Source organism: Gobius niger (assembly GCF_951799975.1).
Source record: "Gobius niger genome assembly, chromosome: 24".
Lineage (NCBI taxonomy): Eukaryota > Metazoa > Chordata > Actinopteri > Gobiiformes > Gobiidae > Gobius > Gobius niger.
Window position 1 is genome coordinate 11,252,562 of NC_136875.1, and position 72,089 is coordinate 11,324,650.

The window sequence follows — 72,089 nt, forward strand, 5'->3', positions numbered from 1 at the left end:
AAAAAAAAAAAAGAAATGAACAAAATAGTAGCTTTGTTCTCTGTTTTGTTCCCATCAGCCACAAAGGCGCGGGAGACCGTGGAGGGCCTGGACACTCTGAAAGAAGTGTTCGACAAGATCCGCCGTGTGACTGGAGAGGACGACTTGGACGAACTGCTCCGCCGGTTCATCCAGGGTAAATGCTTTCACAAATATTATTCATTAGTGAAATTGGAACTTTAGTCGGCGCTAATATTGCTCAGTGATTGCACAGAAATGCCGTCGGCTATCTGAGCCCGTCGATGCAAATGCGTTCATGTTCAGCAGACCTGTTTAAATAGAGCGTTCTATTCCCTTATAAATGAATGCAGAAGCTAGGCACCATATTAGGTATGTTTAGGGGTGAGTACAGTTAAACGATACCAGTGTGGTATAGAGAAGAAAGTTTAGGTACTACTGGCGTCAAAAAAATAAAGGTATTGAAAGCAGGTGCCGAAAACATCTTTAGAGACCCAGATTTGATGCCTGTTGAATCCAGGCACAGCATTAAAGCTGGGGTACCAGATTTTTCCTGTTCAAACATTGAAATTCGTTTCTAGCTGTCACAATCTCTCCTGCACATCCAAACTGTTCAAGCAAATGAATGATATGCACGTTTTACACCTGTGTACAACTTTGAGTGGTGCTTTAAAGGAACAGGCCACCGTTTTGAGATATGTTCTTACCTGAGTTTAGATGAGTTGATGCGTACCTGTTTGGTCGTGCGTGCCCTCAGTCACACGCAACGACCAAAGATCTCCGAGCATATTCCTATAGCTCCAAACGGGGTGAAGTTAGAAGCGACCACGCTCTTCCACGGGCACAAAGACCAGACAAGTATGTATCAACTCATCTGAGCTCAGGTAAGAACATATCTCAGTATGGAAAGACGGTGGCCTGTTCCTTTAAAGGACGTTACTTTTTTGTTTCAAATCAAATAAATGATACAAATTTATAAGGAATGTTTCTGTTTTTATGACATAAATGAAACATTATCATTGTGGGGGGGCGACAGTGGCGCAGTTGGTAGAGCGGGTGGTCTCTTGATTGGGAGGTCGTTGGTTTGAATCCCAGCTCCCGCAAATGCACACTGTCGTTGTGTCCTTGGGCAAGGCACTTCACCCTACTTGCCTCCAGTGTCTTTGTGCACTGGTGTATGAATGAGAGAGTGAATGGGTGACTGGGTCCTTACGGTAAAGCACTTTAGGCCTGATGAAAGTAGAAAAGCCCTATATAAGTTGAGTCCATTTAACGTTTGTTTTATGGTTCTACATGACGATTGTATGGGTATCGAATCAGATATCAAGTACAGCCCTTGCTCTGTAATGTTCATGTCATGACATTTATATTATATTTATAGTTTATCTAGCCCCCACAAAAAGCAGAAAAATAACGTGATTTTTTTTTTAAATATGCTAATTCTTATCCAAAGTAAAATCTAAAAAGGTCTGTACATTCATGAAGGATGTCTTGCTAGGCTTTGACCTCACTTAAATGTGGTTGATGGGTTGACAACAGCTGAAAACATCTGTATCGTTCATAATTTGTGATGTTTGATGGCTAATGCTAACGGCTATATAGGAAAAATACATGGAGCAGGCTAACGGGCTCTGAAAAGTTCCTAACTGTCCTCCATTTTATTTTTTATTCCTATGTTCCACTTGAGCGTCGCCTCTTGTTTTAATTGTGCTTTTTTTTTTGCAGCTGAAGATCAAAACTTTGCTCTCTTCAAATTTGTGAATGAACAAAACAAAGAGATCGAAACTTTGAAGGATGAGATTGAGGAGGTGAGGAGAGGACGCTGCGGATCAAACTGTCATGACGCTTAAGTGTTGTATGATCGAGTAACACTGATTTGCCTGAACTTGCAGATTCAGGCGGAGATCGGCAGGTTCGAAGTGAGGCGTCAGCAGAGAAAGCTGGACAACACGGGCAAGATGGAGGAGATCTCCAAACAGCTGCAGGAGGTCGAGGCCAGAACGGCTGTGTATGAAAACCAAGCCAGTGACAAGAACAGCATCCTGGAAGAGATCGAAGCAGGTTTGGACACATTTTTTTGGCTTCTGTGGCAGGTTAATGTTCCTGCACTGTCCGAAGCACTGTTAGTGTCTCAACAACACGAGAGCGGGCAAGTGTTGTTGACTTGAATGCGCCCCTCAAAGTCAAATTAAGACGATTGTGCCAAAGAGAACGTGTATGTTGATAATGACTAATGTTGCAAAGATGACTGAAATATTATAGCTCATGTAAATCTAGTTATGAATTTAAAATAAACAGGAAATTTGTAATAAATGTAGTAAATCTGAAAATTGTTTGAAGCTGCAGTTACACGTATGACCTGAGGTGGCAGTAGTGAGTATAACATGGCTAACTTGCATAATTTAATGTGTCAAATGCATTTTAAAGGGACTGCATGTCTAAAAATGTTAAAATTATGTATGTTCCTCCCCCTTCGTGTTCCAGCCATGTCCTAATGTGTAGAATGAGCTCAGACCTGTTCACCACAACTGCCTCTAAGATCCTGCACTGTCACTAAAAAAGTTGTTTATTCGGGTCTGAAGTGCCGTCATGCACGATTTTAATACGTTTGTGACGTGTGACATCACGACCTCCGCTTCCGGGTACTAGCAGACCAGCAAATATGCGAGAAAAAAAGATAAAAAACTCTTAAAAACAACCATCAATATTTGTGAAATTCAACAGAGTTACTGAACCTACTTATTTCTCAGACTCATTAGCCAAAAATGCTGCACCTGCTGCTAAAAAAATATTATTTACTTCCGGGGTTAGCGTTGCTGCGCCGTTAGCATTTATCTCGGCTAACCCGGATGTATCGATTTTGGTAAATATTACTTTTATAGCAGTAGGTGTAGCATTTTTGGCTAATGGGCCTGATAAATAAGTATGTTCAGTAACTCTCTGTTGAGTTTCAGGAATATTGATTGTGGTGTTGAAGAGTTTTTTGTAGTTTCTCGCACATCTGCGGACCCGGAAGTAGATCTGTGACGTCACCACTTAACAAACGTTTAAAAGGTGCAGTTACATGTTTGACCTGAGGTGGCAGTCGTGAGTATAAAATGGCTAACTTGCATCTAGACCCTTTAAGGCTGTTGGACCCACCACCACCCTGCTCCTTACAACTACCCCAAATTACATTGTATCCTATGATACAAAGCAGTAATGCTGGTAATAGTCTGATAACGCGTAACAGTTTCTTCTCCTTGTTTTCTCTCAGGGCTGAACTCCATCTTCTCGACGATCGGCTGCGACAGTGACGGTAACTTCAGCTCGTATTTAGGAGCCATAGAGCAGAGGACCAACGAGATGCTCACCATGAAGATTTGACTCGTCAAGAAGCAGCAGAAGCACCTTTCATAATAACATGGAAATATTGCAGCAACCCAGTGATTCCTGACTGTATTACCAATATAAGTAATTGCACAAACTTGCTATTTTTAAATAGGGCTTTTCAGTTTGTTACCTTTAAAAAAAGAAATGCTATTTACGATCTTAGAGGTTTTTGTTGCAAAGTAAAAAAGTTTGGCACAGGAGCTTTAAGCAACCTTTGAAACGGCATATGATATGTTTACAACAGCAGTTTATTTTGCATAAATGAGAGAGAATGGAGCTCCACTTCCATAGGATTAAAAAAATTAAAGAGTAAAATCTAGTCCTGTGTGAGCACTACTCTGTGGTTACTACTGATCAAAAAATGCAATTTAAATGACAAGACTGTTGAGCTACTTTGGAGCACTGTCTCATTTCAGTGTTTATCCAGCCTCATAGGCACTACAGCAGGGGTCACCAACCTTATTTCAGCTGAGGGCTACTTTAAGAGCATTAAGTTGTTCGAGGGCTACCAGTTAAGAAGAAGAAGAAGATCTTTATTTATATAGCGCCTTTCACAGACATGGTCACAAAGCACTTTACATGAGACAGTTGTACATTCACTCCATACTCGGTGGTGGAAAGCTACGTTTGTAGCTTCAGTTCCCCTGGGGGAGACTGTCAGAAGCGCTTTCGCGACTACACACGTCTGACCACCTGACCACCACCGTACATTCACTCACTCACACACATCATTCATCCTGGCCTATTGTGCATGTTTTTATTGGTAGGGGAAACCGGAGTGTTAAAAACAGATCCTAAAGACTTAAACGTACCACTGTTCACTTGTAGGATATTGACCCCATATTATATTAAAATAGCTTTATTTTAAACTCATACTGAGTCACAAGAACCGAAATATCTGTAATTTTAAGAATTAGATTCAAGAAAATGAAGTGTTTTACACTTTAGAAAAAGTCCCAAGGGCTACTGGACATGCCCCAAAGGGCCCCTGGGTGCCTGCGGGCACCACGTTGGTGACCCCTGCACTACAGTATCCCCCCCTTTCCTCAAAGGTTGTCGACAAACACTGAAAAAACATTGGAAAAAAAAATATTTTGAATGGAAAAATACATTTATTTGCTAAAATGTATCACTTAAACTAAGTATTTTAACCTCTTAACTAACCCCACCTGAACCGAGCACATTTTCTCCAGTTCAGCATTACCCACGTCTAAAAGCTTCTTGAACAAGGCATCAAAAAAGTGACGAAAACAAGGATGAAAATGCAACAAAAATATGAGCGACAAAAACACAATAAACAAGTGACAAAAACACAATTAGAAAGTGATGAAAGGGCAAAAAATGAGCCACAAAAGAGCGAGAAAAAAAGCATACAAAATGTGCTAGAAAAGCAACAATAACACAATAAAAAAGCGTCAATAGCATGACTAAAAACTGAACAAAAATTAGCCTACAAAGACAAGACAAAAAAGAGACGAAAACAAAAATGCTTAGAAAATGTAACAAAAACGCGGTTTTGTGGGTCTCAAATGAGGCGTTACACAAGCTTTAAGATTTGGGCAAAGGTGGGTGTTAAAAGTCAATTTATTTGTTATATATTTGTTAATATATTTTTTTCTTAGAATGCAAAGTAGAGCCAGATTTTGGGTTGGTGCACTACCTGTAAGTGTATCTTGTGCTTTTATGTTGAATGAATAATGAAAAAAAATAAAAAAAAGTAGTGCCAGATGTTCGTATATTTGTTATTTGCTTTATTTTTAACAGTGCATCATATTGCTGTGAAAAAGAATATTTAAAAACTATGGCTTGTTCATTAACATCTGTCCCTACCAAATAAATAAACCAATAAATAACACAATAGCGTCGTTTGCGTGCGATTTATCAGCCAAATATGATTTTTTTTTTTTGAGAACCCTCCAGTGAAGACGAAACCGGGCTCGCTCTTCACGCGGCCGCCTGTGATTGGTGCAGCCTTGCGTCCACAGTGCGTGTCCCGGAAGCAGATCCCCCTCTGCTCGGAGGCGCATCAGGCTGTCATCTGTCGGCAACTCCGCTGTCTCGCAGGTGGTTTTTTGGGGCTCAAAAATGGACGCCTGGAACAAACTCAAACAATTCGACGCCTACCCCAAGACTCTGGAGGATTTCCGAGTGAAGACGTGGGGTGGAGTGACCAGTAAGCTCTGAAAAATTACCTGAGAAAATCACAAAACGGGCTGTTAGCATTTGGTGGCTAACAACATAGCTAGCTGATACAAACCGGCTGTTTTCTTGTTAAATCGCTGAATATCCAAACAGAAATGAATGGCGATGTTTGGCTCTGCGATTCACAGTCAAAAGAATGGGGGGGAGTTCATTTGCATTTGCTAGACTACATTGCTTGATTTAAAAATAAGGTTTAGAGTTAGAGCTGAACAATGAATTGACTCACGTGATTTATGTTGTGTAATTACCAGGTATAAAAAAAGATGATCTATTTCAGCCATTGGGAAGTAATGGGAGCAATTATTTCATTGTTTGACTGGAACCGTTGACACACGACTTGACCTTATTATTTTTTATTGCAGTGGTAGGAGCTCCCAGTAAAGGTTCCTTAATGTGTAAAACGTAAGAAACAAAAATATGTTTCTTCTATGAGCGACAGTACATAGAAGTGTCATGGATAATCAGTCACGTGTTCGGATGTTTCTCAAAATATCATAAATTATTACTTATTTTGTTCTGTTATCCATTCATGTATCTATTTATTTCACTTTACATATAATTTTCTTGGACGACAAACCTTTAATTAAAAACATCTGAGTGATAGATGTTCAGGGATCAGAATTGTCGAGCTTTGCCGTCTCGGGTTCAGCTGCAACAGATTTGAGTTTGAGTTTCCATAAAGGAGATTCTAAAGTTTTTAGTTTTGTGATTCCATCCTGGACTTATTCACGTGGCTGTCCCCCAGAGGTACTCAGAATGCTGGAAGCCGAACTCCTCCAAGAGAGGGCGCTGTCTGCATAAAACAATAATCTACTTTTGGAACGTTGATTATTGTGTATCGCTCTAATGTGGGGCAATTTGAGCAAGAATATGTTGTTTGCCTAAAAGTAACATGACTTCCTTCACTCATCAATTTAGCAGCTTATGCATTTAAATATATCAAGTATAAAAATCACAATATTTGTCTGAAAAATGTGTTTTTTTGTCAAAACCTTGCAGCCCTACTTCAATACATCCGTTTAAATAGAGGTGGGAACCAGTGTTAATTTCGTCAACTAAAATATTTAGTCTTAATTTTAGTCAAAGTGTTATTTTTGACGGCCAAAATTGGACTAAAACTAAATTAAAAGCTTTTCATGAGACTAAAACTATGACTAAAATGTCCAGATATTTTAGTCGACTAAAATAAGACTAAATAAAAATGAAAGGGAGAGACTAAAATCATCCAAACTTCTATTGACCGTCTGAAAGAGCCTCAGATCATGTAAATCCTCTGCCAAAGGATCAGCTCTGAGCTTTGTTCATGTGGAGCAGAAACATGAAGCAGAGGAACAAGATTAAATATGATTATGATGAATATCATCAATGCAAAGTCGACTAAGTTCGTCTTAAATTTAGTCGACTATATTTACTTGCAATTTTAGTCGACTAAAACTAAAATTGAAGATATTTTTTTGACTAAAACTAGACTAAAATCGAATTACATTTTCTTCAAAAGACTAAAACTAAAATAAAATATGTTGTCAAAATTAACACTGGTTGAACCTCTGGGTAGATCACGATACGATACGCGATACATGGCTTACGATAACGATTATCTCACGATACGCCAATACTGCGATAATCGATATGTTGCACAAAAATAATCTGATACATCAAGATAAAAAAACAACAACAACATACTACTTTCAACCTTTATTTTAACCTTTCATCATTTATATTTCTTTGCATGTACTTTTATAAATGATCCCTGATTTACAAACATCATTAAAATGTACTTGTGTGACAGTGTTTGGTCCCAGTGCTTAAAACTGCAGTGCTGCCCCCTGCTGTCCTGACTGAGTTCATGATCATTCTTGGCCTCTATTGACTGTGCTGCCTCATTAATATGCCTGACGTTGCTCATTAATATGTATGACGTCATCAAAAGTATCGATATCGGAATAAAAAGTATCAGTATCGCCCCGCAAAATATTGCAATACACCGGAAAACGATATATTGTCACACTACTAGTATTAATGTGTATTAGGGCGGCTCAGTGGCGCAGCCGTTAGCACTTGTGCGTCACCGTTAGAAGGTCTCAGGTTCGATTCCCACCTGTACGGGACCTCTCTGTGTGGAGTTTACATGTACCACCCGTGTCTGCGTTTCCTCTGTGTCTCCGGTTTCCCCATCACTAAAAAGTGGGGGATGACGGATGGAAATTAGCCCGTGTGTGGCGTGTTTACATGCATGAGACCCGTGTTTGTTTATTAACATGTCGACCAAATAAACAAATATATACATAAATAAAATATTTGGAAATTGCAGCTGAATGGAAGCTTGTTTCGCCCAAAGCGCTTCACACGGAGATGGGGACTTTTATTGTAAACAAAATCTGTGATACTGTGAAAACCAGACTGTCTTGATTATTTTTATCTTCAGGTTTGTTGTCAAAGATCTGCACCTAATGACGTGTCTTGTGTTTTTGACAGTAACTCTGATCAGTGGAGTGATCATGTTGTTCCTCTTCATGTCCGAACTGCAGTATTATCTCACGAAAGAGGTGAGTCCAGACCTTTACTTTGTTTTCCTATAGTAGTTACAGTGTTTTTACCTGCCAAATAGTTCAGTGGATTTTCTATAACAACCCAGCACCAAATGGCCTCATGGAGACAAAAGACTCAAAGATACTGTTCTGGCTGCATAACTGCCGTTTTTGTGATTTACTCATTGAAACTCTCAACCTGTGACTTCCATTTGCAGCTAAGCCCGGACTAAAATCGATCGTCCATAGGAGTTTATTGTTCTGAATCAATCAAATCAGTCAAATTTTATTCATAGAGCCCTTTACAACACTCAAGGCGACCAAAGTGCTTTACAATAAAACCACATACAATCCATTAAAAACATTCATACAACCAAACAATAAAACAGATAAAATGTACTAAAAGTGTCGCCGTGCTACTTGGTGTTAAAAGCCAGTCTCAATAAATGCGTCTTGAGCCTGGATTTTAAAAGGCCAAAGTCAGTGATGCTGCATATCAGGGGGCGGCTTAGTCCAGAGTCTGGGTCCAGCTACTGAAAAGGACCGATCATCCCAGCGCTTGTACTTTACTGCAAAAAGTAATTAACTAGATCAGTACAAACATGTCAATTTGAGCATAATGACACAAATTTTAGTTGTTTTGACTAGTTAAGAAGTTGTTGAGCATTTGACCTAGATTATTTCACTTGTTCTGAGATGTTTCTGACTCGTTTCAATACATTTCGTCCTTATTTCAGGTCATTTTCTTTGCCAATGGGGTAAGAAAATTGGTCTTATCTCATTGGCAATTTTACTTTCTTATTTCAAACGAGATTTACCCTAGAACTGGTCTGAAATGTCCTCAAACAAGCAAAGTAAACTTGGTCCGATCAGAAAAAGTGTCTAAATGAGTGAAAACCGACAAAAACAGGATACATTTCCTCAATTCAAGTCATTTAAGCCAATGCTTGATACTTTTTGCAGTGTTGGTCCTGGGCACTTCTAGCAGGAGCTGGTTTGACGACCTCAAGGATCTGCCCGAGTCACGAATAGTTAAAAGTTCAGACAAGTACGAAGGGGCAAGACCATTGAGGGCTTTAAAAACAAAAAGAAGGATTTTAAAATCAACTGTAAAAGAAACTGGAAGCCTGAATGTCTATCATATGTGTCTGTACGTGGACATAGCCATTCATATCGTATCAGATGACGTATGACGTACCCGCTGTAAACCTACGAGTTTAACTATTTAGAATATGAGCAATAAGAACAATTTATAACGCTGGTTACCGAGACCACACCAATCCACTGTTTATTAAAGCCAAGATTCTAAAACTTCAAGACATGATAACTTTTAAAACTGCTCAATTAATGTACAAAGCTAAAAATAAGCAACTACCTCTAAAAATTCAGCAATTGATTTCTGAAAGAGAAGGAAAATATAATTTAAGGGGCTTGGATCACTTTAAAATTGCCCATGCCCGGACATACAGAAAAAGTTTCTGTGTGTCCGTTTGTGGTCCTAAAATATGGAATAAATTACACGTAGACCTTAAACGATGTCCAAATATCAGACAGTTTAAATATCAATACAAAGAATGGATATTCTCAAAGTATGTATCGGAAGAAAATCTCTGACTTTTCATGTTCAGCTGTTGCAAACCTGATGTTGATTGGTAGTATTCACACTGTATATGACAACTTGATTTAGATCACAGTGCTCAAATTACTGTTTTAAGGAAGCCTAAAAAGTAAAAAGTAAATATGAAAAGAGACTGACAGTACTTAAAAGGGGTGGGACTAAATAAGTGTTTACTTCCCCCCACTCCTTTTCGGACAGCCTAATCTCAAAGGTGCAAAAGGTAAAACAAAATTGTTTGTACTAAGATGTAAATGTATTGAGCTGCACGTCTGAAACTGAGCTCACAACTGCCACAATCAAGGCATGTTGTATTTTGAGGTCGTACGAGTTTGTGTTTTAATGTTTTGTTTATGGTCCGAATAAAAGATTATTCATTCATATTCATTCATTCAAAGGTTGATCGAAAGATGGAGTCGCTACTGTCATGATGGATCCGTAAATAAACGTTATTTTTATCCGTAAACAAACCACAAGCTTCCGTATATGTCGAATAGCGCGTCATCGTCTCGCCGTCCCTCCTCGTTCTGTGATTGGTTCCCAAATCCATGTGAAAGTTCCGGCCATGGTCCCCAGACTGCTGTGAAGTTCGACAACAGTCTGGTGTTAGCCAGAGTGAGATCATGTTGGCTTTAGTTTGTGCGTTTCCTCTGCACTTGTCTCAGAACTGGTTGGATGAGTTTTTGAACAAAGACTCTTCTCCTGCACAAAGATAAGGCTTCTGTTAAAGAGTGTGAATGTTGGGTATTTAAATATTTGAAGGGCCAGAAACCGGTTTTACAGGTATTTCCATTCTCCAACTTTGAAAGTAAAAATAAAGGGCTTTGTCAGGTTAGGCCTGGTCCTGTAACCACGATTAGTTTGGTAGTTGAAGAGGCTTTACAATAGGGCTGAAACAACTAATCGATTAATGGACAACTAATTGATTACTGAAATAGTTGTCAACTATTTCAGTAATCGATTAATCGTTTTCTAGTAAACACAGACTAAAATAGAGCAAAAATGACATGACAATTATGTATTTTGGATGAAAACCTACTTTATTTTTAAAGTTAGGGTCTGCAGTGTTTTGTACATTGTAAATTTCATAAATATCTGTCTTTGTCTCGTCCAATCAGAGGCAGAATTAGCACAAAGAGCCTCCTACAAATGTTTACTTTAAGTTTACTCCATCAACATGTCCTCAAGCGGCGCCACTTTTGCTTTATGTGGTCAAAAAATTGAAAAAATACAGCTTCCGTGCACCTTTCACAGCCAAGCGATGAATCGTGAAAATAATCGGTAGATAAATCGATTATCAAAATAATCGTTAGCTGCAGCCCTACTTTACAATCATTTTAGCTAATCAATATAACCACAAAAAATTAAAACCGCCACCTACAAAGAACTGTTTTTACCTTCTCCCCCACATTCACCAAGCACATTTTCTCCAGTTCAGCTTTACCCAAATCTGAAAGCGTCTTGACTGGCGTTTACAGACTGTAGGGCAATGCAACGCCTCAAATGTGTCTCCCATCTTTGTTCAAGTGCTGCAAATTAGCGTTTTTTTGATATAACACTAAAAACAATGTCTCTGGTTTGTCCAATGCTGTTATTATGTCCATATCAAATAAACACATAATGATGATAATTTGAAAGCTAAGGCCTACGAAACTGTTTATGCGCCCACATGGTGTTTTCATATGTTTATTGAAGCGTATGATTCCTCTGATCCGAATGCCTGGGCTCAGGGAAGGCATTTCAAACCACAGCTGGTGATGATCGCCCTGAATGCTTCCTCTTTTCAGGCGGTGTCTTTTCCCCTACGTTTTCATCACTTTTGTTGTTGTGTTTTTGTTGCTTTTCCGGCGCGTCTTTGTCACATTTGTTTGTTATTTTTTTGTTGTGTATTTATTGCTTTTTCATGGGTTTTTTTTACGCTTCTTCGCGCTTTATTGCATTTTAGTTTACAGCCTGTAGGCCTGTGCAAGGCAGGGAACTGGCTAAACGTGTATTGTTGGTGCAGCTTCGCAAACTACTATAACAATAAACCGCTGTCTGTTATTGTTAGGTTTTATTTCCGTGCAGTTCAATCTGGATTAAGACATAACTTTCAAGGTTCAATTAGTCAGATGTTATTTTGTTATGTTATTTTACATTCATGTTCCAGCCACAATCTGCGAGCATGAATGAATGTTCCGAAGCTCACACCTGGATTAAGACAGTTGTAGATATTCTTATGGTTCATGCAGTGTGTGTGCCAGTGTTAATTTCGTCGACTTAAATATTTAGTCTTAATTTTAGTCAAAGTGATATTTTTGACGACTAAAATTGGACTAAAACTAAATAAAAAGTTTCTAATGAGACTAAAACTATGACTAAAATGTCCAGATATTTTGTTCGACTAAAATAAGACTAGATAAAAATGAAAAGGAGAGACTAAAATCATCCAAACTTGTATTGAGCGTCTAAAAGAGCCTCAGATCATGTAAATTTACTGCCAAAGGATCAGCTCTGAGCTTTGTTCATGTGGAGCAGCTCCATGAAGCAGAGGAACAAGATTAAATATGATTATAATGAATATCATCAATGCAAAGTAACTAAATTCGTCTTAAATTTAGTCGACTAAATTTACTTGCAATTTTAGTCGACTAAAACTAGACTAAAATTGAAGATTTTATTTTTTTTGGGACTAAAACGAGACTAAAATCGAATTACATTTTCGTCAAAAGACTAAGACTAAAACTAAATTAAAATATGTTGTCAAAATTAACACTGGTGTGTGCTGTGCCCCTGTAGGTTCACCCAGAGCTGTATGTGGACACTTCTCGAGGAGACAAACTCAAGATTAACATTGACGTGCTGTTTCCTCATATGCCCTGTGCCTGTAAGTATAAGTCACTTTCTGGACCTTTTTAGTTTGGACCAAATGTTCATCTTTTAAACGTCCAAACCCTTCGCTCAGATCTCAGTATCGACGCGATGGACGTGGCCGGAGAGCAGCAGCTGGACGTCGAGCACAATCTTTTCAAACAGAGGCTCGACAAAGACCTCCTGCCAGTGACGGACGAGGCCGAAAAACACGGTACCATTCTGCTGTTTTACTTTAACAAATGGACTAAAATATATCAAGGAATAGCAAATAAAAGGGGGTCTATTTGTAGCTTAGAACAGAGATGATCATTTTCCAGGACAGTTTGGTTATAAAACATGACATTTGTAAAGTATTAGGCAATCTATGGGACTTTTAAACAGGAATACACCATCTCAACCGGCTCTAAACAGTGATCTAAAAATGCACAGTGATTGTTTCCCCCCCTCAAAGCCCATAGTTGCTGTCTAACTGCCTGTGTTGTGTTCAGAGCTGGGAAAAGCAGATAACGGTGAAGTGTTTGACCCGAGTACGCTGGACCCAAACCGGTGCGAGAGCTGCTACGGAGCCGAGACCGACGATCTGAAGTGAGTTAACCCCACAATAGCTGCTGCAAACCCGGACTTACCCAGGACTGGGGTTACAAAGGGGCGGGAAAATCCTGATAAACTTCAATGGGAACTTCAGCTCGGAAATTTGGGGAATTTTCAGATTTTTATTGGTGAATAAACGATTGGTGAACTAATAGCTCTGTTAATTATGTTTTTGACCCTTAAAACATGCATAGAGTGGGCGGGTTCTGTGTGGGCTGCATTAAACCTAAATGATACACTTTTAAAACTATATAATATTGTAAAACTGCACACACTTAATGAATATTTACAAGATGGATACGATCATGAAATGAGTCTGCTCCATTGAGAAAATGCAATCTAATACACTGTCTTCTTTAAACCCTGATGTCAGGCAGCGAAGAAGGGACTTTTCATCCCTGCTGTGAGAGATTTTTCAGTGTATTACTATCAAATCAAATGTTTATGCTTGAGTTTATGTGTGTCTGTAAAGAAGCAGCCTTCAGTTGTGTTCCCATAAATTCTGTGTGGAGTTTGCATGTTCTCCCCGTGTCTGCGTAGGTTTTCCTCCGGCTTCCTGTAACCACTAAAACATGTACATTAGGGTGTATGTGAGCGAGTGTTTGGTGGTGATTGGCCCCTTTGACCACCACCAACCTCTCACTCTCACATACCCCTTACCATCTTACCATCACGGGGTAAATTGTCCCATGTAAAGCGCTCTGTGACCATGTGTGTCAAAGGCGCTATGCAAATAAAGTCCAGTCCTTTCCTTTAAATTCCTGTTAATTCCCTTGGAAAATGTACGTTGAAAATTCCTGGAATTTTGAAACACTTATAAGGACTAAATAACGTAGATTACTGATAGATACTAAACAATGCAGGCCACGAAAGTCCCACGAGAGCTGCAGTTTAAAGCAGTACTAAGTAGCTCTTGCCCCTAGAGGCCATAAGCGCAACTGCAGGTGTCGTAGCAAGTTGGGATTCTTTTACTTATTGTCTTGGAGAGAAAATACTACGCTGACAGAAAAGGCGAAGGGACAGAGGGTTATTGTACATCCAATTATACAATGGAAATATTATAATTTTTTCACTCAAACCTGGCTGTAAATACTGTTTAAAGTGACATTAGCTTTGCCTGTTAGCATGTTAGCTTCTTCTTTGTGATTCTGTTAGTGTGTATTGGTGACTCCGGTCAAGTTGCAAACATGGTTTTCTGGCCAGAGACACCAGGGGAGATGAAAGACCCTCCAATCATCCCATAAACCCACAGGGACTACGAAAAGGATTTATTAAGTTAAACACGTTGCGTAGTACTGCTTTAAGAGATGACCCCAGTTGTCCTTGTTTACACCGTCGCCACTTCCTGAAATCCATTTCATTTTTTTTCTTTCAAAAAAACAGTGTTAATTTCGTTGACAAAAATATTTAGTCTTAATTTTAGTCAAAGTGATATTTTTGACGACTAAAATTGGACTAAAACTAAATTAAAACTTTCTCATGAGACTAAAACTATGACTAAAATGTCCAGATATTATAGTCAGTAAAATAAGACCAAAAAAAAATGAAAAGAAGAGACAAAAATCATCCAAACTTGTATTGACCGTCTGAAAGAGCCTCAGATCATTTAAATTCACTGCCAAATGAACAGGTTTGTGCTTTATTCATGTGGAAACAGTTCCATGAAGTCGAGGACCACGATTAAATATGATTATAATGAATATTATAAATATAAGTCGACTAAATTAGTCTTCATTTTAGTCGACTAAAACTAGACTAAAATTGAAAAGTTTTTTTTGACTAAATCTTGACTAAAATTAAATTAAATTTTAGTGAAAAGACGAAAACTAAAATAAAACATGTTGTCAAAATTAACACTGCAAATAACAATATTATGGATTAAATTTGACTTGCAGCATCCCGTAAACACCCCCTGCACAATGAAGACTTCACTTGTCCACACGTTATAGTGCCTGGTACAGTTGATTAATGGTCTGTAATTTCCTCCAGATGCTGTAACACGTGTGATGACGTGCGGGAGGCGTACCGGAGGCGCGGCTGGGCCTTTAAAAACGCAGACACCATCGAACAGTGCAAACGAGAGGGCTTCAGTCAGAAGATGCAGGAGCAGAAGAACGAAGGCTGCCAGGTCTACGGCTTCCTGGAGGTCAACAAGGTATGATCTCAGCACGTGTTCATCCTAAACCTGCAGGCAGTGTTACTTTGTGTTTCTCTCAGACCAGTCTTCATTTACACAGCTTTGAATATTCCGGTTTAATCCAGCTGTTTCTTCTTCTATGGTTCCAGTGTTTTGTTGTACTTCCTGACGACTTTTGAATACTTTTTAAAATGCGAAACCATATTTTTAAAGCCATAATCCAATGATATATCGGTTCTGAGCCGTTCTGCTCAAAGTGTGTTTTTCAGGTCGTGGTGAAGCTGTAAACCTGTTTATTTTACATTATATCATAACATTTTATTTGTTTATTCATTTCAAAATTAATCGAAATGGTTCATTCTCTGGTTCATTAAGGTTAAGGTTGTACTCTATTAATCCCCGTAGGGAAATTAATTCTCTGCATTTGACCCATCCTCAATGCTGCTGGGGCGACCTGTAGGAACAGTGAGCTGCCAGCGTGGGCCGGCGCTCGGGGACCCATCTCCATGATGTGCAGCCAGCCTGGTGGTCAGAAACACCAGGCTGGAGGATTCCCCCTTTTGTACATGTTTTTAGTGGTGGGGGAAACCGGAGTACCCGGAGGAAACCTACGCAGACACGGGGAGAACATGCAAACTCCACACAGAAAGGCCCCGTCCCTGGTGGGAATCCAACCGGGACCTTCTAGCTGTGAATTACGAGTGCTAACCGCTGTACTACCGTGCTGTGGAGCGAGGGGGCGGAGATTAAGGGGTGGAAGCGCAGGGAGGGAGTCTGGTGTATGAAACTGTTCTTCAGTCGATTGGGCCTGGCCCGTGGATTCCGCAGTCTCCTGAAGGCATGTCCTTGAAGAGACTGTGATGGGTGCCTACTACGGTGCGTAGTAGTGATGTGCGGGTCGACCCGAAACCCGCGGTCAACCAGCGGATTCGGTCGGGTCGGGTACCTCAAAATTACGGCAAACTTCGGGTGCGGGTGGGTCGGGTTAAAAAGTGCACTTTTATCCCCTTATATTGTTGGCTTACTACAGTGCATTCTTATCCATAAATGTCACACAAAGCCGGATGTATTTTGTTGAATGTTTTGTTTCATGGGGTAAACGTATCATTATGTTATGTTTAGATGTCCCCTGGCCTATCACATCTGTATGACTCACCGCTACAAATGCGTCACAATAGCCGTTACCCAAGCACATAATGACACGTGTGATGAAAGTAAAGCATCAACAAGAGGCAAGGTGAAACTAAAATCAAAGACACAGCATCTTACTGACCTGAGGAGGGCAACTTCGTAGCGTCAAGTTAAAGCTGCTCCACTTTAGTCCAAACTCTGTTTACTTGACAGAAAGACTTGTCCAAGCCTCATGATAGTTTCTGCTTCTCGTTTCCTGAAAGGTCCATTCGCGATTTCAAAGGTTCCTCAGCGGTGCAGTAGCAAAACAAATCATCAATTCTAATTCTCCTGTAAACTCGCGGTCACGTGGCGCGCTCGCGTTTGAGTGATATCCAGCTGCAGCGTGACTCATGCAGCAGTTTTTTAATGTACGCGGGTCGGGTCGGGTCGCGTCGGGAAACTGAGAGCCTTTTCTCCGGGTCGGGTGGGTCGGGTTTAAATTACGGCGGGTCGGGTTGGTGCGGGTCAGAAAAAAAGCCGAACCGTGCATCTCTAGTGCGTAGGGTCCCTGGTGATTCAGACGGGTGAGGCGGGTTGAATCCATGTCCTTACTTACTGCTCTGCACATTTTCTTAAAGAGCTTCACGATGTCGTCACAGAAATGGTTTTCACTTCACAGACTGTCAAACCACCTCATGGACGACCTGATGAGACTGATTTCAATTCTTCCTTTCGAAAGAATTTACAATATAAAACATATTTCACTCTAATTTTTAACTCTGGTTTTGTTTTCAGGTGGCAGGAAATTTCCACTTTGCTCCAGGGAAGAGTTTCCAGCAGTCACATGTTCACGGTAAGACTCAGTTTGAAACTATAGTGAGAAACTCCACACATTCACTAACACTGGCTCATGTAAACATCATCCACTCACGGGTTTGTATTTCATCGGTGCATTTTAGGACGGGCACTGTCTGACTAAATAAACATCACCACCTGGGTTTGACTTATCACAGTTGGTGAAAAATGAATACATCACTGGATAAATGCGATCCAAACCAATATCAGGGCATGTCACCTTTTCTTTGGTCAGTCAGTGCAAAGCTGAGCACACACTACACGATTTTTTTTTGCCTGATTTTGCGATACTTTTCAGTCATGACGAGTTAAAGGCAGTCATAGAGAGTCGTGTCTCATCGTGAGGGGGGTCAACGACTGTACTTGCGTTTGAATCGTGTTATGATTACCTAAACCTCAGCCCCGATTCTGGACGCACAGGAAAAGGATCTTAATTGTGAAAAGAGCCGGACCTGATTTCAGTCAATTTTACCCTGAACTCCCACGAACAAACTCAAGAATCAGCCCAACAGCGGAGCAGGCCACACAAGTGAAAGCTTTTTGCACTAAAGTCAAAGCTAATTGCACTAAAAATGTTGCAGCCTCTTTTTTATTAAAGAGGGGGTATTATGCTTTTTTCAGCCACATAGCACCAGTCTATAGCACACTACAATGATGACGAAACCTTCTGTTGGTCTGTCAATGCAGTAAATTAGAATAACTGCCTTGTATAAAATTGCTATTTCAAAATGGCGTTAGCAAATGACTTGAAATAGGCCTCTGTCTCTTTAAGAACCTCTGACCCTTTGCGACACGCCCCCTCCACACGCTGTCTGTGGCATCACAACAACACTGCGCTTGTCTCAACAGTATTGAAACTACGATCGGTGCATTTTAATTTTTATTGTTGGAAAGGAGCTACTGTTTATCACTTTGTGAACGATGGCCACACAGGATATTATTTGGAAACGAACCTTCCACACCGGACGCTTGGAAGGGGCTCTTGCCTGAAAAATAACTGCTGTTTGGAGGCTATCTCTTTGCATCTGCCATGCCCTATGGATCTCTAACTATACCCCCATGGACGACACCAGGATCTGCAGGAGCCCATACGATTCAAAGACGGACATTATCTGTGCAGGTGGACAGTGGTTTTTCGAGGTTACCCATTAGCTTGTTATAATCGACTACAGCTCATTGTTGATGAAAAGTCTGTAATAAACCACAAATGTGTAAAGCCAGGCTCATTGTGTGATCATCGTAAGGCTGCTTCGAGTAGTTGCCGGCTTTATTGACGTTATTTGTGCATAATATGCTGCCTGTTTTCAATGAATGTTGTGAAGGTGAAGGTTGTTAGCTTGTCGCGGCTAATAGTGCCTTAGCTCCGGGAGAAAACCACTCGGCTACGACTCACTGTAGATGAAATGTGAGCAATAAACTACGAAATCAACAAGCCCGGCTCAGTGTGTGATCATCATAAAGGCTGCTTCAAGCAGTTGCCTGTTTTAGTGACGTTTTCAATGCATAATATGCTGCTTCTATTCAGTGAATTTTCCCGTTAGCTTATCGCGGCTAGCTTGTTAGCTCCGGGAGAAAACCACTCGGCTACGACTCACTGTAGATGAAATGTGAGCAATAAACTACGAAATCAACAAGCCAGGCTCAGTGTGTGATCATCATAAAGGCTGCTTCAAGCAGTTGCCTGTTTTAGTGACGTTTTCAATGCATAATATGCTTGTATTCAGTGAATTTTCCCGTTAGCTTGTCGCGGCTAGCTTGTTAGCTCCGGGAGAAAACCACTCGGCTATGACCCATTGTAGATGAAATGTGAGCAATAAACTTCCAAATCAACAAGCCTGGCTCCGTGTGAGATCATTGTTAAACGGTTCTTTATGTGTGTGGTGGTTTTATTGACTTTATTTGTGCATATTTTTCGTTTTCACGTGATGACTCGAGGTTTAGCTTAGCATTAGCTTTCTCCGGAGGCTCTGTGCATCATCAAGGCCCAGCGCAGAACCAGCCGCTGAAATAAGCGTTCTTGTCACCGGTTTGAATCCTGGGTGTTTCGGTAACAGAAACACTGATGTGTGTCTTTGTAAAAGTCTGCTGTGGCTCCGGTTCACAACACATGGAGCTAATCCTCCATGATGACTCTGTTTACGTCTTAGGGCTAGACACTGCGGGGAGGGGGTTCTGCTGAAGAGCAGTGGTTGGTTACTCGGCTGGTGACGAAAGGTCGGAGGCGTATCCTGGAGGTCGAGGGCGTTTCCTAAAGGAATCAGGCGTTTTATCCCTAAAATGGCCGCCATCAGAGTTTCTACAGATTACTCGAAAATACGTGAATGTGCCCAGGCAACACTTCAGGCATGGTTTTAATGAGGGAATGACTTAATAACATGATGTAAAGCTTGAAAAAGTCGATTTTGCATAATAGGCCCCCTTTAAGATTTTATTAAAAAAAACTGCCTTTCATTGCTCGAGTCTTAGAGATTGTGATGTGTTTTCTGGCCAGCGTTATTAAGATTTCACGTTAAAAGGGCCCTCCTGGAACCGCCACCTTAACGTGGTGGAGGGGTTTGAGCGCCCGCATGATCCTGGAGGTCTGTTGTCGAGGACTTCGTGCCCCTGGTAGGGTCTCCCATGACAAACTGGTCCTATAGGTGACGGGTCAGACAAAGAGCGGTTCAGAGGCCCCTTATGAGAGACCAACAGGCCCGGTTAGAACCATGAGGCCGTCCTTCTGTGGACCCACCACCTGCAGGAGGAGCCATAAGGGGCTGGTGCAATGTGAACGACCCGGCAACGGACAAGTGGAAGAAGATGGATGGATGGACGTTAAAAGGGGCGGCACGGCAGCGCCTCTGCTTCACAGCTAGAAGGTCCCAGGTTGGATTCCCACCTGGACGAGGCCTTTCTTTCCCCCTGTCTGTGTAGGTTTCCTCCGGTTTCCCCAACCACTAAAAACATGCACAATCGTTGAATCCTCCAGCCAGGTGATTCTGACCACCAGCCTGGCTCCACATCATGGAGATGGGTCCCCGGGCGCGGCACTTCCTTATGGGGACAATAAAGTATACAAACAAACAAACAAGAGCGAGTGTCTTGAACGGATCTTTGCACAGAACGGATCCCAAAGAAAAAGAAAAGGGCTACGCTACTTTTCTGTCATAACAGCAGCACAAACAACTAAGTAATGTCCTCCACCCCACAAAAACCACACCATACAGCATAATATTTTATCATCAAAAGTTCACAAGAAACACCTTTTCCAGCTACATTATTTTAGTTTCACCGACTTTTAATTAATAAACTAGTTCACTTGAACCTGCGCCACTGAACTGTGTTGTGCCGATAGTGATCACATGACCCTGTTGACCAATCCGGACACAGATTCAGTCGTGTCGTGTGGACTCCGCCATTCATTAAATCATTTGAGAATGACAAAATCGTGTAGGCTGTGCTCAGCTTTAGTTACGTTTGTTTTTCCTTCCATTCCCATTATTCTTTTTTCACCCACCAAAAATGTATTTCTCACTGGCTTCATTCATTTCTGTTGCATGTTTTTACTTGTGGTATGAAGGAAATTAACAGCAGCACCAATTCAGGTTTTTCACATGATTCTTTTCGAGCGTCAGGGTTGCCAGGCGTCTGAAGCAGTAAATACAAATGACTCGTTGGTCTTAATGAAGTCTTGGAAAAATCTTTGGCAATAGATCAAGTTCAGTAAGATGTTTGTATTTTATCTTCTTGCTGTTTTGACATTGTAGATAGAAAAGGAGAGGATGAAAAAAGACATGTCTCTAAAGCGTGAGGGTCAGGTGTTCATGCGGGTGAGGCGAACACAGCTCAGCATGTGTGCAGTTAACAAGAGGACCCTGTCGTTTTCCGGACTATACGTCGCTCCGGAGTATAAGACGCACTGGTCAAACATTGCCTAATGAAGAAAAAACAACAGGCTGAGTAGGCGTACGGTTTGCTAACGTAACACATTGATGGCATGAAGAACATACCAAACTCTCGAAAACTCAAATCAATCGCCTTGGCAACTCCCTGGCATGGAGATGTAACTGCACTGTTGACCAGCCTCTCCCAACAGCATGTTTTAAGCTCTCATCTGCGAACTCGTTCCTCTCGCTGTGGCCATCTAGCTTTTAGCCCGTGATTAGCTTGTTTTGTTTCCTTCATTGCATTAACCTCCGCTCTCTCGCTCACTCCAAACTTTCTTTCTGCTGCTCGATTAGCCTGCAGTGCCCTCTAGCGGCATGTGAAAGTATTACTTGAATTTAAAAAAGGGGGAAAAATCTCATATTTGTCGCTCCGCACCCCTCGCCAAACTATGAAAAAAAGTGCAACTTGTAGTCCGGAAAACACGGTAGGTGGAAAAGCGCTATACAAGTTGAGACCATGTACTATAATGTGCACATGCACAAGAAAGCACGGCTTTAAACGCATGAAATGTCAATGATGAATATCTAACGTCCTTCGCCGCGTCCTGTCCACTCCCTGCTCACATAAGGAAGTGTGAATGTAATTCTTTTCATTGTATTTTCTGTAGGATTTAAAGCAGAACTAAGTAACTCTTGCCCCTAGAGGCCATAAGCGCCACTGCAGGTGTCGTAGCATGTTACGTTTTTTTACTCATTAATTGTCCGTGAGAGTAAATACTACGCTGACAGAAAAGACAAAGGGACAGAGGGATATTGTACATCCAATTACACAATGGAGATATTTTTTTCACTCAAACTTGGCTGTAAATACTGTTTAAGTGGCGCTAGCCCGCAGTTAGCTTTGCCTGTTAGCCTGTTAGCTTCTTCTTCGTGATTCTGTTAGTGTGTAGTGGTGCCTCTACTTCGATGGCAGGAACGTTGCAATTGTGGTTTTCTGGCCAGAGACACCAGGGGGAGATGAAAGACCCTCCAATCATCCCATAAACACTTGTATTACCCCCAGAGGGACTACGGAAAGAATTCATTAAGGTAAACAAGTTACTTAGTACTGCTTTAACAACGCAATCAAACATTTCCTCATCTGTCCCCACTTCTCCACGTGTGTCGCCTTCTCCCCTTGACTTCAGTCTTTGCGTAGAGCGTAAGACATGGTCAGAGCTGATGTGGAGATGCGCAAAGTTCCAAGCCGAGTAGGAGTTTTATAAATCCCACATTTGGCGTCAGCAACCTTTACACATGAGGACACCCCGTTTCTCTTACATACAGAAAACGCTGAAATTGCCTTTGGTTTGAGGTTGTCCTTCAAAATATTAATTCAGGCCATTATTACATTAACAAAACCAGTGTGTTTTTCTATTGTCATCAAGTCAGTCACGGCACTAATTCTCAAACTCCACAATAAATTAATGTATGAAATGCCTGCAGTTAATTTCCTTCTGTGATTTCCGTTTTTGTAATGTTTTTACAGCAGAAACAAGAGACAAGACTCACTTCTGCTAAGGATATCTATTCGGGGGCTGCACATTGCCCCCCAGTTTGAGTTCATTCTAACAGTGTTTGTTGTTGCTGGTTGATTAAAGTGGCTCTTCTCTCTCCTTTCTGCAGTGCACGCTGTGGAAAGTAAGTCCTTTTCTTTGCAGATTTTGATCCCGTTTATCACTTTTGTTTCCCCGATGGGGTTTTTTACGGGTCGCCCTTGAAACATGTTTGCCTGGCCAGCCTCTTAAGCTCTTTTTTTTTTTTTTTTAAAGCAGAATACCTTTTGTTTAAGACTTGTTTTGTGATTCTAGAACTTTTTACTCCAATTTTTCTGATTAATAATAATGCAAAGCTCACACATCTATTGCAGAACGTTATGATGGAGGAGCAGCTTTTTAAGTCTGTAATAGAAGACTTTTTGTTGGTTTTAAAAGATCGTGTTCTACCAGCCATTAAAACCATGTAGATTCTCAGTCGTCCAGCGGGTTAAGCCAGTCTTCCAACATTAAAACAAAGTAACTGGCTGCTGATTAAACATGCATCAGCTCAATAGTAGTCTTGCTGGCCAGGTTCCACGACTGCCACCTCTTTACAGCCCTGATGAAATGAATGACTCCCCCTCCCATTTGATCATGTCTTCAATATAAATCTTCCAAGCCTGTTGTTTTTGGTAAACAGTTTCATCCAGTTTTTATCTATTCATTTTTTCGTCTGATGTTTTCCTTTGTCTGTTGCAGTTCACGACCTTCAGAGTTTTGGCCTGGACAATGTAAGTGCATCTGGAAATCATGAACGTCACTCTTCAAACCTAAAGTGAAGCCCGTGCATGTTATATTGACTGTTGTACCTCAATATTGGAGCCTTTAAAGCAGCACTAAGTAACTTGTTAACTGTAATAAATCCTTTCCGTAGTCCCTCTGGGGGTAATATAAGTGTTAATGGAATGATTGGAGGGTCTTTCATCTCCCCCCGGTGTCTCTGGCCAGAAAACCACAATTGCAACTTTCCTGCCATCGAAGTAGAGACCAATACACTCTAATGGAGTCACGAAGAAGCTAACATGCTAGCAGGCAAAGCTAACTGTGGGCTAGCACCACTTAAACAGTATTTACAGCCACGTTTGAGTGAAAAAAATAATATTTCCATTGTGTAATTGGGTGTACAATATCCCTCTCTCCCTTGTCTTTTCTGTCAGTGTAGTATTTACTCTCACGGACAATTAATGAGTAAAAAAAATCGCTTGCTACGACACCTGCAGTTGCGCTTATGGCCTCTAGGGGCAAGAGTTACTTAGTACTGCTTTACACCAGCGTAAAATTGAAATTCCTAATCGCTAAAGTATTAGATCAGGGGTGTCAAACATACGACCCAGATTATTTAATCCGGCCCCTGTAGAGCATAAATTCCAGAGTATGTACAAAAAAAGAAGTAAGTCTCGAGCCCATTCCTGTGCGGAGTTCTGAATTTTTAAAGAATAACCCGAATGCTCATTCTAGCTAATAGGGGGCAGGGCTCAAGACTAACTTTTATTTTAGTAGCGCTGGTGCTACCAACTTTTTCATTTGGTCGCACAGACAATATTTTGGTCGCATAGACTCCAGACACAATATCAAAATTCACCATTTTAATAAATTAGCACAAGGACAATTCTAAACATGTTCGATGTAACTTATAATTGATCCTAACAATGATTAAAATAGTGTTAAAACTTTTTGAAATTGAGTTTTTCATATTAATAATAGTGATTTTATATAGTTTTATATATATTTTTGCATTGTTCTGCTTAAATTTTGTGTTTTCAATCCATTATTATTCATCTTCCTTGGCAATTGCTTGTCTCTTTCTTTCCAAATCTGCAATATCACTGTCACTTGCAGGATATTCACTTATAAAATTATGTATTACTGCCAATTAAGACCGTATTAATCACAGGCAAAAAGCACCTGTTTAAGCCTAAAGCCTAAATAAAATACAGGAGCTGAATCTGCTGTGGCTGAGGGAGGGCGGGTCATAACAGCAGCTGTTAGCTCTCCGTTAGCTTCACGTTAGCTCTCCGTTAGCTTCACGTTCGCTCTTCGTCAGCTTTACAGTTTTTCTCTTTTTTATATGCGGCTGCGACCCAAAATGAGTTTGACACTCCTGTATTAGATGGACTGTGAGAATTTCGTATGCCATGAATACTTGGTACTAGGTTTAATTAAACGATTAATCGATTTGTGTTTGACTGCATGAACTGTTTATTTCAATCGGCAATAACTTCAGAACTAAATTAGAAACACTGCGTCTTCCTTTCGAGTGCTGGCTCACCCCACTAGCTGTTTTTGCCTAATGTTTACCCCCGTTTTTTTAACTTAATATTTTCCCTATTTCCACCATTTAACACAAAATTTCCTCAATTTCTCCCATTTTTCGTACTTTGACATTGGAGATGGACCCGATATTATAAATGTAATTGTCCCGGTATCCTCTCCCATCCCTCCCTCCCTCCAACAGATGTTTTCCATCTAACCAAGCAATATTTTCAACACCATTAAAACCTGTCATACTTTTAAGGAATTGACCTTGTTTTATGCCACAACAAAAGCTGGCTGTTGCTTCTTTCTGTTATGGTTTATTGTTTAAAGATACCATATATTCTAAAAGGAATTGTGAGCTTCAGAAGGAAATAGGCTCATCTTGTTAAAATGTTTACCAGAGGATTCCCAGCTTGTAACTCCTTAATTTCCATCTTCCTTCCTCAGATAAACATGACCCATAATATCAGACACCTGTCGTTTGGTAAAGACTACCCAGGCATCGTCAACCCTCTGGACGGCACCAACGTGACCGCGCCACAAGGTACGAGGCTCACACAACCGTTCAAACCACAAACCTCTTTCACATTTGTGCATTTATTGACAAAACTAGAGAGAGACAGACAGCGGACAGACGTCTTCCTGATGTGGCGTTTGGTAAAGTCCCGTAGGTTTGTGGCGATTCCGTAAATAAAGGGGGTAAATCAGAAGGGGGGGGGGGGGGGGGGGTGACTGTTGGTCCTCAGCAGCGGATGCCCATTCCAATGGCCATAAATGTCCCAAAAGTGCCCCCGCTCTGCATCATCGTCTTCCCCACTCCGCCCATCAGCTCCCGACCTCGCATCCCGATCCTAAAGGGGAAAATATGAGTTAACAGGAGGGATGGTAGATTTTTTATTCTTCTCCTTTTTAGCTCACAATAGATCACTGCAAATTTGAATCAAAATAAATGACTGAAAAGTAAAGTCTAAGCAGCACAAAACATTAAAAAAAATGATCACGAGCAGTACCTGAGACACGAGAAGGTTCCGAACATGGCTCCCGCCGCCATCCCAACCGCGAAGCCCATCATGAAGCCCATCTTCACCCGGTCGAAACACGAGGGCTGGGTCTGTCCGTACGGCCCGACCGCCACCGGCATCTGCGGAGAGACAACGCATTAGTATGAGAGCACATAAGTACTGTTTGCTTTAATGCAGCCGGTGATTTACAAAGTAGTAGCAATACAGTACGGCTTCGAAAGCATTGAAAGCAGATAACAAAATACAAATATGTTTAGAGACCAAGTTTTGATGCCTGTTGGGTCAGCATGAATTATTTTATGGCATTGTTAAAGGTTCTATATGACAAATATTTTAGTATAGGCATAAAAAAGTATTGCTCTGTTATCTGTATCGTAATCCAACTATCATAGGTACCAGTTTTGCACAATCTGCCTTGAGCCACGTACATTTCAGCCTAAACAGCAGTTTTATGTGCAGCCATTGCAGTTTGATAATTATGACTATGGTAGGGCTGCCACAATACTTACTATATCGACTTATCGTTCAATAAATAACAGAGAAACAATATATATTTGGGCTCGATATTTGTCTTTACATTTATTAGCATACATTTTCTTCTGCTTTATCCGGGGCAACAGTCTCAGCAGAGAGTATTAGCATATCTCCCCTATTTTTTCTGAGTAAAGCTTTGTTTAAAAGGGACTATATGGAGTTTAAAATGTTAAAATTCAGTATTTTCCTCCCCCTACATGTTCCAGCCATGTCCTAAGGTGTAGAATGAGCTCAGACCTGTTCACAACTGCCTCTAAAATCCTGCACTGTCACTTAAACAGTTGTTACGTCAGGTCCAAATTGCCGTCATGCACGAGCTTAATATGACCTGAGGTGGCAGTAGTGAGTATAAAATGGCCAATTTGCATCTAGTCCCTTTAACTGAAGCAAATTGAGTTACATTATATTCATGTTTATTGCAGCTCGTGTGGTGTTTTAGGATATGATTATGCATTTAAAGAACAAAGGTTTACTGTCATTTTTATGCTTTAGAGTTGACAGTATCAAGTAGAGTCAATAAAATCTTTTAGCGCAATACTTTCCTACTTCAATATATCGATCTTCAAATTTGTTGACAGGCCCAGTTGATGGAGTTTAATGTTGCCGTTTTAACAAATTATTGGCCAAAACTAGTGCATTATTGTAAAGATTTCGGGAATGTGACGTCATATCGCTAAGCATTATGGGATTAGCAGCAATTATAAATTTTAAAAGATTTTAAAAGTTAAAATACTGGAGTTATTGTTCACATTAAAACACTTGGACACCACAGTGAGTTAGATGTATTTACCAGGCCATTTTCTCCACTTTTTATACTGTTTATAGCTAATGTTAGTCAATGGAAATGCATGCTAACAGCTGCAAAGATGGCGGATCTCCATGGCAACTGTGGAATTTCCCGAACTCTATTAATTGGCAAAGGCTCATGTTTTAATGTGCCTGTTCTCTCCCACTTGTGGACATTGTGTACTCCACACGTTTTCCTTATGCTCTTCCCAGCTTTATTGCAGTATTTTATGTGTATTATTTATCTCCCATCTTACTGTTTGCAGTGGACAAACAGTCACGCGCTTGCGTAACCATCGTACGTAATAAAGTAATTTAATCGATAAACGTGCGACCCCTATTAGGCTAACGTTTGAAACAAATTTAGACTTTTGGCGGCTAAAATCATCAACCTATTCAATCCTACCCTTTGTCAGTGGTCACACGTGTAATAAAATGTTATGCTGAGCCGTGTGAAACAAATCACGAGACACAAAATTGGTCTGGAAAGTTGGGTTAGCCTAGCATGCTAACTAGCCGTTAACGTCACGTATGGCCTTGACGGGGGGAAAACAGGCGCACGTTTCACCTTCAAATCGGGCGTTTCTATCAAACCGTGACTGAAAACGTGGTGCAAATGCGGCTTACCGTGACGCTTGAGGTTTGCTAAGCGCGTCCTGGCAGTTCCGAGCTGAATATTTGGGTGGTTCGTCTGCGGAGTCGTGTTTAAATGCCGTTTAGCTGCGAGTCATAACACAGGAAGTGGAAGAGCGCAGAGGAGGCAGAGCTGAAGGGAAAGAAAATGGCTGCCCCTTGTGGTTAAACTTAGAATTACAATTGCCCCATTAAGCCATTGATGTCCTGTGATATATTTTATAAAGCCTATAGAATTAAAGCTGTGATGCTACAAGTAAATTATGTGTTTAACCGCTTAACCCCCGCCTTAACCGAGGGCATTTTCTCCAGTTCATTTTTACCCAAATCTTAAAGTTTACAGCCTATAGGCCAGTGTAATGTCTCATTTGAAAGACCTATAAAACTAATCTAGAAGAATCTTTTTCCTCACACTGTTGCTGTGTTGTCGTCACTTTTTTGACATTTTGTTTCATACATTTTTGTCACTTTCCCGTCATTCTTTTGTATTTTTTCATCACTTTTTGTCACTTTTTTTGTCACTTCTTCATGACTTTTTCCGCACTTTTTCGTTACTGTTTAACCTCTTAACTCCCACCTGAACATGTTTTCTCCCTCCAAATTCTCCAAATCTAAAAGCTTCTTCAAAACAGAGGCAAAAAACGAGAAGAAAATGAGGATGTAAACACAACAAAAAAGGGCTAAAAAGTGACAAAAATTACAAAAACTCAACAAAAAAGTGACAAAAATCCAGCAAAAAAAAAGACAAAAATCCAGCAAAAAATGACAAAAATCCAGCAAAAAAAGAGACAAAAATCCAGCAAAAAAAGACAAAAATCCAGCAAAAAAAAGACAAAGATCCAGCAAAAAAAATGACAAAAATCCAGCAAAAAAATGACAAAAATCCAGCAGAAAAATGACAAAAATCCAGTAGAAAAAAGACAAAAATCCAGCAGAAAAGTAATAAAAACGTGACAAAAACACATAAGGGAAATTAAAAGTGACGACAATGGCAAAGCGGAGAGAATGCATTTGGTTTTGGCGGGTGGTAAGAGGTTAATAACTTTTTTTGTCACTTCTTCGTGTCTTTCTTGTCAGTTTTTCGTCACTTCATCACTTTTTCGTCACTTTTTTGTCCTTTTTCTGTCACTTTTTCGTCTTCTCTTCTTCACCTTCTCGTCACTTTCTCGTCACTTCTTCGTCACTTCTTCGTCACTATTCCATCACTTTTGTTACTTTTTAATCGTTGAACTGGGGAAAATGTGCTCGGTTCCGGTGGGAGTTGAGAGGCTCATATTTTGCCGGTGTTTTGCTTCTGTACGTCACTTTTATTGTATGTTCTCTTTTCCCTCCTCAGCCTCGATGATGTACCAGTATTTTGTAAAAATAGTTCCTACAATCTACGTCAAAACAGACGGAGAGGTGAGACCAGTTTTTCTATCAATGTTACATCACCAGACATTTCTATTTTCTTTTGCATTTACTTACATTACTTTTTTGCATTTGTTGCAGGTGGTAAAATCAAACCAGTTCTCCGTCACTCGTCATGAAAAAGTCGCTAATGGTCTAATCGGGGACCAGGGACTTCCGGGAGTCTTTGTTTTATACGAGCTGTCTCCGATGATGGTCAAATTCACAGAGAAACAAAGGTACCGTGTTGGATTCTGGAAAACCTTTGGCACATCTTTGTTTGAGTATGAAACGACAGAATGCTGTTTCTTGCCTTTCTGAAAATGTGTTTTTTGTGTCCAGATCGTTGACACATTTTCTAACAGGAGTTTGTGCCATAATCGGAGGAGTTTTTACAGGTCAGTACCATGTATTGTCTCCAAAGAAAACTACGATTATAGTGAGTTAGAAGCGACCAAGCTCTTCCACGTTTTCCATATTTAAATACGGTTACATGACACGTTCCAAGTATAGTTACACAAAGTTAAACATGTCGATTTTCTAAGTGGATAAAAAGTGGTACTATATTGCAAGGCGTAGTAACTCAAAATGCTCCTAAGATATTACTACGCCTTACAACATAGTTCCCCTTTTTGTTTAATTTTGTGTAGCTACTCATGTTACCGTATTTAAACAGGGAAAACATTAGTGATGGGCGAGTGAAGCCTTGTAACACTTTGAGGCTTTCCTAGCAAAAAAAGTGTCGTCTCTGAGCCGCTTCATTCTGTTTGAACACTGACCTCTTGTGGACAAACTTTATTATTGCGACTTCTCATAAACAGAAACTCTCCCAAGCACCAACACAATCATGTGTGCAAGAGAAGTTTCTAACAGATGTGTGGCAGTTTTATTATTTGCAGCCTGATATTGATGTTTGAATCAAATCAATTAAATCAAATTGATCAAATCCTAAAAAAAAAAAACAGCAGCGCACACTCAAGTAGCCGATGTCCAATTTTTAATCAAGGATAACGTTTCTTCATAGCCTTCATCAGATCATTCTTTTTTCGTCTTTGAACCACAGTGTATGTGGAGTGGACCAGCCCAGGTGGCTTAGATCTTCTCCAAAGAGTGGGTGGTGCCCATCAATCAGGAAGCCACACCCAGTGCAGAACAGCCAATGTTTCCATTCTCTCGAATGATCAAATCAATCATAGGCCGATAAATAAGTCATTTTCTTTGTAACGTGGGTCTGTGGGCGGAGCTCCAGTGGGCGGGGCCTCAGTCACCTGCAGCTCTGCTGCTCAAAGGCAGGTCATCAATGGGGATCTTTTTATTTCATTCAGTCAGGGCTCATTTTGACACTATTTGCTGTAGATGGAGCTCCTTACGTTTCCCTCGCCTAATCAGCTCCACGCCTCCTTTTGTATCTGTTCAAAAGCAGGACATTGTAAAGAATAAGAAAATATGTAACACATAAAATGTATTCTGTCCCACAGCCACTTTCTCCACATGTATATGGTTAAATGGGAAATGGGTGAAATACAGCACATTTATTTATCAGTAATGATTTACATCACTATATGAGGGGAACATCCGTTGTTTATGCCTCGCTGCTAAAGGCATCTCAGTGAGACGCTCTGAGCCGATGACCTGCTTTAAGTCACGATACACACCTCACAGAATGAAGCAGTTTTCGAGACGGTCACGTGACCAGATGTTACTGAAAGAGGCTCCGTGTTTCCAAGCATCTGCTTCAGGAAGAGCTCTGGAGTGCTGAGTTTTTGGCCATCACTAGAAAACAGAAAGAGCTTGGTCAAAATAGTGACAAAACAAAATAAGCGTCAAAAAAGCAATGAAAAGTACAACAGAAAAGTGGCAAAACTTGACAAAGAAACAACCACAAAAGAGCAACACAAATGAGACCAAAAAGTGCATAAAAAGGTGTCAAAAACAAAAAAGTAACAACAAAAAAAGCATTGAAAAAGGTCTGTGTTGGAGCTATTTTGTACTCCAGCCTAACTTCTTTTCTTTCCTGGTAAAGTTAGTTTGCTTTATATTGTATATATGCTTATTATGTCTTGTTTGTTTATTGGTCACTGGTGCTTACGTTCATTTACACAAGTGGGTGAAGGTGGGAGGGACCGAGGGGCATATGGTTATTACCAGCGACAGAGAGGCAGCAGAATGTCTGTGAAATGAGGCTGGCCTTTAGGCTGTGAGCTCCAGTCGAGAAGCTTTTAGTTTTGGGGAAAGTCAAACTGGAGAAAACGTACTTGGGTAAATGCGAGGGGTTGGAGGCTTAAACACACAAAGTTGTGGTTTGGGCTTAAATCAAAAACTAAATAAATCTGTTTCTTTTTGTCTGTGCAGTCGCCGGTCTGATCGACTCCCTCATCTACCACTCGGCGCGGGCCATTCAGAAGAAGATAGAGCTCGGCAAAGCCTCGTAACACACGACCACGGACGGTGCAACGCCAGCCACGCACTGCAGGACAGACTTGTGGACTTTACCGGACGACGGAGAGGAGGGGGGGCGCGGGAGCGGGAGGGAGTTCCCTGTCCCCAAAGTAAACACTGGACACTTGCCTCTGTCCCCGAGAGCCACATCCGTCCCGTTTCAACACAGCGTACCGTAAAGCCTGGATTAGCGGAGCACTCCCCCCACAAGGCGGCAAAACTCTGCAGCGCAATGTGATTCAGGCGATTGTTTTATGTCATTACACTAAATCGGATTCGAATCGGGTTTTTTGATTCCACTACAAAGTTCCACAGGCTCAATCTAACTCTATTCAATTCAAGCAAGCGAATCCAACTTAACTACGGGTCACAGGGGATGAAAAATGAGCACCGTCTTTTCTGAATTGAAAGGCACCTTCATTATTTTCCACTGTGGGAGTTCTAGCGTCACAAATTATGACTTTACAAGATGTTTTTTGGCTGCTGTCAACTCGTCAACCGTATTTACGTGATGCCAAAGTCTGGTTAAGAAATTATTTAAAGGTGCACAATGCAACTTTTTAATGTACATGGCGCCTTCAGGCCTCGTTTACACCGAGTGCGTTAAAGATTTTTGCTGCTGATTGAGCCGTATCCATGGTTGCGTACACATTCCTTTCCGAAAACAGTTGTGCGATTGAAAATATGAATCGTAATTAATCACACTTTGCTTTAGCGGCACAGACACTTTCTCAGTTTCCTTTTTCCTGCAAGACGTTGCGTAGGGACGAACACTGCATGAACTTTACGGTGAAACTTGTTCATTCACACAGTTAAAGCTGCTCCAATAGGGCTTTTCCACCAAGGTGTTGGTTCTAGGCTGGTTCAGAGCTGGTTCTGGTGCCGGGTTGGTTCCATACTGACTTGGTTTCCCACCAAAATGAGAGCTGTGCCTATTGTCATAGCAACGCTTTGGGAAGTCAACATCAAAAATGGATATTAACATCTTACTACAGCCACTTCTGGTTATAAAATACAGAAAAATAAGTTTATGTTTCAGTCACAGCAGCCGTAAACATTTTGATTTCTTCTTTCTAACTCTTGTTTTAGCTGAAGAGCATAAAGCAGAACAACAGTTTCCTCCACAGAGACTGTTTCGGCTTCTCCAGGAAGTTCTAAGCACAAACTAACTAATACTGATTGTTTGTTGGAGGAGAGAGCCACACCCCCAGCCGCTGACATCACTGGTGCTCGTTTCTTGGTCCAGCTTTTAATTGGTTCCCAACCGGCACCAGATTTTGGAACCAAGAGCCAGCGTTTTTTTCAGTGGAAAACGAAAGAACCGGTTCTGAAACTGGAACTGGCCCAGAACCAGCACCGGCACCAGCCTGGTGGAAAAGGGCTATTAGCGATCCCGTTTTGCCCGTCCGGCACCGAACAAGCGCCTCGAGATGCGCCACCTTATGCGTCACACTCGCACACTGTCCTCACACCTCCCTCACCCGCTTATTATAGTAGATCCATGCCCTCACCTCACAGTACACCCCCCCCCCCCAAGCATCACGTAAACACAAACAAGTAAACAAGAGATCGCAAATGTTCGAAACTGAAGCCGCAGCAACAGTTAGCGGCTAACAGTCTTAGCATTATGACAGAAGTTTACAATAAGATGGAGAACTGACAAACATGTGACAAACTGCTCTGATGCAGCTGAAATCCTCCTGTTTATTAATCCAATATCTACCGGAGCCTCAGGTCTTTTCCCTCCTTTTCTTCCCCCTCACAAAGCAAAGCAGCATCGGAGGAGAGGCTGCTCTGGAAACGTACTACTTACATATCTTATTTATGAGGATGAATGTGTAGATTTCCGTAGCTCATTGAATGCGTGTGGTCTGAGCAGTGTGGAGGGGAGTGAGGGGCGACGGGGGAGAGCCAGGTGAGGGGAGGGGGTGGAGCAAAGCAGAGTTCACTGCTCCACCTACTGATGAAAACATTTCAAAAAGACATCACTTAAAAGGGTTAGATGCAGGTTATGCACGTGTAGCTGCACCTTCTATATTGAGCTTGTGCATGACGGCACTTCAGACCCGAATTAACACCTTTCTGAGTGACAGTGCAGGATTGTAGAGGCAGTTGTGGTGAACAGGTTCATTCTACACATTAGGACCAGTGTTAATTTCGTTGACTAAAATATTTAGTCTTAATTTTAGTCAAAGTGATATTTTTGACGACTAAAATTGGACTAAAACTAAATTAAAAGTTTCTCATGAGACTAAAACTATGACTAAAATGTCCAGATATTTTAGTCGACTAAAAATAAGACTAAATAAAAATGAAAGGGAGAGACTAAAATCATCCAAACTTCTATTGAGCGTCTGAAAGAGCCTCAGATCATTTAAATTCTCTGCCAAAGGATCAGCTCTGAGCTTTGTTCATGTGGAGCAGCTCCATGAAGCAGAGGAACAAGATTAAATATGATTAGAATGAATATTATAAATGCAAAGTCAACTAAATTAGTCTTAAATTTAGTCGACTAAATTTACTTGCAATTTTAGTCGACTAAAACTAGACTAAAATTGAAGATATTCAATTAAATAAATAAACCGAATTACATTTTCGTCAAAAGACTAAGACTAAAAGTAAATATATGTTGTCAAAATTAATACTGATTAGGACATGCCTGGAACATAAGGGGAGGAAAATACTTACTTTTAACATTTTTAAACTCTGTATAGTCCCTTTCAGGCAGCTTTAAGCCGAGTGTTTGAGTGTGTTTGAAATTATCACACAGGCCTCACATCTTCACCAAAATAAGTTGAAATGTCGAAAAATACAAAGAAGTAAAGTATTAAATATACCTCTAAAAAATAAATACAACCCCTGAATACATGAAGCTTAAAGGGGCTAGATGCAAGTTAGCCATTTTATGCTCACTACTGCCACCTCAGGTCTTAGGTGTAACTGCAGCTTCTATATTAAGCGCGTGCATGACGGCAATTTGGACCCGAAGTAACACCTTTCTGAGTGACAGTGCAGGATTTTAGAGGCAGTTGTGGTGAACAGGTCTGGGCTCATTCTGCACATTAGGACATTGTTGGAACATTTAGGGGGAGGAAAATAGATCATTTTACCATTTTTAAACACTGTGTAGTCCCTTCAGTGCGATTAATTACGAGGAATTAATTTAAAAGACCATAATTCACACGATAAGAATTTTATCCGAGTCCCTTCACAGTGTTTATATGAGTCTGCAATCGCATGAGGCGAGAAAGGAAGTCTGTGACAAATGATTTGTTGACATTTTTTAGGGAAGAACCATCCAGATCGACCTTTATTTCCAACAATCAGAACAGTTTACGTAATTTTAACTGTTAACTCATTTAGTTCACATCATACTGTCAATTAAAAAAAGTGTAAGCTTTGTCGTTGGCGGATAATAATACTTTCTTTTGATTTAAAACTGACTAAAGTGGCTCTTTTGATGTTGAAAGTTGCAGATTCCTCACACCGATCGTTCACATTTGTTTCGTAAAGCCAAACTAACATCAACTTCCTTGTTTACAAAAGCCGCCGCCTGCATCACGTCCAGCTTTTCCGATTGGTTAATCCGCTTGTCAATCACGGCCATCTTGAATAAATCGCCCCTGATCCCAAATACACGCCTTTGTGAAGAAGATAAGAAAATATGCAAAGTGACTCATGAGAATGTGCTGCTCACGAAGGCGATGTTTAAAACTAGGCAGACGTTTTCGCGCTTGTGGGCGGAGTTTTCCCTCGAAAACCACTGGAACCGGCTGCTACAGGAGACACTACGCGGAGCTGCCATCTTTCTTTTTTTTTGTACCAGTCGCATCTCGAGCCGACCGTCTTCGGAGTCGACGCGGACGAATGAACGCAGTCATTTTAAACCTGGACTTTCATGTAAATAACGTTGTACAGACTCTCGAAACCGTGCGAAGTGTTGGAGGAAGAACGGCTTTTTGGTGAATGGGTTTCTTAAGTGTTTTGGAGAAGTTTTAAAAAGAGCCTCAACATCAAGAACGAGCAGTGTTGTATCTTCAGCACAAATGTGTTTTATGGCTGGTTTTGAGAGAGATCAGTCGGGGTTTTTACTCAAAATCCTCACAAATCTGCGCACAATTATACAAATAACAGTGAATACAGGCCAAATATTTACATGGAGATATTTTTTAAAGGGTTTGTAGGAATTTCTTGACCCATCTGTGCCCCAGATACGAAGTAAAAGTGTCTAAATCAACTATATTATAAAAAAAACGTTAAATGTTTGCGTTGCTAAAGTGCGTGGCTACAAACCAGTGTAAGGGAAATATAAAGACTTTATTTCCGATCAAAACGCTGCTTCCAAAAATCCCTGCTCCAAGTTACAGACGGCATCTCTGGTATCGTCCATATATGGTCATGTTTGAAAACAGTTAAGGGGAAAACAATGTCTAAACTTTCTCTAATTATTCAAAAAACTACTGAACAAACGCTGAATCATGAATATAGTTTTCTACTAAATAAAGAAACAAAGACATGAGGAGCAAAGTGGTTCAACAGCCCATAAATAACGGAGAATCGTGCTAATGCTAACGCTAACTAGCGCCAGCTATGACTGCCGTTTTTTTCATTTCTACAGAACAATCTGCTGTTAGATAATATTCATATGGACCAGATTTGGGAAAAAAGTGATGCTTTACTTTAGGGCTGAAACAACTAATCGATTAATCGACCACTAATCGATTACTAAAATAGTTTCAGTAATCGATTAATCGTTTTCTAGTAAACTAAACTGCTCTAAAATTGAGCAAAAAAGACATGGCAATTATGTATTTTGGATGAAAACCTACTTTGTTTTTTAAAGTTATGGTCTGCAGTGTTTTGTACATCGTAAATTTCATAAATATCTGTCTTTGTCTCGTCCAATCAGAAAGCAGAATTAGCATAAAGAGCCTCCTACAAACGTTTACTTTAAGTTTACAACAAACAAATACAATTTCCATGCACCTTTCACAGCCAAGCGATTAATCGATTAATCGTAAAAATAATCGGTCGATTAATCGATTAACAAAATAATCGTTAGTTTACTTTACTTCGGCTACAATTGGAGGGTCTGGAGGGCCCTTGGTCTTTTGATGAAAATGGTCCCTCCACTGAACAGACTTGCCTGTTCCTGCTTTATAAACGGGGCGGACTGGCCATATGTCCATTCTGGAAGAGGCCTCTGGCTCTAGGGCCACCGGCCTGGCCTCTCACATTACCCTGCCCTTATCCCGGGCGAAACCGAGCTTTACCCAAATCTAAAAGCATAAAAGAAAAGCATCCAAAAACAAAAATCTGCTGGAAAAGCGACAGAAACACAACAAAATGTGACGAAAAAATGACGACAAAGCAATGAGAAAACAACAAAAACATGACAAAAAAACAACGAAAAACAAGAGACAAAAACACAACGAAAACACAATGAAAAAGTGACGAAAACACACAAAAAAGCCACAAAAAAGTAATGAAAAAGCAGCAAAAAGCAACTAAAACATGACAAAAATGCAGCGCCAACGTGACAAAAAGTTACCGTCACTTTTCTAGATTTTATCTTTCAAATGAGGCGTTACAGTGTTGCTCTCCAGTCAAGAAGCCTTTAGATTTGGGTAAAGCCGAACTGGAGAAAATGCTCTCGGTTAAGGCGGGGGGTAAGAGGTTAACATATGTCTTTGTGGAAGTGTCGCATTTACACTAATTTGGACCAGGCTGGTCAGAGTCCAGGGCTGTTTTTCAGTCCCAGTCCGCCCCTGTTTATAAACACATTATTGTGACTGCGAGTGGACAAAGTGAGCGTTCCGAAAACGCAAAGGCGAGATCAAAATGCTTTTTTAAATTTAAATTTGGGAAAAATCAACCTCTTGACCCCTGGCTAAACGGAGCAGATTTTCTCCAGCTTGGCATTACCCAAAGAAAAACTTGAAAAAAAAGCATCAAAATAGCGACAAAAACGAGATGAAAAAGCCACAAAAACGAGGATGACAGTGGAGAAAAAAGCGACCACAACAAAGCGAGGATAAAACTCCATTTAGAGATGTTTTGCTTAGCTTTCAAACGAGGCACAGGCTGTAAGAAACCTTTAGATTTGGGTAAAGCCGAACTGGAGAGAATGTGCTCGGTTAAGGCGGATGTGAAGAGGTTAAGAGAGAAGAAAGAGAGCAGGTTATAAGCAGGAAAAGCTAGTCATAATAAGTCGCTGCCCCCTTGTGGCCTTTTTATTTCAACACAACTGGTCAATATTCGGGTCAAATATTCCGAGCAGGGCCGTCGGCAGACTTTCTGGGGCCGTGGGCAAGAAGGTTTCACGTTGGGCCCCCTTTTCATAAACTCTACTAGGCCTCAGTACATTTTCATGAGCTGATTTTATTCACGAAATTAAATCTGTTAAAGTCATTAATGAATGTGCGTAAAGTGTCTGGTCTTTCTTGATCGAAGCAGAGAATTCCAAGGGGCAAAAAAGTCAGTTAAAGCACATTATTTTATCACCGCCTCAGTTAATGCGACTTGTCATTGGAATCAAGCAACAGTTTTGTAATATTTGCAGTCGATCATAGTTTGTTTTAAGCCATACTTTGCATATAATTTGGTCAAAAACACTATTTTCCCCCCTCGTTGTATCGAGATGATTGAAAGCCGCCCACCAGACCTGCCGTAGTTTTCTCATCTTGGTCGTGAAGGCGGAGTTTGTTGGTCGTTGCACCGTTATTTTTTTACGTTTCGAATCAGGGCTGTGTGTGTGTGTGCGAGTGCGACGAAGAGATGTATTTATATTTTGAAGAATGTCATGTTTTTAAATGAATAAATGTGGAATACGCAAGTTTTATTGAGTTTTCGGTCTTTTTTTTGTTTTTTTGCACAGGTTTTGGGGTAACGGATTGCATTGATTTAGTTTGTTGGAGGCTCTGCTTAAATAAGTCTCTACAGCCCGGTTCTGCAGAAGCTGTTGACAGTGTCCAGAGTGAGCCGAACTCTCCAAATAAACACAGGCTGTGGACATTTAAAGCTGTACAATCTGTCATACACTTTTAATATTCATCATTATCGGCTGTTTCTATGACCTTTACATTGCTGTTGAGCATTTTACTAATCTTAGAACATAAACAATTTCTTAATGTCTTTGACTGCTACAGTTTTCATCCTGTTAAATAAATGTGGAGCACAAACCAGTGTGTCCAAGATAAAACAATTCTCCTTTTACAAATATTGAAAGATTTTCTTCTCCATAAATGATCAAATATGAAGTTGCATCTTTCTCTCACGGCTCCAGACAAGGGCGGATCTAGAAAAAAAAACACGGGGTGGCTAGCGGGGTCAGGGATCATTTCTGGGGTGGCAACACATTTTACAATGTTGAATGTTTATAGCGAGGGTACACAAGTTTTGCTTGATTGCAAGGCTGTAGAAAGTTTTTAAAAATAAATCATCATCTTGGAAGCCACAGGAATTGGCAACTGACTCCTTCTTTAGCCTTAAGTTGAGCTATATAACTTATAGTAGTTCTTTGTCCTGTCAAAAACTACTAACTGAGAACTATCTGAGAAGTAGCTTCTAGAGCAGATGGGAGACATCACATGACATCAGTGGGGTGGCAAGACCTTTACTAGGGATGGCAGCTGCCACCCCATGCCACCCCTCTAGATCCGCCCCTGGCTCCAGATGCCTGTGATGGGTTAATGATACCTCATAGTGTGTGTCAAACACTTTCAAAATAGCTTCACACTGTAACACACTGTGTTGGTAGGCTCATAGGCGCCATCTGGTGGTGTAAAAGCATTGCAGCAGTGAGCCTGAAGAAAGCGAACTCGGCTCATTTATTCTGTTCAGAAATATGAACCAGGATTGTGCTGTTTAAAGGGCCTATATCATTCATAATCTACTTTTTGGAGCTTTTAGCCTTGTTGATATGCTATTTCCTGATCAAAAATACAATTATTAAAAAAATATTTTTTTTAAAAAAAGGAAGCACTTCCAGGCCAGGGCTGAAAACAAACGCAGCCCTGAGCGTCTGAACAGATGTCATGTTTGCACTGAAGGCTGTGAAGAAGGAGCTCTTTCTAACCTACTCTGGACACGCCTGTTCTTTATTCTTACCTAACGATAATGTCACTGAGAAAAGCGCGTTTGGCTACGGGAGGTGCAGGACTTTTTTCAACCTTCCTAAACAAGAGGCCACTCGCCAGAAGTTGGAATTTCTTTCCGAGATTCAGCGACTCTCAGTCAAAATAGTGTTTTTCTGTGACTGTCTCTGATGGATGTTTGGTGAACCTTCTATACGACTTGTGAAGTTAGCCCCCCCATAGTGTCAGATTTCCTTCAAAATAGTGTAATTCGTTTGTGCTTCGTTTGTGCACACACAATTAGCGTTTGTGCGCACTTAGTTTTTGAAGTATTGATCACTGATTGGTAATTGATCAGCCCCCCCATAGTGTCCTATTCACTCCAAATTAGTGTCATTGTTTAGCATTTCGTTTCTGTCTTGCCACTGAAAATTAGCCTGCAAGTAGCCCAATTTGTTTAAGACTGTACACATTCAGAGAACCAGAGTTACTGTAAGCAACGGGGCATGAGAACCGAAAAAACAAACGCTACTTTTGTGTGCACAAACGAATGACACTAGTTTGTCAAAGTGGATTAACTTTTATAACCAACGCGAGTCCCCAATGTGATGGAGAGGCCAGGACAGAGCGGTGGTGAGTCAAAACACGTGCTAGCTTGTGTGTTAGCGTGTGTGTTAGCGTGTTAGCTTGTGATGTGAGCCATAATGAAGCTGTGTTGCAGATGTCAACTCTTTATAACTGCATTGTGAAGTAACTTCACTTATTGCTGTGATATTTATATTTATTTTACTGCTAATAATGCATGGGCGGATCCGCTAGGAGAGAAGGGGCGGGGTTAACTGAATCGAAGCGTCTTGTCTTCCGGGTTTGCAAAATACCCCCAGAAAATACTTATATTTTTCACAAAAAATAGTGCTCCATTGTGGTGGAGGTACAATATATCATATAAATGCCTATGCTTTACTTTGGGATGGCTAAAATAGCAGGATACAGATCCTTTAACAGCATTAGAAAGAGGAAAGAGGAAAACTGCTCTGGATAATGAGAATAGAAACAAACAAATGATAATTAATGAAAGAAGAATCAGTGATACAACCATCTAAAATGAGCGAATATCAAGTCAAACGACTAAACCATCATAGCCATCATCTGACTCGAACTCACGACCATCTGATCATTAACCGGACGCTCTCCTCACAGAGCTACGTGAACTGCATGATGACGAGTACTAACTTATATCTATGTTTTTGCGGAGCACTTCAGTGTGGACGTGACAGAGAGGAAATTAGACGGCTCTTGTGCTTCACACGTTTTCTATTGAACCATTTTGTTATCAGGGCAGATTCGCCGAGTGGCCCTTTACCCAAGTAACTGAACTTCAGTTATGAAAAACTATGAAAACTACATCACAGGAATATTTCCATAACATAACAGACGCAGAGATGAGGATTTTGAAGTTTTATTGACAAATTGAAAAATAAGAATCAAAATGTCAAACAGGCTAAAACTGATTTGTCAAGAATTTAAAAACACAGAACAATTGGCTTCAATCAATGCAAACATTTCTGATTAACTCGTTAAACATATATACAGTATTTCATCAAACAATTAAATCCAAAATTAACACATTTAAATGTTTTAAAGCTGTTTCCAGAATCAGTCTTTACTCAGAGATTTGTGAAGTCAATTCAACCAAAATAAATCACATGTGGAATAAATTGTTTTCATAAGACGAAAAAGAAGTGTCTGCAGAAAATTACATACAGTAAATTGAGAACAATCTTTAAACTTTGTATGAAGAGAAATTTAAATTGATTTCTTCAGAAAAAGAGAAAGATGTTCGGATGTTGAAATGTGCTTTAAACACTGTGTGTTTTCCTGTGTGTTTTCAGATTACTTCTCTTGGTGAATGATTTCTGACAAACTGCGCAGCTGTAAGGCCTCTCTCCTGTGTGTGTTCTTCTATGATTATCTAAGTTACACTTTTTGGCAAATGTTTTATTACAGATTGAACAGCCGTGTGGTTTCTCTCCTGTGTGTGTTCGTCTATGCATCTTGAGGCTAAAGAGGTGTGTAAACTTTTTCTCACAGACCTGACAGCTGTAAGGCCTCTCCCCTGTGTGTGTTCTTCTATGTGAAATTAAAGTACCAACTTGTTTAAATGTTTTCTGACATGTTGAACACTTGTAAGGCCTCTCCCCTGTGTGCACTCTAATGTGTCTTGTTAAATCATGTTTTCGACTAAATGTCTTGTCACAATCATGACAGCGGTGCTTCTTCTTCTCTTCTCCTCCGTCAGCTCCAGACGTCTCTCCGTTGTCGACCGTCGCGCTCGTCTCTGGGTCAGACTTGTTTTGGGCGGAGACTTTGGTGCTTCTGTCTCTGCTCTGGACCTGGTTGTGGTGATCTCCATCAGCCTCTGTCTCCATCTGTGCGTCTGAGCGGCTGAATGGAGGTTCTTCATCATCGTCGTCAGTGTCAGACGAGTGCTCAGTGTGTCCCTCCGTCTCTGAGCGGAAATGTGGCTCTGAGCTGATGTTCCCGCGCTCAGTTTGTCTCTGTGGAAGCGGGGAGGGCTCTTCTCTCTTCACACTCACAGCACTGGACTCTGGGAAACACCTGAAACATGATTTAAATATGAATAAAGTGAACAATAAAGTGACTGAGACGTGTTTGAAAGTGTGTGAGCCTACACTGGCAGCTGCTCTTCCTCCCGTGTGACGCTCTGCTCTTCTGGCTCCTCTTTGATCCGTGAGGTCTCGGTGATTTCCCGTTTCAAACTCTGACCAGCGTCCACTCTGACCAGTACGACTCTCGGGCTCAGTATCGGGTCCAGGAGCCGCTGTTTCCTCCGGTTCTCGTCTTGGGAGCGACGCAGTTCCTCCTCACACTCCGCTGTCGTCCTTTCAAACAGCGCACGTGTCTCTCCAGCCGCCGCAGCCAGACGCTCGTTCACAAAAGCTCTGAACGTTTGGCCTTCACACATTTTTACAAACAGCCCTAAACAGAGACCACAGAGGAAACATGGTATCAGCGGGATAATGCCCAATGAAATGTCCATTATCAGAAATAACTGGACTTTGTGTCGGATGGTTCACGCCTCCACGTCGTCCAGTTATTTCTGAAAAATGTGAGGTCGCAGGATAAATGGAGCTAAACTAAACATGATCTCCGTTGTTGGACTTTTAGTTATACTATTTTTTAGCCTTTTAGTTGTGCATTCCCCTTCTCCAACAATTCATCCGGTTCTTTTGGATCATACCGCTGATAAATAAAGACATTAAACAGATATCAGAATCATTTATTATTATTGAGAATTGGTATCACACGAAAATACAAACAATAGTTACGCTTCACGAGCAGTAGGTCGTTCCACGTTGAGACAACGCAGCGCTGCGGCCCCATGTGAGAGATCTCTGCCGCTGCTTTGTCTCTTACACTTTTTATAGACTCCCTGATACCTCCCATGCAAGGGGCATCTGTTTCTGTGTGTCTGCAGAGTTCATCTCGAATCGCCCAAGGTCGGTTCGAGGTGTTCTCCACATTGTGACAATGTATGTGCAGCGAGCGTGTTTAGGCGTGTGAGCGCTAACTTTCTCCTTTCTCATCGCTTTCTGTAACTTTTTAGTTGCCATCTTTGTACTCTCTGTACTTTCTCTGTCATCATATTTACTTGTTGTTATCTTCCTTGCATTCCAGTTAGTGCTATGGCAGATATTATTTCCTAACAATCCCCCTGTTGACCTGTGGTATCTTCCACAGGTCACAAACATGTCTTTAAACTAAAAATCAAAATTTTGACCCTCCCCCTGTTGACCTGGAACACTTGTTTCCAGGTCATTCCTAAACTTCGCTCCCAAGCGTGTATTTTTCTAGTGGTTTTTGTCAGAACTAAAGTTCAGGCATTGTCGTCATGCTCATGAGGTTCCTCCTTTAAAGTGTGTGCGTTCCAACTTTATTTCTATATGTGTCTTATAGTTACTTCTAGGTGTTACAGCGGTAATTAGCTTGTTCCTGTCCTAAACCCATTTCCCCTTGATTCTTAATGTAGCGCTGTAGCAAAGTGCAAAAAAGCTTTGTGTAAGTATAGACTTCTGTACAGGGTTACCAATCAAGGCCCGCCAGTCAATCATTCATATGCTCTCACTTGGGTGATCGCACAATTACTTCATACTTCTGCGTTGTGTGTATATAATGTAATTTTGATTACGTTTATTTATTTATTTATTTTTTTAATAGCAATTGATACTGTTCGCTGCGGCCTTGATTGGTAATGATATCATCTAGTTGTCTCTCTGAGGAAAAACCTGTAATACAAAGTAGTATGGGCTCAATGGGGAAAAATGTTTATCATTAGCTCATAATCATGTGTTTCAAAAAGGAATGTGTCAAGAGTGTTGCGATGTGCTGCTGGAGCACTTAGTTTTCTGACCTTGGCCTGATTAGAGCACTTTTCGGATACAACCGAAACAATGCCACTGTGTTTTCTGGAAGCGGCCTCTTACGTTACAATATCCCAGGCGCTTCATTTTCATACATATTTAAACTACGTGAAAGTGACCCTTACAATACCCCCTGTTAGCTTGTCCACCCATGACAAGCTACAAACCCCGGAAGTGTAACATTATATTACTGTATAGGCAGGAAGTGGCTAGATATGCAGATCTCCATTTAAACCATCAGAAACGAGCACTGCCAGGCCAGCACATATCCGGTCGCCATGGAGATAGATACCAGACCACTACGTTACCCCATCAGCGGTTATGTGTAAGCAGCAATGATGTGGCATAGCAGCACAGAGCAAGAATGTGTCACAACAATGGGTGGAAAAGAAAAATGCCCTAAAACTATTAGTAAACTACTCTCAAAATCGGCCCCCTTTTTTACGGCAAGAAAGTTTCAGATGTGCCGGTACCAGGCATGAATTTGCGACGAGTACCAGGAGATTCAAACCCTCTCGATCCCTGCCTCGTCATCTGTCCCTGGGCCGTAACTAGTGGTGTACCTGATTAAAACCTATTTGTTAGCTCCAGCTCTACGTGTGTGCACGAACCTCGAGTTTGTTCCAGGAGAACTGAGAGCAGCAATTTAGAATTTTGACACTGTAAGTTTTTCTATGATAAGTAGAAAAACACAATTTATACCAATACCTATATATTTAGATATGCAATTACTTAAAGTTATAATGTAAAAATCAACAGTGCACATTAGGTATAATGATCATAAACACATGAGTAAAATGTATATGGCAACAGAATATATGTTCTGTCCCATATATAAAAAATAATCCAAATGAGAAAAAACTTTCACACAATGGCTAGTAAGGCCTGTGTACAATGGTTAATTCCTTCTATTAAGGCATTATATATTCTTGAGATCAAATGTGACTAATACGGCACACATTGATATATAAAGGACCACACAGTTCTCATGGAACATTATATGCTGTGTTGGTGTATTAGCAGAACGCAAAGTGTGCATGTTGTGCCCTAATCAATTTCTAGGGACAGGGAAGATGTCTTCATCCGAGTCTTCACCCCTTAAAGGGGCCATTTTGGTACCGAGGGAACGCTCAGGGTCCGTCATGTCAAAGTCAGGGTCAGTCAGGGTAACTGTCAATGGTACCGTTACTATTACCAGGCAGTGCCAGGGCTCTGAAGCCCTTAATGCACAATTTTTGGTTCAAATTAGCATATATATATATATATATATATATATATATATTTTTTATGTTTTTAAATTTGAAAAAAATTATTGAACCCTCATTAAAATAGGTCAGACAATAAGAATGGTGACTGCGGCCAGGTTGATCAGGTCTGTCCACGTTCCACATTCCAGTCTCTAGAACGGCTTTTCCCCCATTCATTGTTCAGGGGTCCGTTTCAAGTCTCCCCCTCATTATTGTGATATTTTCCCATCACAAACGTCTCCTCAAAACCGGACTCATTCTCTACCTGGAAAGGTCCTCACCATTGGGGTGTTCAAGTCAATCTCCACAATGTGCCAGGTACCTGAGAAGATAAACACCGCACCGTATTGTTTAGTGGCTGGACTTAGTTTGTTTCGCTGTCAGATGTCGTCATATCACATTTCATGTCCTTCATTATATTTATTTATTTCATTTAGAGGTGCCATTAAAATATTAATACTAAAACTGCTGAGCTAATACAGTTTCAATGTAAGGGATAAGGAGATCAATGTAATGATCTGCCTCTCAGTTCCTACAATTACTTCACATCAGGTCCATCAATTTGTCTTTGTCTTTGTTGGATCTTCTGCACACTATGTACAAATATTCAAAACACAAAAACATTATATTCATCTTTGTTCATGTAAAAACTAGATTTTTATACTCATACACGTTGTTTTGGCCCATTGCTTTGGTTCTTATATGGTATGTCATTTCAGAGTTCATAAAACAAAGAATCAATTTCAAAACACTCCTCATTACATTCAAGGCACTTCCTAACCTGGCTCCTCCGTACATATCTGACCTCCTGCCCACACACTCTGCTCCTCCTTCTCTCCAGCTCCGTCACCAGGGGTTGAGCCTTCAGCCGCTCTGCCCCCAGCTCTGGAACTCACTCCCCCGACCTACGTACCATAGACTCTCTGCCACTTTTCAAATCCAGACTGTCCCACACTCACCATCTCTTCTTCACCTTCACTGTCACTATCCTTTTCTACCTTCTTTCCCTTCTTAGTTTTATTCTCTTTTTTTCCAAGAATCTGTTTTGTCTGGAGCTCTGTGAGTGTTTGTTGAGCCTTTAATAATTTTTCAAGGAGATCTTTATTCTTTACATCCATCTCTTCTTCCTTGTCCTTCATCCCTTTCTTAATTCTTGCGTAAGTCGTTAGAAAGTCATAGGACTCTGGAGCCAGTGTTGCAATATGTTGGGTCCTGACTTTATGTGGTAGATCAGTATACAGTTTATGTTTGAACATCTCAAAGTATGTGTTTGATTCTGTACCTGCAGGGTATATGGCATAGAATGAATTTTCAAATCTCTGGGTAAAAGCCGTAGCCGACTCATCAGCCTTTATTGTCGTGTCAATGGCGTCCATGGCTGTCATTGGTATGGGGAATCTGTTATTCATCTTGGTCATCAGGATATTCCAATGACTCTCAACCGTGTCAGCTTTAGTTAGGCCATAGGTTATGTCCCCGTATGTTCCAGTGTAATCCTGCAGTAGTTGAGCTAAATCTCCAATAGTGATGTTTGATGGGGGAAATTGCCTTTTTATAGACAGCATACATGCCCTTCCTCCCTTTAGCATGGGGTTTGCCATGGCTTCTTTTATCTTATCCATCTCACTATGTGAGAATGGTTTATGTGTCACTACCTTATTGCCATATCTATCTGTTGAGGACATGACCGGGTAGCATTCTTCTGTAGTTTCTGACTCAGAGTCTCTATGTTCTCTCCCACATTTCCCCGCCACCCTGGTCTTTCCCTTTGCCTTGTGGTAATAAATCTCGTCCTCTCCCTCAGACTCATAATCATCGCTAGAATCTTGCCAGTACTGCTCTTCATCCTCGAGTGCGTGTTGTGCTGCAGTTAATAATGTCTGTTGTCTCCTTTCCCTTCTCAATCTTGCTGTCTGGAGGGTATTAGGACCCCTTCCTGTGTAGTTTGGATTACTATTTCTAGTTAATCTGGGGTTTCTACGAATATCTCTTGTAGTTAGGGGAAGAGGTGGTCTCAGAAGTTGTTTAGGTGCAATTCGTGGTGTCTGGCCCTTGGTATCTGGTTGTATTAATGGGTAGGTTCTGTTTTGTTGTGCCTGTGTTTGCAATGACGCAGTGGGTGTCATATGGGTTGACCTGCTTTGTAGCTGTATTGGGGTTATCTGTGTGCCCTGTGCCACTTGTATCATATCTGGAGTAACTACTAACAGAGGTGCTTCTGTCCCATGAGGTGTTAGGGAAATTGACGTTTGACATGTCTTTGGTGATGCTTGCATCCCACCTTGAGCCCTAACTTCACTGTCATTAATTTGATTTTGATCACTTGTGTGGGGTGTTGATGTGTAAGGGTGGTCAGTACTGATACTGATACGGGCATTCCGAAAATGCTCTAGTAAGTCATGCATTGCCTCCTCTGAGTTCTGTTGTTGCAATGATTTGACCGGTAGTCTGGCATTCGTCCAGTTCTTTGAGTTGTTTTTTTTCTAGACTGGTTGTCAAATCTGAGAGTGGCAGTGGTATGTCAGAAGCTGCTAGTGTGTGTATGACCTGGTCTACCTGGGTCATAGCACCCTGTGCCTTTTGTATTGCTGAGTCTGATATTGCCTTTACAGTTAAATTGATCAGAGGGTCCACCCTCTGATCCAATGCCAGTTTCACATCCTGTATCACTGCTCGTCGTTGTTTTTCTAAAGCTTCCCCCAGTCTCATGTCCTCATCTCTCTTCTCCTGCTCTGACAAAGAAACTGTGCATTCCAGTCGAGGGAGATGCACATTTGCTGTGGCGTCCCGCACAGTCACTACAGGCAAGGCTAAAGCCATGCTCTTCGCTACAATGTCTCTCGCCTCCCTATGTAACTCTTCATAACTTGGGGGAGGTGGTGCACTCGGCTGGCTATCTGTTTTCATCCCTTTTTTAGTGTTGGTTGTTGTCCCGAGTAGTGCCTTTGTCAGATCTATGATGTTCCCAATCAATTTTTCATTTTCTGCCCATCTTTTTATATCCTTTTCCCTTCTCGTGGATACTGCTATTTCCTTGTAATTTATTGTTAGTCTTCTTATTTGTTCTAATTCCTCAACAGTGGGTTTTAGCTCCTTATCCTTTCTAATCAATTTGCTTTCTTGACATTCCCTTTTCCATGCTCTCACTTCTTTTTCGAATGCCTTTCTCACTCCCTCCGTATTGTCTGTACAGTGTACAATGGACTTAATCCAATCATTTACTGTTGCCATTGTAGTTTTTGTTTAATATATATATATATATATATATATATATACATACACATATATATATATATATATATATATTCTGTTTTTTATCTATTTACTTACTATAACCTTTTCATTGATTATTTCTATTATTATTATTATTATTATTATTATTATTATTATTATTATTATTATTATTATTATTATTATTATATCTTCTTATCTATATTTATTATTTATTTATTCTTACTTCCCCTTCAACTTTAGTTATGTGAACTCCTCCTACTGCCAGACGCTAGTTTAAACAAATCCACACAACATCTACTATGTACTTCTTAAATGTGTAATCACCTTCTATTATTTACACAGACCCTTGCCTTTTTATCTCCGTCTTGCCGGACGTCCAACTGATTACTAACGTGTATCTGTGTTCAGCTTCAACACTACGTCTTCACCAGCTGTATACTAACTCTATTGATTGCTTATGGGCCCACAATTTTCTCTCGTCATGCCGGACGGTCAGTTTTCTCTCGTCATGCCGGACGGTCAGTTTTCTCTCGTCATGCCGGACGGTCAGTTTTCTCTCGTCATGCCGGACGGTCAGTTTTCTCTCGTCATGCCGGACGGTCAGTTTTCTCTCGTCATGCCGGACGGTCAGTTTTCTCTCGTCATGCCGGACGGTCAGTTTTCTCTCGTCATGCCGGACGGTCAGTTTTCTCTCGTCATGCCGGACGGTCAGTTTTCTCTCGTCACGCCGGACGGTCAGTTTTCTCTCGCCATGCCGGACGGTCAGTTTTCTCGTCTTGCCGGACGTCCAACTTATTACTAACGCTTATCTGTGTTCAGCTTCAACACTACGTTTTCACCAGTCGGTTTAACAAACAAAACAAAACAAAAAAACCCCAAAAAACGCATATACAATACTCAATGTTCATTGTACTTCAACTGACAGAGGTTTATGTTATCACCAGCTAGGTTTCGGCCTCCCGCTGCTTCCAGTGAACACCGTTTCACTCAATGAACAAAAGTTCTGGAGACAGTACTTCACTGTCTCCCTTCTGTACACAGACACGGATTTCTCCGCCAACCAGTGTGTCAGGAGTTCACCAAAGCCACTGGTCCATAGTGTACATGCAGAACTTGTCCCTTGACTATGTGCGTATTGCCCTTTAAGCAGACATGAAACCAGTCATACCAATTCTCTACTGTCCCCTATAGACTTTTTTAGGTTCGGATGATTGTCCAATTTCTACACAAGTGGTCCGGGCAGTGTCAAGGTCAATACTATAGACAAATCGTCTTACCTTGTGGCCACTGGTTGACTTTGACACCGTCCACCACCAGGTCTCGGTACCAACAGAGATCCGGGTCACGGCACCATAAATTGTTGGACTTTTAGTTATACTATTTTTTAGCCTTTTAGTTGTGCATTCCCCTTCTCCAACAATTCATCCGGTTCTTTTGGATCATACCGCTGATAAATAAAGACATTAAACAGATATCAGAATCATTAATTATTATTGAGAATTGGTATCACACGAAAATACAAACAATAGTTACGCTTCACGAGCAGTAGGTCGTTCCACGTTGAGACAACGCAGCACTTTTTATAGACTCCCTGATACCTCCCATGCAAGGGGCATCTGTTTCTGTGTGTCTGCAGAGTTCATCTCGAATCGCCCAAGGTCGGTTCGAGGTGTTCTCCACATTGTGACAATGTATGTGCAGCGAGCGTGTTTAGGCGTGTGAGCGCTAACTTTCTCCTTTCTCATCGCTTTCTGTAACTTTTTAGTTGCCATCTTTGTACTCTCTGTACTTTCTCTGTCATCATATTTACTTGTTGTTATCTTCCTTGCATTCCAGTTAGTGCTATGGCAGATATTATTTCCTAACACCGTCAAAGCTAAAAATATTCTGTGAATGACGTACAATTTTCAGTTAATGTGAGCTCTGCCTTCATCATAAAGTAGTGCAGTAATGTAACTAGCTACTTAACTAGAGACTAGCTAACGAGCTACTTTTAACCTCTTACCACCCGCCAAAACCAAATCCATTCTCTCCTCTTTGCCATAGTCGTCACTTTTTATTTCCCTTGTGTGTTTTTGTCACTTTTTTATGACTTTTTTTGCTGCTCTTTGGTCACTTTCTCGCTGGATTTTTGACATTTTTTGCTGGATTTTTGTCATTTTTTTGCTGGATTTTTGTCATTTTTTTGCTGGATTTTTGTCATTTTTTTGCTGGATTTCTGTCATTTTTTTGTTCAGTTTTTGTCACTTTTGTCGCTTCTTTTTGTCACTTTTTAGCTTTTTTTGTTGCGTTTACATCCTCATTTTCTTCTCGTTTTTTGCCTCTGTTTTGAGGAAGCTTTTAGATTTGGAGAATTTGGAGAAAACATGTTCAGGTGGGAGTTAAGAGGTTAAAAGTAACGTTTCCCCACTGTGCAGCACATTGGTTGAAATGATGAAGTCTTAGTTAGAATCTCTCAGGAGCTAAAGGCTAGCTCTCCTGCTCTCCTGTCGAGCTAACTGACGATTAGCCTTTAGCTCCCGAGAGATTTTAACTAAGACTTCATCACGATTTAGGCCAACGAAATAAACAGAAATACTATGACAAACATGTAAAACATCCTTATGAAACATTACTGACACAAACTGAACACATTGACTCACCTGTTCCGTGTCTAAAATGATTAAATCCCAGGCGTTAGCTTCACACAGCAGCAGCAGACTGTGGGAAAGAGCAGAGTGTGGTGTTGCCGCGGTAACGCACTTAACTGTTTCTCTACAGCCAAAAGTGTGAAATAAAACCTCTACAAACAGAAATAAAAAGGAGAAACGACGTTCAGTCCTAACGTGTGAGGACAGTGAACAAGTCGGCTGCTCCGGGAATCTTTTCAGAGACACTTTAGCCACGTTCAGTGTGTTTGTCCTGTAGCCGTTAGCATTTAGCCAGCTAGCATCGCAAATTATGAAAGATCCAGATGTTTTCAGCTGTTGTCAACACATCGACCACATTTAGGTGACGTCAGAGCCTGGTTAGAAATCATTACTAAACATACAAAGCTTTTCAGATTTAACTTTGGTTAAGCATTAGCATAAAACAGTAGCATCTGAGCTAAAGGCTGAGTCATGTTGCATTCTGTGAAGTTGGATCCAGTGAACAATAAACATAAATTATTCTGTTTTTGATGGAGAAACCACTGACATGATAAATGAAATGGACATGTCGTACCTTTCTATGCTTTTATATAGGGGAGAGTTGCATCTGTCCCTTTAAATATGGAATTGTCCTGTATTTGGCTTTAAAACTGCACATGTCGTTATTGAATCAACATGAGACTCAATTTGGTCTTTTGTTTTTCCACAGAGCTGAGCCCGGTTCTGCAGAAGTTGTCGACAGTGTCCAGAGTGAAGCGACCTCTGTAAATAAACACAGACTGTGGACATTGTTCAGCTTCAAAGCAGAACTATTTAACGTGTTTACCTTAATAAATCCTTTTCCGTAGTCCCTGTGGGGGTAATACAAGTGTTTATGGGATGATTGGAGGGTCTTTCATCTCCCCCTGGTGTCTCTGGACAGAAAACCATGTTTGCAACTTTGCTGCCACCGGACCAGAGCAACCAATACACACTAATAGAATCACGAAGAAGAAGCTAACATGCTAACGGGCAAAGCTAACTGCGGGCTAGAATCACTTAAACAGTATTTACAGCCAAGTTTGAGTGAAAAAAAAAAATCATTGTATAATTGGATGTACAATATCCCTCTCTCCCTTCGCCTTTTCTGTCAGCGTAGTATTTACTCTCCAAGACAATTAATACTTGCTACGACACCTGCAGTTGCACTTATGACCTCTAGGGGCAAGAGTTACTTAGTTCTGCTTTAAATGTGCTTCAGCCCCCAATGTTTAATACACTTTTAATATTTATGATTATCTACTATTTCTATGACATTTACGTTGCTGTTTAGCATTTTACTAAAAGCATAAACAATTGCTTAAAGGTCCTATATCATGCAAAATCGACTTTTTGGAGCTTTTAACCATGTTGTTATGCTATTTCCTGATCAAAAACACCCCCAGAGTGGTTTGTGGCTTCATTCACGCAGCTCTCAGTAATCCTCCTGAATCCTGCTCTCTGAGGCTCCGCCCTCTCCTGGTGAACGACTGAGTGTTCAGTTGTGTCGTAACAGCGGAACGGAAGTGCTCGACGTCTGTAATGTAATGTCTTAATTCTATGCTTACGGCCTGATTTTAATTTGTAAAACAGCTTTTTCATTATTTCTGTTGTAAGAGAGAAACAAAGAGAAAAAAAAAAGTGAAGGAAAAAAAATAAAAAAGGATGTGCCCGAGGTGCTTCCAGGTCAGCTGTGGCCAAAACAAACACATCCCTGAGCGTCTGAACAGATCAGTCATGTTTGCGCTGCAGCTGAAGATGGAGCTCGTTATAACTGGACACACCTGTTCTTTATTCTCACCTAACAATCATGTCACGGACGGAGAAAAAGAAGCGCGTTTGGCTACAAGGACTTTATTCAACCTTTTTCAAGAAGAGGCCACTCCCATCAGAAGTTGTTTTTTTCTCCGGGATTCGGCGACTATCACCAAAATATTGTTTTTCTGTGTCTGTGTCTCTGATGGATGTTTGTGAACCTTCGCCAGAATCAAAGTGGATTAACTTTTATAACCAACGCGAGTCCCATAATGTAAACAGCGATGGAGCAGAGGGTGAGTCAGTCCAAGCGCGTATTAGCATGTGTGTTAGCATATTAGCTTGTGTGTTAGCATATTAGCATGTGTGTTAGCCATTTATGAAGCTGTGTTGCAGATGTCAACTCCGTATAACTGCATCGTGAAGTGACTTCACTTAATGTTGTTTATTTATATTACGGTAAAGTTGTATGTGCGGAGAGAGGGGGCGGAGTTAACTGAATCGAAGCGTTATGTCTTCCGGGTTCGAAAAATACCTCCAGAAAACACTTATATTTATCACAAAAATGAGTGCTCCATAGTGGTAGAGGTACAATATATCATATACATATCTATACTTAACTTTGGAATGGCTAAAATAGCATGATATAGATCCTTTAAAACTCGTAATTTCGAGATTTAAACTCGTAGTACGAGTTTAAATCTCGAAATTTCGCGTTTAAATCTCGAAATTACGAGTTTAAATCTCAAAATTTCGACTTCCTGTTGGGCTTTTATTTTTTTAACATGGCGGAAACGGGCTTCCATACATTTTTGTCATTTTTTTGTCATTTTTTTGTCACATTTCTGTCATTCTTTTGTCACATTTTTTTATTTTTATTTTTTATTTTGTAACATTTTTGTCATTTTTTTGTGTCATTTTTTTGTCACATTTTGTCATTTTTTTGTCACATTTTGTCACATTTGTTTGTCATTTTTTTTGGTCAAATTTTTTTTGTTTTTTTCGTCAATTTTTTGTAAATTTCTTATATCATTTTTGCCCCTTTTTCATACATTTTTCGTCACTTTTTTGTCAATGTTTTCTCACTTTCTTGTCACATTTCCATCATTGTTTTCGTCTCAGTTTCGTTGCTACTGTCACACCTTTTTTCCAGAAGCTTTTGGACTGGGGGTAAAGCCAAACTGGAGAAAAGGTGCTCGGTTCAGGTGGGAGTTAAAGGTCCTATATCATGCAAAATCGACTTTTTGGAGCTTTTAACCATGTTGTTATGCTATTTCCTTATCAAAAACACCCCCAGAGTGGTTTGTGGCTTCATTCACGCAGCTCTCAGTAATCCTCCTGAATCCTGCTCTCTGAGGCTCCTCCCTCTCCTGGTGAACGAGTGAGTGTTCAGTTGTGTCGTAACAACGGAACGGAAGTGCTCGACGTCTGTAATGCAATGTCTTAATTCTATGCTTACGGCCTGATTTTAATTTGTAAAACAGCGTTTTCATTATTTCTGTCATAAGAGAGAAACAAAGAGTAAAAAAAAAAAAAAAAAAAAAAAATGAAAAAAAAAAAAAAAAAGGATGTGCCCGAGAGGTGCTTCCAGGTCAGCTGTGGCCAAAACAAACACATCGCGTCTGAACAGATCAGTCATGTTTGCGCTGCAGCTGAAGATGGAGCTCTTTACCTATTCTGAACACAGCTGTTATTTATTCTTAACTAACGATAATGTCACGGAGAAAAAGAAGCGCGTTTGGCTACGAGGACGAGGAGTTTATATTCAACCCTTTTCAGGAAGAGGCCACTCAGCTGTTTTTTTCTCCGGGATTCAGCGACTATCACCAAAATATTGTTTTTCTGTGACTGTCTCTGATGGATGTTTGGTGAACCTTCGCCAGAACCAAAGTGGATTAACTTTTATAACCAACGCGAGTCCCACAATGTAAACAGCGATGGAGCAGAGGGTGAGTCAGTCCAAACGCGGGTTAGCTTGTGTGTTAGCATATTAGCTTGTGTGTTAGCATATTAGCATGTGTGTTAGCCATTTATGAAGCTGTGTTGCAGATGTCAACTCCGTATAACTGCATCGTGAAGTATCTTCACTTATTGCTGTTTATTTATATTACGGTAAAGTATGTGCGGAGAGAGGGGGCGGAGTTAACTGAATCGAAGCGTTCTGTCTTCCGGGTTTGAAAAATACCTCCAGAAAACACTTATATTTATCACAAAAATGAGTGCTCCATAATGGTAGAGGTACAATATATCATATACATGCCTATACTTAACTTTGGAATGGCTAAAATAGCATGATATAGATCCTTTAAGGGGTTAAACGGATATATTAAAATAAGACTGTGTCGTCTGTGCCCCTCCCCTTCAGTATGTGTCTGTCTCTCCACCTCCCTGGGTGTGGCTGCTGGCACACCTGGCTTCAATCACCACTCGGCCTCCAGAATAAGAAGCCTGGGGATCATCCACTCCTTGCCAGGCCGTTGTCGCCAGTTAGTGCAAAGTTTGTGGCTCCAAGTTCACTTTTGGATTTTGGATTTTTTTCTAATACCTCCAGTGTTCAGCCTCTGCCTCCCCGTCAGCCCACCTGTGATCGGCCTCTCCTACAACACACTGTTCATAAATAAACCTAAACCTGTCACAAACTGTGCAACTGTTCTGTGCAAGTGCAATAATAAAGTTGATCTTGAATTGCATCAATACTTTAAATACGTATTATCAAAGGTTTAAAACTTATGGGACATTTAACCCCTTAACCCCTTAACTCCCACCTGAACCGAGCACATTTTCTCTAGTTTGGCTTTACCCCAGTCCAAAAGCTTCTGGAAAAAAGCTGTGAAAATAGCAACAAAACTGAGACGAAAACAGTGATGGAAATGTGACAAAAGAGTGAGAAAACATTGGCGTAAAAGTGACAAAAAATTGATGAAAAAGTGGCAAAAATGTGACAAGAAATTGACAAAAAATTGATGAAAAAAAATACGAAAAAATGACAAAAATGTAACGAAAAAATGACAAAAATTTGATAAAAAAATTGACAAAAAAATTACAAAAATGTGACAAAAAATTGACGAAAAAAAAGACAAAAATGTGACTAAAAATTACAAAAATGTGACAAAAATTTGACGAAAAATGACAAAAATTTGACGAAAAATGACAAAAATTTTACAAAATAATTACAAAAAATTGATAAAAATTGATAAAAATGTGACAAAAAAAACACCAAAAATTAGATGAAAAATTGACGAAAAAATACAAAAATGTGACAAGAAATTGACAAAAAATGGATGAAAAAAATACGAAAAAATGTAACGAAAAAATGACAAATTGTATAAAAAATTGACAAAAAAAGACAAAAATGTGACAAAAAATTACAAAAATGTGATAAAAATGTGACAAAAATGACAAAAATATGACAAAAAAATTACAAAAATGTGACAAAAAATTGACGAAAAAAAAAGACAAAAATGTGACAAAATGTGACAAAAAATGATAAAAATTTTACAAAATAATTACAAAAAATTGACCAAAAAGACAAAATGTGACAAAAAAAATGACAAAAATTAGATAAAAAATAGACGAAAAAAGACAAAAAATTTACAAAAAAAGAGAAAAGTGTGACAAAAAATTAAAAAAATGTGACAAAAATGAGTAAAATATGACAAAAAAAAGACAAAAATGTGACAAAAATTTGACGAAAAATAACAAAAATTTGATAAAAAAAATTGACAAAAAAAGACAAAAATGTGACAAAAAATTACAAAAAATTTACAAAATAATTACAAAAAATTGATAAAAAATTGATAAAAAAAAAAGATAAAAATGTGACCAAAAAAATGATAAAAATTAGATAAAAAATTGACGAAAAAAGACAAAAATGTGACAAAAAAAGACAAAAATGTGACAAAAATATTACAAAAATATGCCAACTAAAGTTACAAAAATGAGTTGAATACCCCCCCCCAAAAAAAAATGATGAAAAAAAAATCTGATGACGTGAGGAAAAATATCCTCTCGGTTCAGGCGGGAGTTAAGGGGTTAAAATCCCAGACATTTAGAATGCTGTGATGTCATCTGATCGGAACCTATGAACAAAGAACCTTACCATATACGGCAAGTCATGTGACCTGTTTGTGGCGCCGTTGCTATGCCAACGTCAGTTCTCCTCACACTTCATAACTGGAAAATCGCGTTAAAAAGCCTGGCCTGGGGACAGTGTGATCGGACCACGCCATGGATCGACACCGGGTCAGGAGACCGTCTGGTGCGTCAGACAGAGTCAGCGTCAGACAGAGTTCAGATTACTCTGAAGACGACAGTCCAAGCTCGTCTGACATGGCGGACAGCAGTTACGCACAAATGCAAATGGAGTTGACAGGTATTCTGGAAGAGAGACTAGCAATCGCAAAACGCAAACTCGAAGAAACTCGCAAAGAGATAAAAGCAAAAGAATCGGCAAAGAAAGATCAGTTATGCGCTGAAGTAAGGGAACGTGACACGATGGTAAGTAGGATCAGATTTTTGGAAGAAGCCAATTTGAAACTGCAGGAAAAACTCAGCGCCTCGACAGACAGGAATGAAACGCTGCAGGCTGAATTAAAACAGGCCATGGAAGCAAAAAAGCCAGAAAGTGAAGTGATGAGTGATGACCAGAACCTGAATGCAACAGAACCTGAATGCAACGTTTGGAAGACACAGGCTGAGGACTTGAGGCAAGAAAATGATCAGCTTAAGCAAACAGTGCTGTATCTGGAAGCCACATTAAAAGTGAAGGACAGCGATATCTCAGACCTGTCGTCAACGATTCATCAACTCCATCAGATAAGAATGAGTCTCGCACGTCAAGTGAATACGTCTCTCAGCGTCGAGGACGACAGTGATGAGACGTGCAGGGCAGAGAATCATTTCACTGAAGCAGATGAAGAAGAAGCGATAGAAGCACCCCTTAACGCTCAATCCTCTGATCATAAAGCAGTGAATCTAAATCTGATTCCATCCATGCAAGCCAGGGTGTCGAAATGTGTTTCCGACCTTAAGTCTGAATGCAACGTTTGGAAGACACAGGCTGACAACATGATAGAAGAACATCTCTGGCAGGAGGGAAGATTCTACTCACTAATGGGGACCGTATCAGTGAAGGAAAGCGAGATCTCAGAGCTGTCGAACAAGCTCTCCGAATCTGAAGAAAAAATCCAATCACTGGAAGCTTCTGTAAACAAGAATGAAACACAGATCAAGACTCTGTCACATGAACTGAGCAGGAAAAACTCTGAAAGTGCCAAACTCAAGAATGAACTTGAGGCCTTCATGTCTGCCATTCAAAGAAATGGTAATCAGCGGCGTTTAATGGAGCTTGCTACGTCTAGCAGCGTTTTCGAGGAAGACAGCGCTTTGCAAGCTACGCCAAACGAGCTTCAAAAGCAAGCACAGAAACTACAAGATTTGAGAGACAAATGTGCCTCTGTCGAAGCTGAGGTCGGTGAGCTCAAGGCCGAAAACGGTCAACTTAAAGCGCAAAACACTCAGCAGGACGAGGAGATTGTCCGCTTGAACACCAGGATTTGTGAACTCTCCTCAGAGTTACAAAAGAACCAGGATGAGAGGATCGAGACATCAGAGCTCAGATCAGAAGAATCAGAGGAGGCCGGCTGTACATTTTGGGACAAGTGTTGTACCACTGCCAAGGTTGCAGTCAAAACAGCAGTTGTCTTTGGTGGAGTGGCTTTGGGCATGGGCCTGGGCCACATCGCGGGAGGGGGTCATCAGAGAAGCGGGATTCCCAACTACTTCTAAATCACATCCCAAACGTGAACGTGTCCCTGTAATCGACCGAGTGTCTGCTATTTGTTGATTAATTCCAGTTACATGAGAGAGTCTGTCTTGTGTAAATGGGTCAAAAGTGACTAGAGAGAGTCAAGACCGTTAGCATCTGTGTAAAATCACTTTGCATGGACCGGTACTTCATTTATAGGATGTATTAATGAAGTATGGATGGTGGGGGTGCTGAAGCACAGATACAAACGGAAGGGAGTTTGGAGTGAAAGTCGAAGAGTGTAGGCAAAGACTACACTCTTCGAGAATGGAATGGGCGTTGTCAGCATCTGTGATTCCAGTTATAGGAGAGTCTGTCTTTTGTAAATGGAAGAACTGTCGTCTGGACTGTTAGCATCTGTGTAAAATCACTTACATACGGTACGTCATTGATAACATGTATCAGTGAAGTATTGGACGGTGGGGGTGCTGAAACACAGATACAAACAGAAGGGAGTTTGGAGTGAAAGTCGAAGAGTGTAGGTCTTGTTTAAAAGGTTAAGGGAGTTGAGAATTGAATGGGCGTTGTCAGCATCTGTGATTCCAGTTATAGGAGAGTCTGTCTTGTGTAAATGGAAGAACAGAGAGTAGCGAGTGTCTGGACTGTTAGCATCAGTGTAAAATCGCTTTGGTACGTCATTGGTAGCATGTATCAGTGAAGTACTGGACGATGGGAGTGTGGATTGAAAGGGCAGAGGATGCATTTCTGGGCAGGCCTGTCTGCGGTAACTTTGACTATGGAGAGTGAACGAGGAAGCTGAACGAGTCAAGGTCACGTCAGAGGACGTTTCCGCCACGTTTTCGCTGCGTTTTCGTCTTGTGTAAATGGGTCAAAAGTGACTAGAGAGAGTCAAGACCGTTAGCCTCTGTGTAGAATCACTTTGCATGGACCGGTACTTCATTTATAGGATGTATTAATGAAGTATGGATGGTGGGGGTGCTGAAGCACAGATACAAACGGAAGGAAGTTTGGAGTGAAAGTCGAAGAGTGTAGGCAAAGACTACACTCTTCTAGAATGCATCTGTGATTCCAGTTATAGGAGAGTCTGTCTTTTGTAAATGGAAGAACTGTTGTCTGGACTGTTAGCATCTGTGTAAAATCACTTACATACGGTACGTCATTGATAACATGTATCAGTGAAGTATTGGACGGTGGGGGTGCTGAAACACAGATACAAACGGAAGGGAGTTTGGAGTGAAAGTCGAAGAGTGTAGGTCTTGTTTAAAAGGTTAAGGGAGTTGAGAATTGAATGGGCGTTGTCGGCATCTGTGATTCCAGTTATAGGAGAGTCTGTCTTGTGTAAATGGAAGAACAGAGAGTAGCGAGTGTCTGGACTGTTAGCATCAGTGTAAAATCACTTTGGTACGTCATTGGTAGCATGTATCAGTGAAGTACTGGACGATGATGGGAGTGTGGAATGAAAGGGCAGAGGATGCATTTCTGGGCAGGCCTGTCTGCGGTAACTTTGACTATGGAGAGTGAACGAGGAAGCTGAACGAGTCAAGGTCACGTCAGAGGACGTTTCCGCCCCGTTTTTGTTGCGTTTTTGTTGCGTTTTCGTTGCGTTTTCGTTGCGTTTTTGTTGCGTTTCCGTCCCGTTTTCGTCCCGTTTTTGTTGCGTTTTTGTTGCGTTTCCGTCGCGTTTTCGTCCCGTTTTTGTTGCGTTTTCGTTGCGTTTTTGTTGCGTTTCCGTCCCGTTTTCGTCCCGTTTTTGTTGCGTTTTTGTTGCGTTTTCGTTGCGTTTTCGTTGCGTTTTCATCCCGTTTTTGTTGCGTTTTCGTCCCGTTTTTGTTACGTTTCCGTCGCGTTTCCGTCGCATTTTCGTCCCGTTTTCGTCCCGTTTTTGTTGCGTTTTCGTTGTGTTTTCGTTGCGTTTTCGTCCCGTTTTCGTCCCGTTTTTGTTGTGTTTTTGTTGCGTTTTCGTTGCGTTTTCGTCCCGTTTTTGTTGCGTTTTCGTTGCGTTTTCGTTGTGTTTCCGTCGCGTTTCCGTCGCGTTTCCGTCGCGTTTCCGTCGCGTTTCCGTCTTGTTTCCGTCGTGTTTTTGAAACTGAAAGCAGACTACGAATAAAAGGAACAAAAACAGCACTCGCCCCCGGGCTCGAGCCCACTGTTTATTGAGGACGGGTCAAATGAAGAGAACACGTTACAGTTTTAATAAAGCCTTAAAGCCGCCCAAAGCCATGTCTCTTTGAATTATTCTCATTAGCAGGTGGAGCAGTGACCTCTGCTCTGCTCCGCCCTATATAGCAAAGTAAACATTTTGAGCCTTATATTTATTACATACTGACCTGTTCATAAATAAACCTTCGTTTTGTGTTGTGGTTTTGGCTCCTGTGAGTGAAACTGTCAGTATGAAGATCATGTAAACCTGTCACAAACTGTACAACTGTTCTTGTTTTTTAAATACTTATTATCAAAGGTTTAAAACTTATGGGACATTTAAAATCCCAGACATTTCTTCACCTCTGGATTCAGACAGAAGCAATAACCAGTCAGTGTGTATTTCCCCTCTGCAGCCAGTAGGAGGCGCTGTCAGCTCACTGTTAAAGACTGTAAATGTGTCGTTTGGATTGGACTGAAGTGCGACACACTCTACGTTTGAGTGAGTAGTGAGTGCTGCTCCGGGAATCTTTTCTGAACACTTTAGCCCGTTCACTGTGTTTGTCCTGTAGCCGTTAGCATTTAGCCAGCTAGCATCGCAAGTTATGAAAGATCCAGAGGTTTTCAGCTGTTGTCAACACATCGGCCACATTCAGGTGACGTCAGAGCCTGGTTAGAAACAAACAGAGCTTTTCAGATTTAACTTTAGTGAAGAATTAGGGTAAAACAGCAGCATCGGAGCTAAAGGCTGAGTCATGTTGCATTTTGTGTGGTTGGAGCCAATGAACAATAAACCTATTTTCTTCTGTTTATGATGGAGAAACCACAGAAATGATCAGTGAAATGGACATGTCGTACCTTTCTATGCTTTTATATGGGGTAGAGTTGCATCTGTCCCTTTAAATGTGGAATTGTCCTGTATTTGGCTTTAAAACTCCACATGTCGTATTGAATCAATATGGGACTCAGTTTGTTCTTTTGTTTTTGCCACAGAGCTGAGCTCGGTTCTGCAGAAGTTGTCGACAGTGTCCAGAGTGAAGTGACCTCTGTAAATAAACGCAGACTGTGGACATTGTTCAGCTTTAAATGTGCTTCAGCCCAATATCTTCTATACACTTTTAATATTCATGATTATCTACTATTTCCATGACCTTTACGTTTCTGTTTAGCATTTTACTAAAAGCATAAACAATTGCTTAATAACGTCTTTTCTTGCCACAGTTTACATCATATTAAATAAATGTGGAGCACGAACCAGTGACGTCCAAATAAAAACAATTCCACTGTTACAAATAATGAAAGATTGTCTCTGTTTTCTTCTCCATAAATGATCAAATATGAAGTAACATCTTTCTCTGACAGCGGCTCCAGACGCTCCTCACAAACCTGGATCAGACGTCTCCTGATATTATGAGGCTGATGTAGGATGTGACATGAGACGTAAACACTCTCTGTCGCTAAGCAACCATACTGTACATAAGGGCCATAAGCGAGTCCTAGTTTTGTCCTAAAGGGCAGCGTTCTCCCTTTACCCAAGTCACTGATGGATATTTCAACATGTCTGTGTAAAATATAAACTTACTGATGCAAAACTATGAAAACTACTGATCACAGGAATATTTCCATAACAGACGCAGAGATGAGGATTTAAACTGTTTTATTCACAATCTGAAAACTAAGCGTAAAAATGGGCTCAAAACTTTGTGAAGAAAACACCAATAAACACTGAACAATTATCTCCAATCAATTCAAACATTTCTGATCATAACTCGTTCAACATATATACAGTATTTCATAAACTAATGTTTTCTGAAGAAGAAAAAGAATTAACACATTTAAAGGTTGTTTTAAAGGTATTTCCAGAAACAGAATCAAAAACTACATTCAAATAAAATCACTTGTAATTGTACTATTGACTGTTTTCACAAGGAAAAAAAAGAACAATCTTAAAAGTTGTGTGTTAGCGACATTGTTTTTGATTTAAACAGAATAAACAGACAACTTTAGAAATAAAGAAATATGTTCTTAATGTAAATTCTTTAAATGTGCTTTAAACACTGTGAGTTTTCATGTGTTTTTTTAGAGTACACCTCTGGGTGAATGTTTTCTGACAGACTGAGCAGCTGTAAGGCCTCTCTCCTGTGTGTGTTCTTCTATGAACATCTAAGCTACACTTTTGGGCAAATGTTTTATCACAGATTGAACAGCCGTGTGGTTTCTCTCCAGTGTGTGTTCGTCCATGTGTCTTGAGGTGAGTGAGTTGTGTGAACTTTTTCTCACAGACCTGACAGCTGTAAGGCCTCTCTCCTGTGTGTGTTCTTCTATGTAAAATTAAAGCACTAACTTGTTTAAATGTTTTCTGACATGTTGAACACTTGTAAGGCCTCTCTCCTGTGTGCACTCTCATGTGTCTTGTTAAATCATGTTTATGACTAAATGTCTTGTCACAAACATGACAGCGGTGCTTCTTCTTCTCTTCTCCTCCTTCAGCTCCAGACGTCTCTCCGTTGTCGACCGTCGCGCTCGTCTCTGGGTCAGACTTGTTTTGGGCGGAGACTTTGGTGCTTCTGTCTCTGCTCTGGACCTGGTTGTGGTGATCTCCATCAGCCTCTGTCTCCATCTGTGCGTCTGAGCGGCTGAATGGAGGTTCTTCATCATCGTCGTCAGTGTCAGACGAGTGCTCAGTGTGTCCCTCCGTCTCTGAGCGGAAATGTGGCTCTGAGCTGATGTTCCCGCGCTCAGTTTGTCTCTGTGGAAGCGTGGAGGGCTCTTCTCTCTTCACGCTCACAGCACTGGACTCTGGGAAACACCTGAAACATGAGTTAAATATGAATAAAGTGAACAATAATGTGACTGAGACGTGTTTGAAAGTGTGTGAGCCTACACTGGCAGCTGCTCTTCCTCCCGTGTGACGCTCTGCTCTTCTGGCTCCTCTTTGATCCGTGAGGTCTCGGTGATTTCCCGTTTCAAACTCTGACCAGCGTCCACTCTGACCAGTACGACTCTCGGGCTCAGTATCGGGTCCAGGAGCCGCTGTTTCCTCCAGTTCTCGTCTTGGGAGCGACGCAGTTCCTCCTCACACTCCGCTGTCGTCCTTTCAAACAGCGCACGTGTCTCTCCAGCCGCCGCAGCCAGACGCTCGTTCACAAAAGCTCTGAACGTTTGGCCTTCACACATTTTTACAAACAGCCCTAAACAGAGACCACAGAGGAAACATGGTATCAGCGGGATAATGCCCCATGAAATGTCCATTATCAGAAATAACTGGACTTTGTGTCGGATGGTTCACGCCTCCACGTCGTCCAGTTGTTTCTGAAAAATGTGAGGTCGCAGGATAAATGGAGCTAAACTAAACATGATCTCCGTCAAAGCTAAAAATATTCCGTGAATGACGGAGAATTTTCAGTTAATGTGAGCTCTGCCTTCATCATAAAGTAGTGCAGTAATGTAACTAGCTACTTAACTAGAGACTAGCTAACGAGCTACTTTAAACCTCTTACCACCCGCCAAAACCAAATCCATTCTCTCCTCTTTGCCATAGTCGTCACTTTTTATTTCCCTTATGTGTTTTTGTCACCTTTTTATTACTTTTTTGCTGCTCTTCTGTCACTTTTCTGCTGGATTTTTGTATTTTTTTTGCTGGATTTTTGTATTTTTTTGCTGGATTTCTGTCATTTTTTTGTTCAGTTTTTGTCACTTTTGTCGCTTCTTTCGGTCACTTTTTAGCTTTTTTTGTTGCGTTTACATCCTCATTTTCTTCTCGTTTTTTGCCTCTGTTTTGAAGAAGCTTTTAGATTTGGAGAATTTGGAGAAAACATGTTCAGGTGGGAGTTAAGAGGTTAAAAGTAACGTTTCCCCACTGTGCAGCACATTGGTTGAAATGATGAAGTCTTAGTTAGAATCTCTCAGGAGCTAAAGGCTAGCTCTCCTGCTCTCCTGTCGAGCTAACTGACGATTAGCCTTTAGCTCCCGAGAGATTTTAACTAAGACTTCATCACGATTTAGGCCAACGAAATAAACAGAAATACTATGAAAAACATGTAAAACATCCTTATGAAACATTACTAACTAAAACTGAACACATTGACTCACCTGTTCCGTGTCTAAAATGATTAAATCCCAGGCGTTAGCTTCACACAACAGCAGCAGACTGTGGGAAAGGGCAGAGTGTGGTGTTGCCGCGGTAACGCACACGTAACTGTTTCTCTACAGCCAAAAGTGTGAAATAAAACCTCTACAAACAGAAATAAAAAGGAGAAATGACGTTCAGTCCTAACGTGTGAGGACAGTGAACAAGTCGGCTGCTCCGGGAATCTTTTCTGAGACACTTTAGCCACGTTCAGTGTGTTTTTCCTATAGCCGTTAGCATTTAGCCAGCTAGCATCGCAAATTATGAAAGATGCAGATGTTTTCAGCTGTTGTCAACACATCGACCACATTTAGGTGACGTCAGAGCCTGGTTAGAAATCATTACTAAACATACAAAGCTTTTCAGATTTAACTTTGGTTAAGCATTAGCATAAAACAGTAGCATCTGAGCTAAAGGCTAAGTCGTATTGCATTCTGTGAAGTTGGATCCAGTGAACAATAAACATATTTTATTCTGTTTATGATGGAGAAACCACTGAAATGATGAATGAAATGGACATGTCGTACCTTTCTATGCTTTTATATAGGGGAGAGTTGCATCTGTCCCTTTAAATATGGAATTGTCCTGTATTTGGCTTTAAAACTGCACATGTCGTATTGAATCAACATGAGACTCAATTTGTTCTTTTGTTTTTCCCACAGAGCTGAGCCCGGTTCTGCAGAAGTTGTCGACAGTGTCCAGAGTGAAGCGACCTCTGTAAATAAACACAGACTGTGGACATTGTTCAGCTTTAAAGCAGAACTATTTAACGTGTTTACCTTAATAAATCCTTTTCCGTAGTCCCTGTGGGGGTAATACAAGTGTTTATGGGATGATTGGAGGGTCTTTCATCTCCCCCTGGTGTCTCTGGCCAGAAAACCATGTTTGCAACTTTGCTGCCACCGGACCAGAGCCACCAATACACACTAATAGAATCACGAAGAAGAAGCTAACATGCTAACGGGCAAAGCTAACTGCGGGCTAGCGTCACTTAAACAGTATTTACAGCCAAGTTTGAGTGAAAAAAAAATCATTGTATAATTTGATGTACAATATCCCTCTTTCCCTTCACCTTTTCTGTCAGCGTAGTATTTACTCTCCAAGACAATTAATACTTGCTACGACACCTGCAGTTGCGCTTATGACCTCTAGGGGCAAGAGTTACTTAGTTCTGCTTTAAATGTGCTTCAGCCCCCAATGTTTAATACACTTTTAATATTTATGATTATCTACTATTTCTATGACATTTACGTTGCTGTTTAGCATTTTACTAAAAGCATAAACAATTGCTTAAAGGTCCTATATCATGCAAAATCGACTTTTTAGAGCTTTTAGCCATGTTGTTGTGCTATTTCCTTATCAAAAACACCCCCAGAGTGGTTTGTGGCTTCATTCACGCAGCTCTCAGTAATCCTCCTGAATCCTGCTCTCTGAGGCTCCGCCCTCTCCTGGTGAACGACTGAGTGTTCAGTTGTGTCGTAACAGCAGAACGGAAGTGCTCGACGTCTGTAATGTAATGTCTTACAGCCTGATTTTAATTTGTAAAACAGCTTTTTCATTATTTCTGTTGTAAGAGAGAAACAAAGAGAAAAAAAAAAGTGAAGGGGAAAAAAATAAAAAAGGATGTGCCCGAGGTGCTTCCAGGTCAGCTGTGGCCAAAACAAACACATCCCTGAGCGTCTGAACAGATCAGTCATGTTTGCGCTGCAGCTGAAGATGGAGCTCGTTATAACTGGACACACCTGTTCTTTATTCTCACCTAACGATCATGTCACGGAGAAAAAGAAGCGCGTTTGGCTACGAGGACTTTATTCAACCTTTTTCAAGCAGAGGCCACTCGTCATCAGAAGTTGTTTTTTTCTCCGTGATTCAGCGACTATCACCAAAATATTGTTTTTCTGTGTCTGTGTCTCTGATGGATGTTTGTGAACCTTCGCCAGAACCAAAGTGGATTAACTTTTATAACCAACGCGAGTCCCATAATGTAAACAGCGATGGACCAGAGGGTGAGTCAGTCCAAGCGCGTATTAGCATGTGTGTTAGCATATTAGCTTGTGTGTTAGCATATTAGCTTGTGTGTTAGCCATTTATGAAGCTGTGTTGCAGATGTCAACTCCGTATAACTGCATCGTGAAGTAACTTCACTTAATGTTGTTTATTTATATTACGGTAAAGTTGTATGTGCGGAGAGAGGGGGCGGAGTTAACTGAATCGAAGCGTTGTGTCTTCCGGGGTCGAAAAATACCTCCAGAAAACACTTATATTTATCACAAAAATGAGTGCTCCATAGTGGTAGAGGTACAATATATCATATACATATCTATACTTAACTTTGGAATGGCTAAAATAGCATGATATAGATCCTTTAAAACTCGTAGTACGAGTTTAAATCTCGAAATTTCGAGTTTAAATCTCGAAATTACGAGTTTAAATCTCAAAATTTCGACTTCCTGTTGGGCTTTTATTTTTTTAACATGGCGGAAACGGGCTTCCATACATTTTTGTCATTTTTTTGTCATTTTTTTGTCACATTTCTGTCATTCTTTTGTCACATTTTTTTATTTTTATTTTTTATTTTGTAACATTTTTGTCATTTTTTTGTGTCATTTTTTTTGTCACATTTTGTCATTTTTTTGTCACATTTTGTCACATTTTTTTGTCATTTTTTTTGGTCAAATTTTTGTTGTTTTTTTCGGCAATTTTTTGTAAATTTCTTATATCATTTTTGCCCCTTTTTCATACATTTTTCGTCACTTTTTTGTCAATGTTTTCTCACTTTCTTGTCACATTTCCATCATTGTTTTCGTCTCAGTTTCGTTGCTACTGTCACACCTTTTTTCCAGAAGCTTTTGGACTGGGGGTAAAGCCAAACTGGAGAAAAGGTGCTCGGTTCAGGTGGGAGTTAAGGGGTTAAACGGACATATTAAAATAAGACTGTGTCGTCTGTGCCCCTCCCCTTCAGTATGTGTTTGTCTCTCCACCTCCCTGGGTGTGGCTGCTGGCACACCTGGCTTCAATCACCACTCGGCCTCCAGAATAAGAAGCCTGGGGGATCATCCCACGCCGTTGTCGCCAGTTAGTGCAAAGTTTGTGGCTCCAAGTTCACTTTTGGATTTTGGATTTTTTTCTAATACGTCCAGTGTTCAGCCTCTGCCTCCCCGTCAGCCCACCTGTGATCGGCCTCTCCTACAACACACTGTTCATAAATAAACCTAAACCTGTCACAAACTGTGCAACTGTTCTGTGCAAGTGCAATAATAAAGTTGATCTTGAATTGCATCAATACTTTAAATACGTATTATCAAAGGTTTAAAACTTATGGGACATTTAACCCCTTAACCCCTTAACTCCCACCTGAACCGAGCACATTTTCTCTAGTTTGGCTTTACCCCAGTCCAAAAGCTTCTGGAAAAAAGCTGTGAAAATAGCAACAAAACTGAGACGAAAACAGTGATGGAAATGTGACAAAAGAGTGAGAAAACATTGGCGTAAAAGTGACAAAAAATTGATGAAAAAGTGGCAAAAATGTGACAAGAAATTGACAAAAAATTGATGAAAAAAAAAAGACAAAAATGTGACAAAAATGTGACAAAAAATGACAAAAATTTTACAAAATAATTACAAAAAATTGATAAAAAATTGATAAAAATGTGACCAAAAAATGACAAAAATTAGATAAAAAATTGATGAAAAAAGACAAAAAATTGACAAAAAAAGACAAAAGTGTGACAAAAAATTACAAAAATGTGATAAAAATGTGACAAAAATGACAAAAATATGACAAAAAAATTACAAAAATGTGACAAAAAAAAAACAAAAATGTGACAAAAATTTGACGAAAAAAAAAGACAAAAATGTGACAAAATGTGACTAAAAATGATAAAAATTTGATAAATAAATTGACCAAAAAAATACTAAAATGTGACAAAAAATGACAAAAATTTTACAAAATAATTACAAAAAATTGATAAAAAATTGACAAAAATGTGACAAAAAAAATGACAAAAATTAGATAAAAAATTGACGAAAAAAGACAAAAATGTGACAAAAAAAGACAAAAATGTGACAAAAAAATTACAAAAATATGCCAACTAAAGTTACAAAAATGAGTTGAATACCCCCCCCCAAAAAAATGATGAAAAAAAAATCTGATGACGTGAGGAAAAATATCCTCTCGGTTCAGGCGGGAGTTAAGGGGTTAAAATCCCAGACATTTAGAATGCTGTGATGTCATCTGATCGGAACCTATGAACAAAGAACCTTACCATATACGGCAAGTCATGTGACCTGTTTGTGGCGCCGTTGCTATGCCAACGTCAGTTCTCCTCACACTTCATAACTGGAAAATCGCGTTAAAAAGCCTGGCCTGGGGACAGTGTGATCGGACGACGCCATGGATCGAAACCGGGTCAGGAGACCGTCTGGTGCGTCAGACAGAGTCAGCGTCAGACAGAGTTCAGATTACTCTGAAGACGACAGTCCAAGCTCGTCTGACATGGCGGACAGCAGTTACGCACAAATGCAAATGGAGTTGACAGGTATTCTGGAAGAGAGACTGGCGATCGCAAAACGCAAACTCGAAGAAACTCGCAAAGAGATCAAAGCAAAAGAATCGGCAAAGAAAGATCAGTTATGCGCTGAAGAAAGGGAACGGGACACGCTGGAATGTAGGATCAGATTTTTGGAAGAAGCCAATTTGAAACTGCAGGAAAAACTCAGCGCCTCGACAGACAGGAATGAAACGCTGCAGGCTGAATTAAAACAGGCCATGGAAGCAAAAAAGCCAGAAAGTGAAGTGATGAGTGATGACCAGAACCTGAATGCAACAGAACCTGAATGCAGCGTTTGGAAGACACAGGCTGAGGACTTGAGGCAAGAAAATGATCAGCTTAAGCAAACAGTGCTGTATCTGGAAGCCACATTAAAAGTGAAGGACAGCGATATCTCAGACCTGTCGTCAACGATTCATCAACTCCATCAGATAAGAATGAGTCTCGCACGTCAAGTGAATACGTCTCTCAGCGTCGAGGACGACAGTGATGAGACGTGCAGGGCAGAGAATCATTTCACTGAAGCAGATGAAGAAGAAGCGATAGAAGCACCCCTTAACGCTCAATCCTCTGATCATAAAGCAGTGAATCTAAATCTGATGCCATCCATGCAAGCCAGGGTGTCGAAATGTGTGTCAGACCTTAAGTCTGAATGCAACGTTTGGAAGACGCAGGCTGACAACATGATAGAAGAACATCTCTGGCAGGAGGGAAGATTCTACTCACTGATGGGGACAGTATCAGTGAAGGAAAGCGAGATCTCAGAGCTGTCGAACAAGCTCTCCGAATCTGAAGAAAAAATCCAATCACTGGAAGCTTCTGTAAACAAGAATGAAACACAGATCAAGACTCTGTCAAATGAACTGAGCAGGAAAAACTCTGAAAGTGCCAAACTCAAGAATGAACTTGAGGCCTTCATGTCTGCCATTCAAAGAAATGGTAATCAGCAGCGTTTAATGGAGCTTGCTACGTCTAGCAGCGTTTTCGAGGAAGACAGTGCTTTGCAAGCTACGCCAAACGAGCTTCAAAAGCAAGCACAGAAACTACAAGATTTGAGAGACAAATGTGCCTCTGTCGAAGCTGAGGTCGTTGAGCTCAAGGCCGAAAACGGTCAACTTAAAGCGCAAAACACTCAGCAGGACGAGGAGATTGTCCGCTTGAACACCAGGATTTGTGAACTCTCCTCAGAGTTACAAAAGAACCAGGATGAGAGGATTGAGACATCAGAGCTCAGATCAGAAGAATCAGAGGAGGCCGGCTGTGCATTTTGGGACAAGTGTTGTACCACTGCCAAGGTTGCAGTCAAAACAGCAGTTGTCTTTGGAGGAGTGGCTTTGGGCATGGGCCTGGGCCACATCGCGGGAGGGGGTTATCAGAGAAGCGGGATTCCCAACTACTTCTAAATCACATCCCAAACGTGAACGTGTCCCTGTAATCGACCGAGTGTCTGCTATTTGTTGATTAATTCCAGTTACATGAGAGAGTCTGTCTTGTGTAAATGGGTCAAAAGTGACTAGAGAGAGTCAAGACCGTTAGCATCTGTGTAAAATCACTTTGCATGGACCGGTACTTCATTTATAGGATGTATTAATGAAGTATGGATGGTGGGGGTGCTGAAACACAGATACAAACGGAAGGAAGTTTGGAGTGAAAGTCGAAGAGTGTAGGCAAAGACTACACTCTTCGAGAATGGAATGGGCGTTGTCAGCTTCTGTGATTCCAGTTACATGAGAGTCTGTCTTTTGTAAATGGAAGAACTGTCGTCTGGACTGTTAGCATCTGTGTAAAATCACTTACATACGGTACGTCATTGATAACATGTATCAGTGAAGTATTGGACGGTGGGAGTGCTGAAGCACAGATACAAACGGAAGGGAGTTTGGAGTGAAAGTCGAAGAGTGTAGGTCTTGTTTAAAAGGTTAAGGGAGTTGAGAATTGAATGGGCGTTGTCGGCATCTGTGATTCCAGTTATAGGAGAGTCTGTCTTGTGTAAATGGAAGAACAGAGAGTAGCGAGTGTCTGGACTGTTAGCATCAGTGTAAAATCACTTTGGTACGTCATTGGTAGCATGTATCAGTGAAGTACTGGACGATGGGACTGTGGATTGAAAGGGCAGAGGATGCATTTCTGGGCAGGCCTGTCTGCGGTAACTTTGACTATGGAGAGTGAACGAGGAAGCTGAACGAGTCAAGGTCACGTCAGAGGACGTTTCCGCCACGTTTTTGCTGCGTTTTCGTCTTGTGTAAATGGGTCAAAAGTGACTAGAGAGAGTCAAGACCGTTAGCCTCTGTGTAAAATCACTTTGCATGGACCGGTACTTCATTTATAGGATGTATTA

At 40.7% G+C, this 72,089-nt stretch overlaps 2 protein-coding genes across 3 annotated transcripts; one reads left to right on the plus strand and one right to left on the minus strand.

Annotated features, from left to right (window-relative positions):
- The first annotated feature begins 5,378 nt into the window (after window positions 1–5,378).
- Window positions 5,379–32,099, plus strand: ergic3 (ERGIC and golgi 3). 2 transcript variants are annotated; one of them, XM_079582331.1, is made up of 14 exons: window positions 5,379–5,542; window positions 8,047–8,117; window positions 12,493–12,580; window positions 12,659–12,778; window positions 13,056–13,152; window positions 15,148–15,313; window positions 17,204–17,261; window positions 22,795–22,809; window positions 23,406–23,437; window positions 25,410–25,506; window positions 29,274–29,338; window positions 29,429–29,565; window positions 29,669–29,724; window positions 31,679–32,099. In XM_079582331.1, exons 1-14 carry the CDS (start codon window positions 5,455–5,457, stop codon window positions 31,756–31,758), a joined length of 1,170 nt encoding a protein of 389 aa, XP_079438457.1. In that variant the 5' UTR covers window positions 5,379–5,454; the 3' UTR covers window positions 31,759–32,099. The 2 variants fall into 2 exon arrangements, with proteins under 2 accessions (XP_079438457.1, XP_079438458.1); XM_079582332.1 differs by lacking the exon at window positions 22,795–22,809.
- Window positions 25,637–28,071, minus strand: romo1 (reactive oxygen species modulator 1). The gene is made up of 3 exons (XM_079582355.1): window positions 27,932–28,071; window positions 25,973–26,103; window positions 25,637–25,813 (listed from the first exon to the last, which is right to left on the minus strand). Exons 2-3 carry the CDS (start codon window positions 26,101–26,103, stop codon window positions 25,705–25,707), a joined length of 240 nt encoding a protein of 79 aa, XP_079438481.1. The 5' UTR covers window positions 27,932–28,071; the 3' UTR covers window positions 25,637–25,704.
- Window positions 32,100–72,089: the final 39,990 nt, after the last annotated feature.

Bases quoted from the DNA above. Each gene is read 5' to 3' on its own strand.
- ergic3 (XM_079582331.1), top strand. From the start codon at position 5,455: ATGGACGCCTGGAACAAACTCAAACAATTCGACGCCTACCCCAAGACT. The intron at 13,153-15,147 runs GTGAGTTAACCC...AATTTCCTCCAG, and splicing joins GCCGAGACCGACGATCTGAA to ATGCTGTAACACGTGTGATG. The intron at 23,438-25,409 runs GTAAGTGCATCT...TTCCTTCCTCAG, and splicing joins AGAGTTTTGGCCTGGACAAT to ATAAACATGACCCATAATAT.
- romo1 (XM_079582355.1), bottom strand. From the start codon at position 26,103: ATGCCGGTGGCGGTCGGGCCGTACGGACAGACCCAGCCCTCGTGTTTC. The intron at 25,814-25,972 runs GTACTGCTCGTG...TTTCCCCTTTAG, and splicing joins GGAACCTTCTCGTGTCTCAG to GATCGGGATGCGAGGTCGGG.